This window comes from Electrona antarctica (genome assembly GCF_951216825.1).
Source record: "Electrona antarctica genome assembly, chromosome: 14".
NCBI classification, from domain to species: domain Eukaryota; kingdom Metazoa; phylum Chordata; class Actinopteri; order Myctophiformes; family Myctophidae; genus Electrona; species Electrona antarctica.
In genome coordinates, this window is record NC_136795.1 from 22,611,526 (window position 1) to 22,683,614 (window position 72,089).

The 72,089-nt window shown below is 42.9% G+C and overlaps 2 protein-coding genes across 2 annotated transcripts; one reads left to right on the forward strand and one right to left on the reverse strand.

Annotated features, from left to right (window-relative positions):
* Nucleotides 1-12,803: 12,803 nt before the first annotated feature.
* On the forward strand, nucleotides 12,804-13,508 carry LOC306937083 (cytochrome b-c1 complex subunit Rieske, mitochondrial-like; the record flags this gene model as incomplete). Its single annotated transcript, XM_079520753.1, has 1 exon — nucleotides 12,804-13,508. One exon carries the CDS (start codon nucleotides 12,804-12,806, stop codon nucleotides 13,506-13,508), a length of 705 nt encoding a protein of 234 aa, XP_079376879.1.
* A 3,957-nt stretch (nucleotides 13,509-17,465) lies between these two features.
* Nucleotides 17,466-44,946, reverse strand: LOC306937084 (alpha-2-macroglobulin-like; the record flags this gene model as incomplete). Its single annotated transcript, XM_079520754.1, has 31 exons — nucleotides 17,466-17,738; nucleotides 18,356-18,432; nucleotides 20,099-20,204; nucleotides 20,552-20,617; nucleotides 20,715-20,805; nucleotides 21,804-21,931; nucleotides 22,423-22,635; nucleotides 23,087-23,274; nucleotides 23,596-23,764; nucleotides 24,494-24,568; nucleotides 24,966-25,122; nucleotides 26,194-26,285; nucleotides 27,666-27,856; nucleotides 28,054-28,149; nucleotides 28,446-28,497; nucleotides 28,687-28,811; nucleotides 28,933-29,059; nucleotides 29,265-29,493; nucleotides 30,413-30,542; nucleotides 31,800-31,851; nucleotides 32,997-33,146; nucleotides 33,860-34,005; nucleotides 34,557-34,620; nucleotides 34,885-35,094; nucleotides 35,981-36,157; nucleotides 36,362-36,474; nucleotides 38,446-38,614; nucleotides 41,294-41,346; nucleotides 43,555-43,702; nucleotides 43,993-44,161; nucleotides 44,867-44,946. 30 exons carry the CDS (start codon nucleotides 44,944-44,946, stop codon nucleotides 18,386-18,388), a joined length of 3,813 nt encoding a protein of 1,270 aa, XP_079376880.1. The 3' UTR covers nucleotides 17,466-17,738; nucleotides 18,356-18,385.
* Between the last annotated feature and the right edge of the window lie 27,143 nt (nucleotides 44,947-72,089).

The window sequence follows — 72,089 nt, forward strand, 5'->3', positions numbered from 1 at the left end:
GGTCTGTGTGGAGTACAGCCAGTACGTGCGGTGTGCAGATGGATGCGCATACAACAAAGGGCAGATTTTTGCTCAGTTGCGCACCAGTGTCGCGCACGGCGCACTGAACATAGCAGACCTATCATTCTAAACCTTTAGATGCAGGGCTTTAGATTGAAAAGCCATGCTTTAGAGTGAGCTTTAGAATTACAATTAAATGTGTTTGAGGTTTGATTCATGTGGACTTAAAGGAGTAGTTCACCCAAATAGTGACTTATTTTCTATCAATTACGCACACCATGAAGCCTTGAATTCATGGAGATTGATTTGTTTTTTGTTGCATTCCTGAGCCAATAATTTGATGACTGCTACCGGAGACTCGGCCGGTCATCGGATGGTTGGCTCAGGAATGCATGAATTCAAGGCTTCATGGGGTGTAGTCAGGGCCAAATTAGCCATTGGGCCAATGGGGCCGTGGCCCAGGGGCCCTTGGCTCCCAGGGGCCCTTCAGGGAAAATGTAATGCTCTGTAATGGGTTTGAGGCCCTGAAAAAAGCTCCTGGGGACCTTCATTGGCCATTGATTTTGCTACATTTAGGTCAAAAATTTGATAAAAACACAAAACAACTGGAAAATTCTGCGCGCACGCGCACTAGGGGGCCCCCAAAAAATGTACCGGCCCAGGGGCCCTTGTGGTGGTTAATCCGTCCCTGGGCGTAGTCTTTAAAATCTGGGATGAAGAAGCAGGTTGTACTGCTGAAGCAGGAGGACATGGTTCTACAAATGCCATCTTAATCCAGTTCTCACACTTATAAAATGTTTAAACAAATGTTAAAAAATCACACCCATGTGAAGTGAGTGGTGCAACTCTGTGTGGGGGTCCCCGGGGGGTCTGCGGAAATTCCAGACCCACAGGACCACGGCCAGTGTGCCGGCCCGGTTCCGGCGAGCCGCCCCACGTCCGAAACGGTAGAGAAATGAGAGAGTTACCATTCCGGGGACCCCCCCGGTACCCCCCGGAACATCCAGACCCCCAGGAACGCGGCCAGGGGGCCGTGGCCGATTCCGGCGAGCCGCCCCACGTCCGAAACGGTTAAGAAATGACAGAGTTACCATGTGGGGGTCCTCTGTACTGTACTGTACTGTACTGTACTGTACTGTACTGTACTGTACTGTACTGTACTGTACTGTACTGTACTGTACTGTACTGTACTGTACTGTACTGTACTGGCACACCCGAAATCATCATATATAGTGTTAATATGTGCCTGTGCGTTTGTGTGCGTGTTAGGTTGCGCACAGGTGGTGAAAAACAACCATGCTGTTTTTGTGCTCAGACCCACCCAGCCACACACATAGCTCCGTAAGGGAGTGGTTGCACCACTCAAAAATAGCAGATGTACAAGCTCTTTTTGGCAACCGCTGCTTTAGAGCTTGGCTTCAGGGCCCTGCTCCCTCTTATGCAATCCAATACACATGAGCACAGGCAGCCATCCATTAGAAAGTCTTGGAACCACTGTTGTACTGTATACAATATTTTCAAATCCTGAAAGTATTATGCTCCTTTCCCCCCTTTTATTTGGTTAAAATAAGTCCCTGGTCCAAGCAGATATCCCCCCCCCACGCTCTCATTGAGGAGAAAAAAATAAAAAGATTAATGGATGGATGGAAATCAAACATTATCTTAAACAGCCGCCACCCGATCCAAAACGCATAAATAACTCCCTCAGCATGCAGCCCCCCTCATGCCATCGTGCTGATTTCCAAGTTCCGCGGTCAGAGCCGGAGCGGCACCGCTAAGACAATATTCTGTCTCCCATGTGTTTGTGAAGAGGCCATTCATTACCTCAGGAGCTGCTGCATGGGCCCAAAGCGCTGGAGCTGTGAAATGGACCAGGCTCGCCCCGGCCTCCGCCAAAACGACTTGTCATGCGTGGAGATATTTGCCGTCCGAGACACAGCGTGTTTTGAAAAGTGAAAATGGGCAAAACGTTAACCACTTAGACCCTCGATACCATGTGCTACCCAAACGTTTTAGCTCATGACCCAAAAGAGAAATTAGACATTTGCCCGGGACCCAAGCTAGTGAAAATAGCAGATCTACAAGTTCACAACGCGTCGCTTTGCGTCATGTAAAACAGACCTGAGGTCTGTCTATTTGGTAGGAGCTTTTTTATTCATAATCTCTTCACGATACATAGCCGGTACACAACACGTTGCATTTGTAGATCGGTTATGTTTGCCGAACGTCACATCCATTATATGGGATGCTGGGATTCCAGTACTTAACACATTCACTGCCATTGACAAGATACTGTATCTCATCATTTGAAATCCAATGGTTCACATTGATGAGACATCTTGTCATTTCGTCAAAAAGTGGGTGAAATCTGTTTTTGTGCATTGTTCCCATCGTGTTATTATTCCAAGAAAAAATAAAGGGAAGAAGAGGGAAGGTGGGGGCAGGGAGATCAAGGCAGGAAAGAAAGTTGGAGCAAAGCAGTGTCCTACGCTTTGAGTCTCCTACTGGAGACTCTGCCGGTCATCAAATGATTGGTTTAGGATTAGGAATGCATGAATTCAAGGCCCCATTCCATGGGGTGTGTAATTGATAAGTCAGTAATTTATGTAATTGATGTAGTCAGTAATTGATGTAAGTCAGTAATTGATAAGTCAGTTTTTGTACAAATGTGGGATGAAATGGGATGTACTGATGCTGACTATACAGTAGGAGGAGGACATGGTTGAATGCTATATTGTAATACCACAACTTGGAACAGAAGGTCAGCCTCATTGATGTAAGGCCGTTGTTATTAGCAATATTGATATCCGTCCATATATGCAATATGCCGCACACACACACACACACACACACACACACACACACACACACACACACACACACACACACACACACACACACACACACACACACACACACACACACACACACACACACACACACACACACTAGGTTGGACTGAAATGCTCTCAACCTAAATACAGTGGAACTGAATTATGAAAAACAAAAAATGCATAATTCATAAGATCAAGGAATTCCCTCTGAATATCTATAGGCTAATCGTAATCTATTACAAATCTGTCTCTCTCACACGCACGTGCACACGCACGTGCACACACACACACACACACACACACACACACACACACACACACACACACACACACACACACACACACACACACACACACACACACACACTAGGTTGAAAAATAGGCTACCAAGAGCAGGGCTATTATTTTGTTACCTCTCTGGCAGACATAGAGGCACCTGGGAAATGTGAGCTGACGTTTAGGGGAAAGCAGGAGCCAAGGAGGAAAAAAAATAGATCACTTTCTTTAAGCTAATTAGCCCTGTATATTACCAATCAAACCCCCTCCCCCTTCAAAACACAATGGCCAGCCAAGAAATATATTTGTCTTCCATTTGTGAAAGACTGGCAATGGAAAGACTGAATATAATTCAACCCGAGACATTCCAGGGGGAAAATGCAGCATGAAATGGAATCTAAAAGTCAGATTGTTTTCTCTTTTCTTTTTCTTTTTTAAACTTTGCACACTGCTAGTAGCAAACAGAAGCTCTCTTGGAAGATGTTCGCTTCTCAGATCAAACTATAATACTTCATTACACTTTATTTTTCCTTGTATTTTTTCAGAGTGAGACAAGACAGGGCCCCCCTCCCTCTCTAGGACTGATGGCCAGGGTGTCATCCAAGCATCATAGATTCTTCTCCCATATGGTTCCCAAGTTGTGGAATGCACCCCTTTTACTTCTAGTAGAGTAGAAGTAAAAGTATAGAACACATGGGCAATTTTCCAATAAAGTAAAATTTGCTCAAAGTTTTACTTAACTACAGTAGGCCTACTTGAGTAGATGTACTTTAGTTACTTTCCACAGTGCACGTGCCATGTTTAGACAGATGCCAGGTTGTATGCTTAGATGCAGTGGTGGATAAAGTAGGCTACACGTGCACTGTGGAAAGTAACAAGTTACTGTACATCTACTCAAGTACTGTAGTTAAGTAAAACTTTGAGCTAATTTTACTTCATTGGAATAATTCCCATGTGTTCTATACTTTTACTTCTACATTTGCAAGTAACAAATGTAAAAGTAAATTTTTACTGTAATATCAGTGCTGCAGTGCATTGCTGCATTGAAATTTTACAATCAATGTACAACTTCCACCAGCAGAGGGGGTGAAAGGATCACATTTAAACATAGGACCCTGTGAGGTTGATTCTACAAATGCCTGCTAAATCGTAACAGTTTTAAAAGCAGCATTATAGGCCTATAACTTTTTTTTAAAGGAAGGAAATGTAATTGTGTCCAATCTGTAGAGTAGGCCTATGTTTATATACAATATAACACATACACACGTGTGTGTGCGCGTGCGTGCGTGCGTGCGTGCGCGCGTGCGTGTGTGTGTGCGCGCGTGCGTGTGTGTGCGTGAGTGTGCGCGCATGCGCATATGGGGCGTGTGTGCATGTGGGTTAATAGAGCGTCGCAGTCCCGCCTCCTACCCTGGACCAGGAAATGAAACCCAATGCATTTTTCCCATAGACATTTCTTAAAGTATTTATTTAAAGATGGTTACGCCACGGACAAAGCCAACTCGAGTCGTGACAACTCATGACAACACAAACAATATTTTGGACCAAACAAATAATTACAAAGAAGAAAAACAACAAAAAAAGTGTTGTAACCTGCCGTTTTTTTCTTCTTTCTAATTATTTGTTTGGTCCAAAATATTGTTTGTGTTGTCATGAGTTGTCACGACTCGAGTTGGCTTTGTCCGCGGCGTAACCGTCTTTAAATAAATACTTTAAGAAATGTCTATGAGGAAAATGCATTGGGTTTCATTTCCTGGTCCAGGGTAGGAGGCGGGACTGCAACGCTCTATAGCCTAAGGTTAATATGCAAATATAAGGAGACAGTAGGCTGAGACAGAGGTGTGTCGTATGATCATTCATTATAAATATAGTTTCTCCATGCTGCATAACACAGTCAGATAAGAGTCAAAGAGAGTTGGAAGAGACACAAGAGGTAAAAAAAATCTTAGAATAATGTGCATGCATGCATATATTTATATATATATATATATATATATATATATATATATATACATTTCAGTTTTCACACCATGTTTGTCAGTTTGTTAGATGTTGATAGATCATTGTTTAATATAATACATATTATTATACATATTCTTATTTCACCACTCAGACAGTTTGTTATATCATTATCATTTACATATTCTTATTTCACCAGTCAGATAAACCTAAGGCGGTGGAAGAGACGCACAAGAGGTATAATGATTAATTGATCCTAAAATAACTGTAATAAACCTGAAATAATATTCTAATATGTTAATGTATATGTAGACAATGGGCATAATTGTTCTCATTTTGACATTGTCAGATAAACAGGTGAGACAGACAAGCTCAACAACTCAAAGAGGTAAAATATTAAATATTATTGTTCTTATTAACAGAAAACATGATATTGTTAATTGGTGAAAATTACTCTAATTGAGTTTGATGCAGTTACAGTATTGCTGATTTGCTGGTGGATGTGAGAGTTTTGTTTTGAAACGTACAAATTAGAAATTGTCAAAAATTACATGGACCAAAAGTCAAAATAACATGGATCGTAGCCTATATATTTTATGGGATATATTTATATTATATCACACACACATATGTGTAGGTTTTGATTATTATCACAAAACATGCATTAACAACTTCAGCCCTATACATTTTGGGCATTTGAAAATAGGCAATCTTGAAGCTCACATTGTGAGCTTGTAGATCTGCTGATAACAGGCCGATCGCCGGCCTACTATTGATCGCCGGCCTACTATTGGTTTGATTGATTGATTGAAGAATGTATTAACAGTTTGCAGAATTACAGTACATTTCAAGCACAAACTCAATACAAAGGCTGTTAACTGTGAGTGGACGACCCAATTAAGCATTACACTTGTTTCCAATAGGGTCCACCATGTTCAAATCATCAAAACATTTAGAGACGTACAAATAGACTTCTATAGACAGAACAGGAATTCATCATAAAGGAGGTAAAAAGGGAAAAGAAACATATACAGTGAGGGGAAAAAAAGGGGTGGGCGGTGGGGGGGATTAGTTTTCATTCAGGATGGACAATAGACGCTTTAACACAGTGGTTCCCAAAGTGGGGTCCGGGGACCCCCAGGGGTAGCCTACTTGAGGGATTTCCAGGGGGGACCCAGCTAAATGATAATTTGGAACCAAATGGACCCTTATGGGGCTGTAACTCAGAGAGTGTACATACAAATGTACAAATGTACACTCTCCATCTCAGAGTTAAATTAACATTGATTTTTACAATATAAATTGGGGGTCCCAGAGATAGAAATGCTATTAAATGGGGGTTCCGTAGCCTAAAAGCATGTAAAACTGGGGGTCCTTGAAATTAAACTGGATGAGAATCACAGATAGAGCTGTAAAAATCTTCTCTTCTGGGGGTCCATGGCATATCTTATAAAATGTGGGTCCGCGGGCTGATTAGTGTCAATTTGGGGGTCCTTGACATGAAAAAGTTTGGGAACCACTGCTTTAACAGACGACGTCACACTGATAAGAAACAGCATGCGCGCATAACGGCAGCAGAAGAACACCACCTCTCATAGATGCAATGGAAAAGTTCTAACTGCACTCACGTGTAAAACATGCCCCATCAAACTTTCAGATGCTGTTTCTATCCCAGTGTGGAGGAAGAATGATTAGGATTTGTATTGTATTCTCTCACTCTTGAAATATATAATCCATTGGTTTCTGTTGTGTGTGAACAATAATAGTAATTCAAAGCAGTTGTCCTCAAAACCACAGGAGGTGCGGTGCGTGAGGTGCGCTCACGATAACGGCAGCAGAGCCTGTTTGTCCATGGCTGCACGCGCACCTGCAGCCCATCAAGTATAATTTATGCTTCGACCCAGCGGCGTCAACTTTGGGAGTGCCTGAGGGCTTGGTCACCCACTGAAAAAATAATAAGCCAAATAGCACCCACTGAGATTAAGGCTGAAGATCCCCTCCCCCTGGTCATTTTGTCACGTAGGCACACACCTTTATGGTGTTCACAGAACAGGTATTCAAATGCTAATACGGTGGCTTTGTTCCAGTGACCGCACGGTTCATTCACACTCCGTCTCCTGCAGCAACACAACACTAACACAGTCAGCGGAGAGGCTGCTGTCTGTGTACCGTCGGCCCGTCTGTAAAGAGCCATGACTTGAGACTTGACAAACAGAGCCATCTCAGCCAAAAAATCCCAAAACAATGTCCGGGGAACAGAACTGACTACTTTTACTTTAATTAAAAGGTAAGATGCAGTGGCTGTAATTGGGTCAAGGATCTTGCTTTCGTGAGCAATGGTGTACGAGATTGGTATAAATTGGTCAAATCATGACATTGTTAGACCATCTGGGGGAAATAAATAAGTAAATCTGCGTCGTCGTCGTCCCACCTAGCTAAAGGTAAAATCCACCCGCCGCTTATGGCTGAAACAATTTAATTATTTACTGTTGATCATGCTGAAATGTTGAAACAAGATGCTGATTAATGTGTTCGTTAATTGTTGTGAACTGAAAGCGCGCACCACTGTATTTATTAGCAAACTGTAAATTATATATAAAAAATAAATCCCCCGCTGCGGCCGGGGGGGGGGGGGGGGGGGGGGCAGGGAGGCGGGGCAGGGAGGCGGGGCGGGGGGCACCCACTGCCGTTATAGGAACCTGCCGCCCCTGCTTCGACCTCTACGCTCACAACAGTCGCATCCGCGATGCGATGTGAGATTGCATATCAGCTGTTCTCTGTGCGCAATAATGTTGCGCTTTGAAGTATAAATGTCTCCTAGACCTAGGGTGCATCTCACTAGCCAACACACAAGAGAGATTGAATGGACTGAAACCAGCGCAGCGCTCCCCAAAACAACAGGTTTGGAGATCTGTTGGGAATTGATTACACGAAACAGTCACCCGTGCGCCCAGTCCCAATGTTTGTAAACAAAGAATTGGTCTATACCGGAGTGATCATGTTTATTGTCTCCACCAGGCCGAAGGCATGGGGAGAGAGTATATGTTTTGCACTCCGTCCGTGTGTGTGTCCGTCCTTCCGTCCGTCCGTTACCAGCTAATCTCCGGCACTGTTCACCCGGTTGATGCCAAACTTTGCACACACACTCCCTGGATGCCAACGATGAACCTCTGCCCCACATTTTCCAGAACGGCCTGTTATAGCGCCACCATGAGGCAGCTTTTCACATTTTTTACCTAAAACTGCACCGATCTGCGTGAAACGTTGCATGCACACTCCCTAGAGGCCAAGGACAAACCTTTGACCTGCATTTTCCGCATCTGCCTTTTATAGCGCCACCAGGAGGCCGACTTTTGTAAAACACATTTTTGGATATTACTCCTCCAGATTCGGTCCAAAAATCTCACAAATCGTTACACAGTATCTCTATGGTCATGTGCTCAAGTCGGATCTGTCCGATATTTCATATTCCATCCTAATTGGCTATAATTGGCTTTCACAGTTTGCAAGATTGCCCCGTTTTGAACAAAAGCCTCAAATCATGAACGCAGCATGCAATTTACGTGAAATCTTTCACACATTTTCTTACTAGGCTGAGGAATATATCCCACCCTTTTCACATTGGCCTATTATAGCGCCACCAACAGGTTGATTTTTGCAAAACACATTTTTGGAACAAAATGCCTCAAATCATCCAATTGCCATCAAAGGCGTATGAAGAAATGGCACCCTTTTCACATTGGCCTATTATAGCGCCACCAGGAGGCCACAACCTGACCTGCCCTGGTGGAGACCTGTGCCCCGAGGGGCACTTTTTCTAGTTAGTTTTCATTCAGGACAGACAATGCCGAGGTGATCATCATGTTTATTAGATTTCATTGAGGATGGGCAACGCTGTAGCGATCATCATGTTTGTTTTGCTTTTGTTCAGAATGGGTAACACTGTAGCGATCACCATGTTTGTTTTGCTTTCGTTTAGAATGGGCAACGCTGTAGTGATCATCAACCACCCCACCAGCCTGGACCACGGATTACCCGTGCTGAACGGCGGTAAAGTGATAGCGGAGGACCCCGGTATGATCCGCATGGAGAGGGTGATGGGCACGGACACGGTCTGCGGTGGAATCATCACCTTCAAGAGGATCGTGAAGGAGTGCGGCAGCACCAAGACCATCGCCACGGAGAGCGGTACCAAAGTGACAGCGGGGGTCACAGCATCTGCAGGCGTTAAAGAGGCGCTTGTAAGCACCGCTAGTGTTGGTATTGAGCTCACAGACACAGAGAATAGACAGGACACGACACACATCGAGCACATTGTAACTGATAAGAATGAGATGTCAGAGCTGGAGTGTAACGTGAACTATGTAGGGAAGAACAAGGGGCAGTACAGGTGGCTCAGCAATGATCTCAATCTGAAGGCCAAGCACAGGTGGAGTAAGAACTCTGAGATGTTCATTAAGATCACCTTCAGAGCGGATTCTGACACTGACACTGATTCTGAGTACGTGGAGGAGTTGGCGGACAAGAAGAAAATCAAGAAATGATCCGTTTTCTCTTCTCCATCTGTTTTACTCCCTCTTATTAATATCAGTGCTGTAAAGTAACTGTACATTTACTCAAATTCTGTACAATTAAGTACAATTGTTGCATATTTACGTATACGTATATTTTGATTATTATCACAACACATGAATTAAAGATGGAGTGCCACAATTGTTGTATTTTTCCAGTTTGTCATGTGTCTATGAGGTGACAGTACTTCATTAGACACCATGGAGTAGTTTTTATGTGCAATCACTATTTAAAAAAAATAGTTCAACTAGCCAATCTACATTGACACGTTGTGAGCTTGTAGACTGGCCATTTTAATTAAAAAATGTTTTGCAAAATAGTAAAAAAAGGCAAAGAAGTTTAGGGATAAGGGGTTTAGCGGTGACGGAAATGGAGCCCTAGCTCTAGATTACTGTCAGAATATAGAGCTATTTAACACAGTTACTGAACTAACAGTGTATAGCAATGATTACTATCACAATAGAGCTATTTAACACTGTTACTGAACAGAACCAACCGCTTCGAGAACACACAAAACAGCATAGACAGATAAATACATCCTTCAAAATGCTTGCTGTCCTCTGTTCCTCCATTCAAATAGGGGAATTAAAATCTAAACACAACATATAAAAGCATGACATTTGATCCAGATATCCCTTGGGTCACCCTAGACATCCTAGAAATCTTACAAGAAGTGAATTATTGACAAAATTGAAAGTTGCTACCTACAGTGTTGGGCGATTGACTCAAAAAGCCTATAGAATATTTTAGATGCATACCATTTGTCACAAATGTTAGGTCATCCTAAGACATCCTAGAAGGGGTGCCCAAAAATCTGAAACAGGAAGTAATAGTTATTGACAAAATAGAAAATGGCCGCCTACAATGTTGACATGAGATGATGCAAGACAAGACACTTAAAGAATCTCATAAAAACATGAAATGTGGTACAAATGTTAATGTTTTAAACAGGAAGTGAGTTTTGGCTACGTTGTTAAATAACACCAATTAGATCTTCATGATTGGAATAAGTTTGGGATTGAATTTAACCGCATAAAGCAGAGCACACTGAGATGTGCACAGCCCAGGCACAGCCGCACATGCACACTGCTGTTTACACAGCCGCACATGCACACTGCTGTTTACACAGCCGTTTACACAGCTGTTTACACAGCCGCACATGCACACTGCTGTTTTGTAAAATAAAGGAGTCTGTGTCTCAAGTCTTGTGTTACATCCGTGACACGATATAGATAGATAACCTGACTGGGGCTATATGAACGTTTATGGAGTGACTGATTTGATGCGTAAGCATTAATGGTGGCCGGTTGGCTTACCCGATACGGTACCCACTTGCGCTTCTCTCCAATCTCAGAGCCAGTAAAGCATTGTTTAAATGGCTGAATGATTAAACATCTATAACTTGTAACTAAGTAACGCAAACAATTAAATAAGGTGCTCACACACACATGTGGGTGTGTTTCCACACTAATGCCGATTGCCTGACTTGCTTGTCTCACGTATTTATGGACCTGTGTTTGTGTGCCTGCATACTTGCCCAGTGAAGACTTGTTTGAGTCGAAACATGTTGGCGTTTTAAACTTTAATAAAGTACCCTGATCTTGATCTAACTTGTAACATTGTAAACATATATTGTTATTAATTGCACAACTTTAATAGCTTGTATGCTTGGAAATATCCTAGCAATTTAATTTGAGACATCATTGATGTATAACATTACAAAATGTCATTTTTCTTCAAATGTATTTATTTATTATTGTCATAGCTATACATTTTTGGAATGAATACATAATGTTTAGATGCCTGTTAGATGGTCAGACAATGCTGCTCCGCTTGTCTACGATGGATAAAAAAGCCTACACGAGCTGCCAACCAGACGTGAGCTTTGTCAAAAGTCAAAGTTTCCCGTTTTTTCCCCCTTTATATCCAATTATCCATATATGGAGTTCCGTGCCCAAATGTGGAATATAGGCCAGTCTAACGTCATGTTGATGGCATCAGGGTACTTCATACTGTCAGGCAGGAGACAAAACTGAAGGTCTACCAGGCTGTCGTACTACCAACTCTTTTGCATGGGTGTGAAACCTGAACAGTTTACCAACGTCATTCCAGAAAATTGAACCATCTCCATCTGAGCTGTCTAAGAAAACTGCTGAGGATCAAATGGCAGAACAGAGTTTCTGACACTGAAGTCCTCAGCAAGGCCAATTTGCCCAGCATCCCCACCTTGCTTGCAACAGCCCAGCTGAGATGGACTGGCCATGTGACGAGAATGCCCTGTACAAGATTGCCAAAACAAGTCTTCTTTGGTGAACTGGAAAGTGGCAAACGAGCACAAGGTGGCCCCAAAAAGCGCTACAAGGACACTCTAAAATCCTCCTTGAAGAGCTTTAAGATCAACCTGAACCACTGGGAACACTTAGCCAAGGATCGGCCGGCCTGGAGAAGAAACGTCCAGGAGGGTGCCGTTCTCTGTGAGAACAGCAGAATATCTTATGCCATGTTGAAGAGACAACAGCGCAAAGCCAAGAAAGAAACTGTGCCTGCCCCTCAGGGCTCTGCATCCTCTCTGACCTGTCCTGTGTGCCACAGAGGATTCCATGCTCAAAGTGGTCTTTCCAGTCATCTGCGCACTCACCAAAAGTCAACAAATTGAGACGTGCCATGGTCATCATCAACTCTGATGGACGAACAAGGAAAGTATATGGGGATTCACAGATTTATCAATATCCGTTGACGTCCCACTCACAGAATCACATCACAGATCGTCGCTGCGTTTGAAGTCAGAAATTCGGTCATGAATAGCTTCAAAACATTATTCACTAAATGCAAATATAATACTAGTGTATGTATGATGATGATGTATTGACCCGCATGACATCACAGGGACAGAAAGAAAGAAAGAAAGAAAGAAAGAAAGAAAGAAAGAAAGGGCAATTACTAGTCTGGTTGTCTCTGGAAACCACACCAATGAATTATATTTGATCTTTGCATTAATTTGGGCCCCGGACAAGACATCGCATGAGAACCAGTAGCCTACACCAACAATATGCATGGATATGGAGATGGCTGACATACCGATGACGTCATCGATCGCTGTACTAATATAAATGGTAGGCCGCTCGATGTTCCTTGTTTGTGTGAGACACATTGCACTGGAGCATGAGGTTCCTCGGGGGCCCACAGAAGCTCTTCCTGTGCCGCACAATTCTGAGCACTCACCCACCAAAGATGCGGCATGCTGCCATCGCGGGAATCCGCTTGGCCCACACGGACATCAAGGTGCCAGACTTCTCGGACTACAGGCGGCCCGAGGTGCAGGACCCGCGCAGGTCCTCCCAGGACAGCAGCGAGTACAGGCGGACATTCTCCTACCTGCTCACCGGGGCTACGAGCGTGGTAGGCGTGTACGCCGCCAAGACGGTCGTCACACAGTTCATCTCGTCCATGAGCGCCTCAGCCGACGTCTTGGCCATGTCCAAGATAGAGGTCAAGCTGAGCAACATCCCCGAGGGCAAGAACGTCACGTTGAAGTGGAGGAACAAGCCGCTGTTCGTCCGCCACCGCACTGCGAGGGAGATCGCCACCGAGGAGGCCGTCGACATCTCCTCGCTGCGGGACGCCGAGCACGACCGGGACCGCGTGCAGAAGCCCAGCTGGCTCATTGTGGTGGGTGTCTGCACACATCTGGGCTGCATACCCATCGCCGACCAGGGTGACTACGGGAAGGACGGGGGCTACTACTGCCCCTGCCACGGCTCCCACTACGACGCCTCAGGCAGGATCAGGAAAGGCCCCGCCCCCCTCAACATGGAGGTCCCCCACTACGAATTCCTAGACGACGACACAGTGGTTGTGGGAAATTGACCAAGCGACGCAATCTGAGCTCACATTTCATCGCACATACATTTTATGTGTACTATGCAGTTTTACAACAGTTTCTCTCTGGGCAGAGATTTCTAGAACTAGATCATTTTAGACCATTCTGATGAAGCATATCAATGATATGTTGCTTTCTGGTTTTGCAGAAGACACTCAAGGCTGTATACACTGCAAAAGGTGTCTCATGATCTTTTGAATGTCGGTGAGTTTGAGCACCCTCCACTTGGCAAAGCAGTTATACTAGCTGTGTCAGATTTGGATGCCCCATGATCCAGTTATGTGACTTAATGTCTGAACCATGCTCTATCATGCAAAGAACCACAGTGTCACCTGCCATAAATGACTCAAATGTTGACTTATGTTGCAACATCTCATGTTTTAGCATTGAAGCAGCCTGATTCAAATGAATAGCATCATCATACTTGCTTGTCTCTGCCAAGATTGTGCCTACATCTTTCTCGAATGCCATCAGTATGTCTCGCTCTTGTGTATGTGGTTCCAGAAGTGGAATGTGTGATATTGTTATTTCAATCTTGTAGCATTCATATCTATTGCTTCAGAACCACGCTGTTTTAACCGATCCTTAAACAAGGTCTGCAAGCCTAAGCAGACAGATTACCGGACTCTTGACTGGCAGTTTTTGTCTAAATATGTGGCTGACTAACTCAGAGAAAGCAATTGGATGTGCTTCCTTCTTGTGTTGCACCTCTGTTTGATAAGACAGGGAGCCAGGGGAGTGGTGTTGAGCGAATAGTCCCAGTTATGGTTCTCAAGGTAGCAGGCATGGATTGGACGGTCTGGCAATTCTGGCATTTGCCAGAAGGGCCGGGCAGGGTGGGCCGACTGAGCGCCCAAAAAAATATATATATATCCCCCACAAAAAAACAAAAACAAAAAACACACAGGCTGCACCCAGCCTGGCCGAGCATTGGGCCGGCCCGGTCTATAGGGGGTTAAAGTGATTGTGACATTGGTGGAGGGGAGGCAGAGATCGGGGTTTTGAATGACGCTTCAGACCACGACGGGGTTGTGGCCGTTGCTCGCTGCCTGCTTTCTAGTAACACATGGAGTGACACACAGCCAGGCTGACGGGCAGCCCATGCAGAGGCATGCAGGCAGTGTGCGCCACGGGATGGTTATATATTTTATAATACATTAGGCTACATAAACGCTGCTGCCGCCTATCACAAGGCATTGTATTTACATCATGGTTTTACATTCACCATCGCTTTGTAGGGAGGCTTGTTCATTGTAGCCAATTCCATTATATCATATATGGCTCTGCATCAATGTAATAAACATATGCGTTGTGAGCCAACGTGAGCCATGATGTCATACGTTTTGCGGATTCGCCGTTTTGCCTGTTTACATGGAGATGGGAGGAAACGGCGTTCTCAAAGATTTCCACTCTGGGAGGTGGTTTCACTTTGTTGCGTTTTCACCTCCTGAAAATGCCGTTCTCGTCTAAAGGGACACTAGCAAACGATACTTTATTTTGCCGTTTCCTATGAACACCGTTCTCGTGTAAAGACCACCTCAGTTTCACCCAGCGGAGGAGAGTCAGGAGCAGGAGTCATCACCATGTAAGCTTGTGATGGACATTTTCATCAATATTTCATTTTTGCCACATACATACAAAATTAGTGATCAATTATTTGACCATAAATACATAATAAACTAATGTGCTGCACATTTTTTTAATTATACTAGAATAAGTTATTAACGAGAAAAGAGAAAAGTCAATTTACAGGTCATTAATGACATGCCCAAACAAAATGGGGATGCCAGGGTTAAAGATCCCATATTTCTGGTTTCAATAATTCAATAAGTTAGTGCTTCCATTGCACGTTACATAACATGAGAAAAGGGACATTTAGGTGCAGAAGTGAGTGGGTGCGTGTCATATGGTTATTATAGAGGTTGCTTGCTTTTCAGAGGACAGTGTTATTTGAGGTCAGGAGGAGATCAAGTTCTACCAGTTCTACCTTATCAAACCGAAACTATTTGGTTTGTTACGGTAGCTTGGATAGTTGGTGACATCTTGATGAGACATCCTCAATGAAACAATGGAAACAGAAAGATAAGAGTCAAAACCACGTACGTACATGATGAGTGATTAGACAACGATAACAAGAGCATGCCAGGATTTAAAGGAATGCACTGTCACAACTTGTTCCATGCAAGGGCTACAAACTTTGATCAGAGGTGAACAAGCTTCTAAGTGGAGATTGTGGACGCCCAGGATGTGGATCAAGGGTCTCCACGGATTAGGATTGTGGAGAGTTATTATAGTTATATATTGTTACACCACCAAGATCAAGCACAGTGAGCAGATGGAGGTTCTGGGTCTTTGTTGTGTTTCTCAAAGCCTGTATCTGCCTAAGCTTAAAGAAAAACAAAAGAAAGACTTTCTCTCAATGGTGAGATCGTTTTTTAGCAAGTTTATTTGCTCAGTACTGCCCTCCTTTGCTTTTGTAGCAAATAGATCCTTCTAAACAGAACTGTTTAGAAGGATCTAGATCTATGTACTGTAAATAATACTGTACATATAATAGGCCACAGACATAAACAAGTCTTGCCAAAGACACATGTGGCTGTGTACGGTACGGACATGTTGATGACCCCTGTTCAGGAGACTGATTGTAATAATAATGTTGCGGCTGAGGTTGTGATTGCATGGTGGAGCTAGAACGGCCCAATAAGAAGCAGGTAGGCCTAATGAAGTTGTTGTAATAGTTATTTCGAAAGGAAAATGCATGTGGTCTCCGAGGTCTAACTAATCATGATGCAGAAGCAGCAACCATGCAGAGCCATTTACCAATCAGATTAAGGCTAGTTAAAAGGCTAGTTAAAAGGTTTGACAAGCAATAATCAAAATACAACTAACACAATGATATGTTTCATTTGATATGTATTTAGAATTAGAACACACTATTTGCTTTGCACTGTTATTTAAACTACAAACCTATACATTATGTCCAAAAGTAATGGGAAATGTCTACAGATTGTTTCTGGACTTCACCTTAGCTGCTGTCCCTTTTAGGTGTTCCAAGGACAGGGTTTCTGACATGGGTCACACCAAGGTAGGTTGGATTAGAGGTGTGCTTTAGCTTGAGTCCGCTCAGATGGATGTTTAGTTCTCTGGCAGCTTTTGCATTGTGGAGATGCTATGCTGGATTTTTTTTTGCTGGGCTTTGTTTTAGGCGGCAGGTTTATTGTAGGCCTACTTCCATACAGTTATTTGAAAACCTTAGTTTTTAGTTCACAATCTCACAGGCTCACAATGCATCGTAATGCCACACATTGTGAGCAGATATAACCTCACAGTGCACCACTTTGTGCCACACAATTAGCTTGTAGATCTGCTATGTGCTATTTTTGAAATATCTTGAAAATGTGTGCAAATCTTTGAATATACATTTTCAAAGCAAGCATTTAGTAAGTAAAATAGGTAAAATGTGGGGCATCCTTTACATGAAAAAAGTTTGAGCACTATGGACAAAACATAGAACATAGGTTCTTCAGAAAACTTCAGAAGACATTTGTAGGATCAGCCTCATTTGTTTGACCTAAAACGTTTACATAGTGGGTTATGGCAGCGTGCAAGGTGGGCACAAAATGTTGGCAATTTTTGTACTTAATCTGTAGAAAATGAGATTATGTGTGTTATCTATTACATGGGACTGAGCTGTCACTGTACCAGTTTTGTTTTGGATACCGGGTGGCCAATATTTAAGCACGGTACAGCACGGTACAGTGCACGGTACAGTGCACGCGCATGCGTGCTAGAACGCCTCACCTTGGTGAGCATACCGACTCCCACAATATGTAACTGTTTTTAGATCGTTTTGAAATTTGTCTTAGCTTTTTATTTGTAAACCTATGTAATTCACATGTATATCTTTTGTTTTTCTGTCCTCATGCTTCCTTTTTTTTTTTTTTTGTCATGTTTCTCACAAAGAAAGCATTCTATTGCCTTTTGATTGTTACTCTTTCTGGGAAAATGGCGTTGCGACATGCTGTGAGCTTGTAGATTAGCGTTTGTTTTACGTTTGTGCGACACGTTGTATGACAAAGTAGGGCATTAATTTACGGGAAAAAATATATAAAAAAGTTGAAATAATGGAGATTTCTGAGCAACGGCGACGCTATAAGCAGGTTTATTGCCAATGTTACTGGATTATAGGCGGAAGAATGAGTTGTCTCTTCAAACATCTGTGGATAGAAAAAAAAAATGTATATATCAGGAAAAAAACTGTTCTTATAATTTAATGTGTTATTTGTTCATTCAACATTACTGTCAGAACTTGAACCTGAGTTTCTAGCTATATACTTTATACTCAGCAATAGCCAAAACACTCCCTCATGGCTTGTCATTGTAATAATCCAGTAAACATCTCTACAGTGATGTACACGTTTCTTGTACTATGTTGCATTTTATGAGGTCTTTATGATGTTATTTTGAATGGAAGCACATTGGGTCAACTTCTGTTGTTTTTAAATGTGCTATACAAATAAAGGTGGCTCTTGACATTAGTACATCATTTTAGATCCTAAATTACATGCTATATATGAGGGGAGTACAAAGTTGATCGTGGAGATTGATCAGTATTTACAAGTACAGATAGCTTTCCACATGTATATGGGACTTAAAGTGATTAATTTGGATACACTAGTCTACATCTAATCTGGTAAAGGTAAATAGTCAAGTCAACTCAAATCTTCACCTTGCCGCCATAACAAACAGACACAACACAATGAGCAATCATTATGTAAATATACATATTTTCCACATTATATGATATGGTGATGATGAAATAATGGAACCGTACCTGCAGTACTGTGGCAGACATGCATGGTCATTACTGTGAACCACAAGGATAGCTGTATTCTGTCTGCCAATGTTCACCTGAGTGAAACAAAGTCCTGTTAGCATGTTTGGAGCAACAAGGAATAGCCTACAAGAAAACAAGACTCAAGTAGCCTAACTGCATGAACTTAAGTACAATTTAGATTTTTGAGTGGTGTAAACCACTCCTACAACTGGCTTTTTTGTGCAGAAAAAATGAGCATGGTTGCTATGTTCACCCTGTTGTAATGACGTAATGAAATCACACCCGGGTGAACAGGGTGAACATAGCAACCATGCTCATTTTTTCTGCACAAACAAAGCCAGGTAATGAAATCACACCCGGGTGTGATTTCATTTTTGGTACGAACAGACACGGGTACATTTTTGAGTGGTGTAAACCACTCCTACAACTGGCTTTGTTTTGAGTGGTGTAAACCACTCCTACAACTGGCTTTGTTAGTGCAGAAAAAATGAGCATGGTTGCTATGTTCACCCTGTTCACCCGGGTGTAAACCACTCCTACAACTGGCTTTGTTAGTGCAGAAAAAATGAGCATGGTTGCTATGTTCACCCTGTTCACCCGGGTGTGATTTCATTACGTCAGACATGATTTCATTACGTCAGACAGGCTATACCTTACACCACTCAGTTCACACGGGTGTGATTTTTTTTATATATATTTATTTTACTTTACTTTACTGGAGTATTTCTAATGTTCAGTACTTTTACTTCTACTCCACTACATCAGAGACAAATATTGTAGGCCTACTTCCATACAGTTATTTGAAAACCTTAGTTTTTAGTTCACAATCTCACAGGCTCACAATGCATCGTAATGCCACACATTGTGAGCAGATATAACCTCACAGTGCACCACTTTGTGCCACACAATTAGCTTGTAGATCTGCTATGTGCTATTTTTGAAATATCTTGAAAATGTGTGCAAATCTTTGAATATACATTTTCAAAGCAAGCATTTAGTAAGTAAAATAGGTAAAATGTGGGGCATCCTTTACATGAAAAAAGTTTGAGCACTATGGACAAAACATAGAACATAGGTTCTTCAGAAAACTTCAGAAGACATTTGTAGGATCAGCCTCATTTGTTTGACCTAAAACGTTTACATAGTGGGTTATGGCAGCGTGCAAGGTGGGCACAAAATGTTGGCAATTTTTGTACTTAATCTGTAGAAAATGAGATTATGTGTGTTATCTATTACATGGGACTGAGCTGTCACTGTACCAGTTTTGTTTTGGATACCGGGTGGCCAATATTTAAGCACGGTACAGCACGGTACAGTGCACGGTACAGTGCACGCGCATGCGTGCTAGAACGCCTCACCTTGGTGAGCATACCGACACCCACAATATGTAACTGTTTTTAGATCGTTTTGAAATTTGTCTTAGCTTTTTATTTGTAAACCTATGTAATTCACATGTATATCTTTTGTTTTTCTTTTCCTGATCTGATGTATTGTGATGTTTTTTTTTCTATATGATATTGTATTGTTGTATTGTATTGTATTATTCGACGACACTGAAAATGAGTTTGATTACTCAGTGTAATTTCGAGAATAAACAAAACTTGAATGAATTATTATTATTATTATTAGATTTACACAATGTTTCCTACTACACTATTAATCACACATTACGTTTGTTAAGAAGATATTTTCTAATGCTGGTCTAATGCTGGTCTTCACAAGTAGACTCTCATAACTCACTTGGATGGTAGTAATCGTAGATCTTGACCAGGGCTGGCTGCAGGTTCTGAACAGCGACCTCCTGTATGACCTGTAACTCGTGGTTGATGGGTATGTCTTTGTGTAACTGTCAGAGAAGAAGATTATATCAAGATTTTGTTTCTATATCTCTACTAACGGCCTGATCGGCCTGACCCCATTCCCCACTAAATGGGGGACCCATGCCCATGTCCTAAATACACAGGGAAGACATGATATAAGCATATTATAACCACCATAACCTCCATACAAAGTACAAAAACTATGGCACCCCATCTTTAATAAAAGAGGAGTGCATGGCTTCTCTACATTATGTTAATTCAAATTTCTGAGTGTGAATGGGTCGATTCTTATACCCCCCGAGCTAAAGATTTTTGCTGCAATGATGAGGTTAGATTTGTATATTGAACATCAAGTGTCATTCACCAGTCTCACCTCTTCTAAATAAATGTGGACATAATTGTCCTTTAGTGTCAAACGATCTCCCAGCAGAATCTTCAGCTGTGAAGAAGAAACCATAACATTCAACTGGTTATTATGTGGACTCTAACTAACGTCTACACTAGTACAGTTGAAAGGTTTCTTTTTACAACCTCACCTTGCTCCAAGACTCTGGTTCAGGGACAAATCCAGACAACATTGCTACTTCAATTAACACCATGTTTGTAGGTGCTTTATCTCCAGTGTATCTGTAGAAGGGGCAAAAAACAAACAAACATTTGTGTTTTATATGAAAGTATATAGAATTTCATACACCAAAAAAATAATATTATATATATATATACACACACACACCGGTATATATTTGTCCTTTGTTGTATGCCTTTTTACTATGGTTTTTGTTTATCTGTGCGGCACATTCAGTTTATGTGTGTACACAGTGTATAATTGACATGGCTGTACTGTAGCTCATGGCACCCCAGGGTATCCTGATGCCATTCCAGGGGTGCCACAGAATGATTCGATAATATTTGCAATTGACCAATATTAATTACAGTATAAAATCATCATCATCATCATCATCATCTTTATTATAATACAAATGGGTACAGTACAGCCTATCATACAGTTGTCCTAAATGACAAAATAGAAAAAGATGCCATGAATATAAGATGGTAAAGGGAATGTAATCTAGAGGTGCATGGGGTGCCCTGAGAGTCAACCGAACACCAGTGGTGGTAAAAGTACTCTTTGTAAAAGTATCAATACTGCAATATAGAAATACTCAGTTACAAGTAAAAGTCCGGAATTCAACATGTACGAGTAAAAGCACAAAAGTATTGGTATCAAAATGTACTTTTCAAATGTATAAAACTCTTTTGAAAATAATGTGTCTCATTGTGACGCATTGTGAGCTTATAGATCGGCTATTTTCAAATGGCCGATATGTAGGCTATATAGGGCTGAAGTGGTTATTGTATTGGTTAATGTATGTTTTGTAACAATAACCAAAATAATTGTGAAACAAAATGTACAAAGTAACTACAGTAGTAACTAAAGTTTTCAAATGATAGTATAGTGGAGTAAAAGTACAATATTTGCCTCTGAGATATAGTGGAGTAGAAGTAAAACTACTGGAAATTGGAAATACTAATAATAGACTTAAGTAAATGTAGTATACTTTACAACACTGCCAAACACGTTTGCGAACTACTGCAGCAGTTCGTTCTCTGCACGAGGTCCTTACAGGCTCTGTAGTTTCAAGGTCATGTGCGGTCTGTGGGAGGACGGACCGCGGCAGCTGGCCTCGGTCGACACGTTGACGGTCAGATTGCTGTCCTCCGCTGGCGTCGCAATGTTGTATCGAATAGACATCTGAGGAGAGAGCACGACGTGTGAAGCGAGGGGCGCTCTTGTCATCATACATCATCATCACGCCGGCCAATCACAATTTGCGTCCTCACTTTTCCGCCTTCACTTTTCTGCCCTCACTTTTAGCTTCAATATGTACTTGGTCAGGCAATGGGGTGATCAGCCAATCACGAGCCAATGTTTGTGTTCTGTTCACACAACCCCCCCCCCCCCCCCCCCCCCCAACTAAAAGACAGGTCATTTTATGCGTGGTTGTTAGCCCATCTACAAGCTCACAATGTGGAGAACAGAATAGGGCATTTTTTACATTACATGTACAGTTTGAAATAAGTTAAGTCTGTCTGTATGTGGGCTTTGTGAATATTTAACCAATGAAACGTATTCAAAAGAGCTAAATAATAACAACATATTTCCTGAAAAGTAACCGTTTTGAACAGTGAAAATACTGTGCGTAGAATACGTTGTATAGTAATAAGACACAGATAGAAGCTAACCTGCACTGAGACACATGCGTCGCCTTTGACCTCCAGGATGTACTTTCCACACAGATCTCGGAGCGCCCTCTCCTGGTACAACAGCCTGTTGCTCTGATCCACGTGAAAGGTCTCAAAGCCGCTGTAGGACTTGATGGTCACAATGCTGGAGCCCTCTTTGCTGGAGACCAGAGTGGAGTAGCGGGACAGCGCCTGGATAGCAACCACCGTGTCCTACAAAGCATGTATTAGTACTTTGCTAAACAGGCTAAAACAGCTACTTCCCAGGGACAATCTCTGGTTTATAAATGAACAAGCCAGGGGGAAAAAGGGAAATACCGTGGGAAACACTTATTATGAATATTGAATCCACGTTAGTGCTAGATACTGTAACTACTGAGCTGGAAGCCATACACTTACAGTAAATATAAATTTCACCTCTTTTTACAAACACAGACCATCATGCAGCGGACAGACAGACAGACAGACAGACAGACAGACAGACAGACAGACAGACAGACAGACAGACAGACAGACAGACAGACAGACAGACAGACAGACAGACAGACAGACAGACAGACAGACATGTAATATCTACGATGAGAATAAACAGAATGACCCATTATTCCTTTTGTGTGAATGTGTGAAGTTCTCATGACCGTCGGTAGTATAGGCTATACTGTACCTGTGTGGATTTGAAGCCTCCATAGGAGTTCTGCTGGCGGGCCAACCACCGGACGATGCGTGCGGCATCACTCAGCTCCTCGGTGGTGGGAGAGCCGGTCAGCAGGGCCAGCAGCACGTAGGAGCTCATCTCTACTGACAGGGAGGCTGAGGTGTCGTTGGAGGTCTGAGACCAGTAGAGGAAACCACCTGGGGAACCAGCCAGATGCAGACAGCCACTATGATTCACACAGCCATTAATAATGAATCAACTGCATTATACTGTACATCAACTAATATACACCACTTCTTCCCAAGCAGTAGGCCCGGGACACATGTGTGGGTCGCGGACCCATTTTTAAGGGGTGCAGGTAGTCTCGCGTAGAACAGACAACTATTCCACAATCTCCGAATGCTATATAGTCTGGAACTACACCTATACCTCCTGTGGTTCTCTTCAGGAGGTTATTTGTACACTTTGTACACTTGAAATGAAGACGTTTGAGATCCACAGACTGTGAATTATCTCACCATCTTGTAATGAATTGTTGCGCAGGTGTTGAAGCAGAAGTGTGCGTGTCTCCGTCTCTCCGGCCAGTGAGAAGGTGTAGGCCATCAGAGCTGTGGTGTAGGTGTTGGTCTTCTTGGCCTCATCGATGGCTTCCCTCAGACAAGACAGACTCTGCTCCACCACAGGGTCCTACAACAGAGACACACACAATCCATATGAGACCAGTGCTTCCCAAATTCAGCTCAAGACCAAAAATGTGGTGTCTCCCCGCACCCAAACTTACCAAAATACATTATGAATCGCCATTCAAATAACTGTGAACATAGGCCATCTACAAGTTCACAATGTGTTGTGAAGCTTAGACAGACTCCATTTCTTCTTCTTTTTTCTCTGCATAAATTTGGTTATTTAACTTAGAACTGTGGGTTGTACAAAATGTGCAATCAAAATTGCTTGGATCATGACTTTCAATGTTACTCTCAAAGTCACAGACCATTGTGTACACTCTCCAGAGTTACAGACACATAAGAGTGCATTTTCGAGTACCTAATTATCACTGCTTCTTTTTCCTTTTCTCCACAATTTAGTCGTTATGTCATTTTTATCCTCATAACAGACATTTCTAATTTGTCACTGCTGTTGTATCCTACTGGCTCACGTGTCAGTGAGGAGCCCCCACCAGGAGGACATACTGTAGCATCTCAGTCCTGCTCCTCCCGCCCAACACTCCCTGAGTTCGTGCATGCAGTGTCAAATACAGTATCACTCTCCCCGCTCCGGCTACCCTCCCCCGAACATGGCCGACCAAGCCGGACGCACCCCGGTGGTTTCAAAACCCCCAGACTCTGCGGTGGTGGGCAGGGACCTTAACCACCACGAACCACCTTATCAATGATCTTCAACACAAAGATGACTCACTGAAGGCAACACATTGATCTCCAGGAAGGCAGCAGTGATGTAAGCAGTGAGAGTCACTTCATCTGACACTCCGCCCTGTAGAGAGGAAACGCATGGAAATCACACATATACACTAACAATGTATTGTATTGCATGTCTTCTTCTATATGTTTCAGATGAATGAACAATGAAAATGTAATTGAATATACATCAGACTACAATGGAAACAGGCCATCAATGCTTTTTTTTGTTATCCCTTTAGCATTAACAACGCGTGATTGTACTTGCTGTACTGTTTGCAACTTCAATCATTTCAGCAATTTGAAAGTAGCAAATAACATAGCAGAACTACGTAGAACCTCAAAATGTGGCACCTTGTAGATCTTCTACTTTTGTGTGACATTGTAGTATGACAAAATATGCCATGTATTTACAGGAAAAAAAGCATAAGTATGGACCCAACAGCAATGGTATATGGACAGGTCTCCCATACCCTCTGTCTGTTGTTCAAGAGTTTCCCAGATTGTTTAAAACAGCCGTTGCTCTTCTGCTTGCGCTCCAGCCATTTACTCGCTTGGTTTATGTTCGAACGGTCGATGAAGACGAAATCCTTTGCTTTGACAAGGGATTTGAGGACAAATGCAGTCAACCTAAAGATGGACAAAAACATTCACTGACTCCTTTTTCAAGTTTGCAATTGTTTGAGACACTGTTTGCATGGATATCCCATCATTCAATCATTCAGTCCCAGTCCAAATCATTCAGTGAATAATACTGCATATATACACCTTATTTCACGGGCCACATTTTTGTGCTAAGGGCTGGCTACTGCTGCACAGTCTGGTGGCCAGAGAAGGTTATTGAGGGGTGCTAGCCCCTCCTATATGGTTTAAGGTTTAAAAACGCCATTGACAATGAACAGAGTTTATTGTTTGTTTTGTCTGTTTTGTCCTCAATGTTGTAAGATAATAAGAGCGCCCGGGTGTGATTTTTGTCATGGTATGTTTCCATAGATTTTATATAAATGGGGTGGGACATAACATTTCTATAAACTTATTTAATTGGATACACAATCAATTAGTATATCTCTGCTGTCTGGAAGAAACGACCAATTCCAAAATGTAATTTTTCCTGGATCATGTGAAAACATCTATTTTTTGTCCAAGCACTTTTTAATACTTTTCATTGGGGTTAAATATTGTTTAATCAACACACAGATGTAAAGGGTGTTGAATAGCACTGATTCATGAAAAAACTACCAAAACCTATAAAGTAGAGTTAGGTGGTTTCTTCCGGACAGCAAGTATATATGCCCCTGAGTGCGTCAACTTTATTTCTAGTTATGTAAGGAGTCGGACGCCTACTCTTGGCTTTGGGGTCATATCTTATCACCCTGTCAGGGTACAATGACCTGCTCGCTATTAATTTATGTATAGGCCTACTGTGCATACGTTTGTATGTTATTTGTGACCACAATCCCCAGGGCTCTATACTAGATCTGCTCTACACAAAATATCTTTGTCAAAATAGCTCCCATGTATTGCACATGGGCTATTTGTTCATCCACGCGCACACACGCACACGCACACGCACACACACACACACACACACACACACACACACACACACACACACACACACACACACACACACACACACACACACACACACACACACACATGAGGAGGGCTTTAGAAAGTTCTTATATAACATATCCTCACCATGTGTTCCCTTGTCCAATTCCAAACGTTGTGTAGGAACCATCTCTGTACCTGAAGTATTGTAGCCTCTGGAAGCCTGTGTTTGCATTCACCTCATGGTTAGTACAAAGTCATGACAAATACACAGTGGTGGAAAAGGTACTACATTACTGTAATACTGCAATGTAGAAACACTGTTACAAGCAAAAGTTCAGGAATCAAAATATACTTGAGTAAAAGTACAAACGTATTACAATGTCTGTTGGCACCAAAAAAAGGGGAAACTAGAAAAAGTGCCCTTCTGGGCACAGGTCTCCACCGGGAGGATAGGAGTGTGAGTGTGATGTTTGGCAAAATGTTTAGGAGCAATATAAACGTGTGTGTGCGCGTGTGCGCGTGCGTACATGCGTACGTGTGTGTGTGACGTGGCTTGGCCTGTTGTAGCACCACTATGAGGCTGATTTGAAAACTGTCAAGTGGCATTTCTTCCAAAGCCTAGTGGGAATATGCATGCACAGTTTCACCACAATCGGACGCTGTGTTGAGTAGTTGTGGCGATTTGTACAAAACGGCTACTCCTGAAAAGTTTAGAAACCAATCGTAGCCAATGAGGGTGGATTATGAGAAATCAAACAAACCCGTCTTGATCACATGACTATGGAGAGCATGTCTACCTATTTGCGTGAAGTTTGGATAAAATCTGAAGGAGTAATATTAGAAAATGTGTTTTACATATGTCGGCCTCCTGGTGGCGCTATAAAGAGCAGATGTGAACAATTCCAGGCAAAGGTTTTTCCTTGGCCTCTAGGGAGTTGGCATACAAAGTTATCCACAGATCCGTGCAGTTAGAGGTAAAAACACTTTTCTGCCAGTTATAGCGCCACCATGAGGCTGAGTTCACACGATGTGTTCATGATTTGCAGCATTTTGTTTGAAACTGAGCACTCCTGCTTGCTTTGGAAGCCAATCTTAGCCAATCAGGATGGAGTCTGAGAAATCTGAAAGACCTGTTTCGTTGAATGGCTCTAGAGAGACTGTGTACCAATTTGCGTGATGTTTGGACAAAATCTGTAGGTGTACTGTCCAAAAACTTGTTTTGCACAAAGCGGCCTCCTGGTGGCGCTATAACAGGCCGTTCTGGACATTTTGGGGCAGAGGTTCATCGTTGGCATCCAGGGAGTGTGTGTGCAAAATTTGGCATGGACCGGGTTAACGGTGCCAGAGATTAGCTGATCACAGACGGACGGACGGACGGACGGACACACGGACGGACGGACGGACGGACGGAGTGCAAAACATACTCTCTCCCCATGCCTTCGGCCTGGTGGAGACAAAAAAGAACGCAGTGAGGACAAGGTGCAGGTGTGTTGGAGGGTGATAACAGGAGTACAGTCTCCATAATGTTAAAGGTGGATTGGACATGTGGACATGTTTATCCATGGAAGCAAGTTGAAGAGAACTCTAAATAGATTAAAACAATCCGGAGGCAGGGCGTTTTTTGACTCGCCTCTCTTCAGGAACTGAGTGACCTTGTAGTCGACGGCGGCTGTCAGCTGCTCTGTGTTCTTCAGGTACTCCAGGATGTAGATGTTGGGAGCCAAGCGTGCCATGCTCTGTTCCCCACAGCCGTACGGCATCCGGAGCAGTCCACTCAGGTTCAGCATGACACGACCCAGGATGTCTCCTGTTGTTAGGGGGAGAGAGAGAGAGAGAGAGAGAGAGAGAGAGAGAATTGAATAGGTCTGTGTAGGTGAGAAACAGGCATTAGCAAAGCATAGAAGAGACAGCTATAGGATGCTGAGAAGAGGACATTGTGGGAGATAGAAAGAAAGTTGTCAAGTACTCAACCCAAAAGATCTAAAGGCTAAATTGTGTCTTTACCCAGGACGGATACAGATGAATGGACAGATCCCCAAATCACAAAATCCTGGACACAATCATGGAGTTGTAGCTTGATTTCCTTCGTCAAGGTCTCTCCTAGACAGAGAGAGAGAGACAGAGAGAGAGAGAGAGAGATACTGGTCATTGCATGTTCTCCTATACTGGGCACCTGTCTGTGGGCAATGTTGAGCGGGAGAGTAGTAGGACGAAGGCTCCATGTCCTCCTGGTGGGGACTCCTCACTGGCAGGTGAGCCAGTAGGATACAACAGCACTTCTTTCTGGAAATAAAAACGTCTAGGTTTCCTAGGCTACAACAGCACTGACAACACAGAAATGTATGTGGGGAGGAATCAATTGGCATAACGAAAATAAAAATAAAATCCACAGTTACCTTCTGGGCACAGCAGCCAGCTGTCAGTCTTAACCTTCTCTATTCCCTCTGCCTGAAAAGGCAGAACATTCATTCAATTCACGCATTGGCCCAACGTAATTACTCTGTTTACACACGCACATGATGTGGCTGCATGAATAATTGTTCTCTAGTTTCTAATTGTAACGTCCTGTCTAAATGCCCGGCTGCAGGATCGTGACAGAATATGTCGCGGTACGTGCACTGAATACCAAATGCCTACCTTGACTATCAGAGAGCGTGTGATGCCATCGACGTGACCTCTCTCAGGAAAGCTGACCACCTGGCCGCCACACGATGCGTCGGACGACGTCACCGCCTCGGCACTCACAGACACATTGACAACACCTATACACACGTCAACAGTGGAAGAAGGAACACCCAGCAACCCGTTAATTGTATGTATATTAACCCATTAAACCTCCCGGCCACACTTTGAGAACCCCTTGAGGCAGACTACACGTCTCACCTAGGACAGAAACATCCAGAGTCCAGTGGAAGGTCTTGCGTCCGTCGGCACAGAGGCAGGCGGAGTACTTCTCGCCGGGGACGGCTGAGAGTGTGTAATCTCTCGAGGGCCTCGGAGTCACACTCACCTGCATGGGGAAGAGACAATATGCCACCACTAAGGGGATTACAGACAGACAGACAGACAGACAGACAGACAGACAGACAGACAGACAGACAGACAGACAGACAGACAGACAGACAGACAGACAGACAGACAGACAGACAGACAGACAGACAGACAGACAGACAGACTGACTGACTGACTGACTGACTGACTGACTGATGGAGTACCATGATGCAGCTAGACTGGTAGTTGAAGACGGTAGCCTTCAGGACAAAGCTCTCCCCTCTGATGACGGAGTACGGCAGACTGAGATCCAGGAAGAATGGTTTGAACACTCGGAGCTCCTTGGGAGGAGCCAGACCGAAGCCACGTGTCGGAGACAAACAGAAAGCCACCGTCTCCCATGTGGTGATGGTGTCTGGCACGGTGAGGGGCATGTCCTCCACCCCTGAGTCCCTGGGTGGAACAATGATGAACATAAGACACATGGCTCTATGCAGTATGCACATAGGCCATTTTAGAAATAACTCGGCCTACTTCCGGGCCTCTTCCAAAGTATCTGATCGGCCCTTATTTGGTCATATCGGGTCATATCGGTATCTGCAAATATGCCAGTCTAACCACCGATCCGACACAGGGGTGAGGGGTTCACACTATGGCAGGTAAATAAAATGTTGGGACATGTGGAGTTTGCTTTGGAGTTGCCCAAACTGCAAGTGCACATTTGAGTGAGAAGTCTGCTATAAACACAACACAAGATATATAGCGAGATAGCTATAAACACTATTCCCATCTGTGGACTTCAAAATAAGATATATATTTCTTTTTTATTATTACATTTATTATTCTCTGGTATCGGTATTTGGTATCGGTATCGGGTAACACAGAAATTGTGGTATCGGGATCGGATCGGAAATGAAAAAAGGGTATCGGGACATCCCTTGTATCGTTTTGCAATGCAAATAATCAGTATTGAATCGTTTTGCAATGCAATCAATCAAATCAATTGTATTAATACTAAGTACTTACATCGATAAATGTGTGTATTCTCTGTGTTCATGTCAAGGCGTGAGTTTGTCCATGTGTTCAAATACAATGTCCATCTATTTGCCAGATAATCACTGTTTACTTATTAAATCCATAATAATAAATGTTTCCCGTAAAAAACCTGCAATATTTTTTTCACACACATTTAATCTATTTGCTAAATAGCTACTGTATCAATTTCAAATCATTGAATCATATCGTATCGTATCGTCATAAATAATGAACCAATATCGCCCATGTGACTTGTATCGTATCGTCAACCATGTATCGTGTTACGTATATCGTATCGCTTTTAAAACGTATCGTTACATTTTGATGTCACACTCACCCCATCTGCACCAGCTCCCATATCCATGTCTCTGGGAAGAAGGTGCGTATTGTTTGTATGGGTGGTGGAAGTGGAGAACTCCAGATATACCCATAATCAGGAACCTCCAGCCGCATATCTGAATCCATATCTGAAAAACATATTTTCCTCAGAATTCAAACTACGATAGCACACTGCGATGAGCTGACTTCATGCTTGGTGGCTGGGTCTTACTTTAAATAGTGTCTACTGACAAGAAGAGTCAGTCATCCAAACAATGTCTAAAATAAGCATAAGGAAGTAGTGAAAAGACTACTCAAGTTGTGTCAAGCTATTTGAGTTAATTCAATGACCTCATACATGTTCAATATAATGTGACAGAGCAAAGAAAAGAAAAAAGAAAAGAAAAGAAAAGAAAAGAAAAGAAAAGAAAAGAAAAGAAAAGAAAAGAAAAGAAAGACTGTAGTTCATTACATGTGACCCTAATGCAATGGAGTGAAAGTTAAAAAGTAAAAGAATCACAATAGGCCTATACAATATTGATTTAAAGTGTAAAGCATGTTTCATTATAACTATATACTCTCAAAAACTGACTAAAGCAAATGTAACTGAGTAAGTGTAATTCACTGCTATATAGGCTACCAAGCCCCCAGAAAGGCTGGCCAACGTTGAAGCCGCGAGACCTAGTGGTCAGAGCTGGAACTGCAGACGGGCCCCTGCATTTAGCGCGAGGAAACCCTGAGCAGCTGCGGGGGTTTAACATAGAGCACTTCCGGGTGCTTCAAAACGCCACTGAGCAACTTCCATTTAAATGAATTACAGGGGGCGGGGCAGTCCGCCCTCTATACTTTATAACTCTATATGCTATATGCTATATAGTATAGAGGGCGGACTGAATATATAGTATATATATGAGACGTAGCTTGCGGAGTTAGTTCATGCAGACATGCTGGAGGGGGTTCATGCCATGCTCAAAGGTGCACACTCAAGGGGTTAACATGCTGCATTACAATGTGGGTGTATAAGTGTGTGCAAGTCCCACACGTCATTCACCGATGCGGCAGTCAGCTGACCAATTGGGCGGGCTACTTAAGCTCACTAGACTGCATGCTCTTCCTGCCTTCCTCTGCACATGGTTCCTGGTTGTATGTGATGTTTTCTCCACCACCCCAGCACCACCGGTGGGCTCTGCTATGTATGCTCCCAATGGGGGGTTTTATTGTATATCTATCTTCCTGCTCTTAATGTTTTATGTTGGTGCTTAATCGTGCCGAGCAGGGAGAAAATCCAGCAGAGCCGAACACCAAGTCAAATATCATATGCACACTCATTACTCATTCTGTAATAAATATTGGTAAATCTATTCGTGAGTTGTCTGACTGAAATATAGTAGTATAGTATAGTATACTCACAGCCTTGTCCTTGTCCTGTCTCTGATTCTCCTTTAACTCCTGGATGTCCTGCACGTGGGGTGCATAACGTGATCAAATTTGTTACCATCTTCAGTCCCAGATCCTAGAATATATGTCATATAGTAAAGAAGTATCCTAAAGTAGCAATTCAAACAATAATACAATGAAAAGCAAATATGTATCCGCTTGACAATAATTTATTATAAATGACAATTGTGGCACAGCTACCTTGAAACCCACACACACACACACACACACACACACACACACACACACACACACACACACACACACACACACACACACACACACACACACACACACACACACACACACACACACACACACACACACACACACACACAGGCTTCCAAACTGTATGGCCCAAATTCCCCAGGAGGTCTTCATTGTCAATAAAAGATTGCATAAAGGGTTGCTGCTTTCTATAAAGAAGAAAAATATCATTGTAATGTTTTTTGAAGAGATACCTTAAACACTTCGTAATCATGCTCAATTTCATCACATCGCTCTCCATCGTCAAGTGCAAATGGTATATTTCCTCTCATCACTGGCAACAGGTTAAATATCTAATTAAAGAAAAGAGCATAGCAAAAATAATCAATTCAATTCAACCCTAGGTTAGCTGAGCCTGAGTCCAATGTAACGAAAAAAGGACCTAGTTATTAGACTGTCAACCTACAGGCTGTTCAAAGACCTTCCATCAGGGGACATTTTACATCATGACTACCTTTACTTTTGATACTTTACATATATTTTAATGCCAAATCTGTTTGTGCTTTTATTCAACTAAATTCTTTAGGCCTATCAGACTTTTACTTGTACATCGTGGTCTTGAAACTGTTACTTAACCACTTAAACCCTGCAGCATCCGTATTGTGAGGAAGGCGTATAGCTTTCACCAGATCGACAAGCTGACAACGTGACACGTTGTCGATCGGCAATTTTCAACGAAAGCTTTCCCCACAATAACACAAAACATAAAATACACTAGTATTGGGACTCCGGTTATATGGGGTTTAAATGGTTGAGTGGAAAAACAAATGCGAGCACTTTCTTCCATCGCCGCTTTAACATTGAGGTCCTTCAAAACGCCACTGAACAACTTCCATTTAAATGAATAGCAGGTGACGGTCCGCTCTCTATCCTTTATACTGGAAACTCTATGGTCGCACCTTGTCTGCATCCAGCTGTTTGCCTGGCTCCTTGACGAGCACACTCTGGTCGACGGCGCTGACCCCACACAGCGAGCCTGCCGCGGCCGACACCTGCAGCGTGCTCTGTTCTCCCGGGGTGGCCGTGGACGGAGAGAACGCCAGAAACACCTGACATCACGCCAACAAAAAAAAAAACATCACCTTTGACTTTGTGATGAGTAACGCTGTTAGCCCCCACTCACATCCAAGCTATTCGCTTGGGTCAACCTGACAAGATCTAATATCTATATATTCTAAATTGGCTATCTCTTCTTGATATTTTCATTAAAAAAATATGTATAAAACTTACATTCAGATTTAACTGATTTCATGTTCAGAATGTATCAAATATAGCAAAAATGTGGCGATACAGCTCACGGTGAGACTGTTTTATCAGCTATTTTTAGGGTTGTCCCGAAAAATCGGTATCGGCAGATGCTCAAACTCTAATGATCGGAATCGGACCGGGAGCAAAAAAACGTGATTGGGACATCCCTATAGCTATTTTGGATACTTTTGTGCATACTCTGTACTAAGAAGTAGGGCATTACTGTCAAATGAAACATTTATCGGGCAGCACTAGTATGTCATTTTTCCTTGTACCTTTAGTATTGGTATTGGTCTTGCTTATCAGTTTTTAATTTGCACTATCCATGTAGCCTTGGGTAGGAGCTGGCCTATAGGTCCGTAGCATATCCTTTCCTTCACTATCCATATAGTTGACCAATGTACATTTCACAGTCCACAGGCCTACCGGTAATTTAATTTTACTTTATTCTGGCCCCTCGTCCTCCAGAGTTACCAGATGATAGAAAACTGCCAGAGGCGGGACTTGAACTGACCTCATTAGAGAAGCATTTCTCTGTGGTGAATTCTGCACGGTGAGCGATGATCTTCTCACTGGGGAGGACAGCGTAGGCCAGCACCTCCAACAATGGAGCCATCTCTGGGCTGACGTCCAACTTCAAGGAGATCTCACCCTCGGTGACTGGAACCAGAGCAATGTGGAGGGAGAGGAGAGGAGAGGAGAGGAGAGGAGAGGAGAGGAGAGGAGAGGAGAGGACATAACACTTGAGTGATATACAGCTGAGTCTCTAAGACATGAGGCAGATTCTACAACTGCCTTCTAAATCAGTAGTTCTCCCACTTTCAAGATGTTTCAAAATGTTCAAACAGCGCTGTTTTTGAACAGCCAACACAAAAATCAGAAATGACATAATTTGCCTGTAGCAGATTAAATGGTTGAACCACCACTTACTGTACATGGTGGTTGTCACATTCCTGTAAGGCTTTGTGGGGTGGGTGTCTTTCTTTCTTTCTTTCTTTCTTTCTTTCTTTCTTAAATTACGGGCATGCTCAATAAACCATCATTATCAGATCACAAATGTTGACATGATTACACCTGACACTATACTTACACTATAGTATAATGTAGCCTACTGTTGGTCCATGTATCCAAAGCTATAATATAATAATTTGTAAACTACTGTACAAGCACAGGAAGCTCCACACATGATCAATGCTGTTATGTTGACTTACCTGAAGAATGGAGCACTTGGACCGTTACAAGTCCTTGCTTGATAATGGTTGCTTTGGACAAAATCTGGAAACAAAAGAGGTGAAAATATGGAGAAGCATTCATGCTGACATCAACACATACTGTGTGGTGGTGCCAATACAATATCAATTGCATTTTTACAGATATACATGGCTCAGAAGTCATATGCAAAGGAATATTAATATACAAGATTGTGCGTGCGTGCGTGCGTGCATGCGTGCGTGCGTGCGTGTGTGTGCGTGTGTGTGTGTGTGCGTGCACGTGTGTGCGCGCGAGTGTGCAGTGTGTGCGTGCGAGCGAGCCACTCACCAGGTACATGAGGTCCACAGGGCCTGCCGTCTCTCCAGCTACAGTGTAGTGGACGGTGATGGGGTTTTCTCCACCGCAGAGCAGTGGCCTCTCTACCTTCTTCACCTCCAGTGAGCTCCCTGGCCTCCTGACCGACAGGCGATGTTGCCGTTCCACATAGTATGGCGTTCTGGCGCTGGGGTGTCTATTTAGCTCTGGTTTAGCACTAGCCTTCATCATAGCAAAAAGAGACAGAACATGTTTTCTTTTCATTCATTCATTCATTCATTCATTCATTCATTCATTCATTCATTCATTCATGGAAACATGCCTCTTCAATATTTGATCTGACCATTAGTCCGCCTCATAAAACTACAGGTTGATTTCCATGAAATTGCCTGTGCCTGCATGAACCACAGAGGATGAGATTGTTGTTTAATTGTTTGGATGTGCGATTGTGCGTGCTCTTCTACTTGTGTTGCTTCTACAATTGTTGTTCTCCGGAGGATGCCCCCAACAGATTTTGGCGACCCAAATCCTTTTCACCTAGAGCTAGCTGTGGGCTAAATTACCACTTGCACAGTTGCACACATAGGCTATCTCAAAATAGTATGTCCATTATCATTCCCTGTTGTTGGTACCGTGTACTGCATTCACCTGTGCGGCATTATTTATTCCAGTCAGTTCACCTTTTACGGCAGCCATTTGGGACAATACTCTATTGGGTCTATTCTGACATTATGAAAATAAAATAAAAAATGCAACAAATTGCGGCTGGTCTAACCCTCCAGCCGCATTGGTCGATGTCCTGCTGCATGTGACTTATGATCTCCCTGGTCTCTCCTGTCTCTATCAATGTGGTGGACCACTGTCTGTTGACTTATGATCTCCCTGGTCCCCCTATCCCTATCAATGTGGTGGACCACTGTCTGTGACTTACTGTGATCTCCCTGGTCCCCCTATCCCTATCAATGTGGTGGACCACTGTCTGTGACTTACTGTGATCTCCCTGGTCCCCCTATCCCTATCATTGTGGTGGACCACTGTCTGTGACTTACTGTGATCTACGTGGTCCCCCTATCCCTATCATTGTGGTGGACCACTGTCTGTGACTTACTGTGAGCGTGATCTCCCTGTCTGACGTGTTGAATGAGAATGCGGCCATGCCATCGCCATCCGTTTTGAGCGTCAGTATGTTACGTGCCGAGTGCACTTCACCTTGTACATGTTGGTGTACAAACATGTACACCAACATGCCGGGGATGGGCATGCTGTTCAAGTAGCGTGCTTTGACCTGTCGGAAAATATGTAAAATAGAAGTAATAGAAGAAGAATAGAAGTAAGTATTGAAAATATACTCCAGTAAAGTATATATATACATATATACATATATATATATATATATATATATATATATATATATATATATATATATATATATATATGTGGAAATATAGGTGGAAAGATATAGGTGGAAATTATTAATATTTTGACTTACTTTTCCTTCAATCACTGATTGGCCCTCATACACCTTGGATGTCACATAAATAAAGGAAAGTTCTCCAATAGCATATGAGATATCGATCACTTTCCCTTGTGGCCGTATCACTCCTGGGGAGAGAAAAAGACTGTCCATGTCACTTCAGTGTTAGAGACATCTCTTCATTCTGATGAGCTGCAGGTGAGGCTGAAGCTCATCTTCTTCATCGTTAGCCCCCGTTTGGAACCTCACCCTCCACTGTTAGCTCCGAGAAGACGTTGTGTGACAGGATATCCCTGCATAAGTCGAAATGAGTCGAGCCCTCCAAAAACAGTGGCAAAAACCCTTTTCGCAGTATCGTATCCAAAAAGTAAAGGTATTTCTACAGAGCTACAGATGATAAAATTAGTGGAAAGTAAACATTTTAGAGCGGGGTGAAACAACCACTTAAATCAGGCTTAAATTGATAATTTAGTGAGCCTGTGGTCAGTCAACCCCCGTCCACATGCGCAGTACTGCTTTCGTAAAATCACATTGGGAAAACATGGTAGCCTACTGGCTGACTTCATAAGCTTTGTAAGCGGTTGTTTCATCCCACTCTAAAACATGTATTTTCCACAGAACCTGTTCTCGGAGCGTAGGGTGAGGTTCCAAATGGGGCTACTTCATCGTTTGCTTGTAACTATTCCATCAGGTGTTAAGACTTGCCTGTTCCATCTTCCTCTACTTTAGAATTGAGGTGCAGACGATCCTGGAGAACTTTTGGATCAAGTCCGGTGAAGGCAGACATTTTAAAAGTAAAGCTGGCGCAGCCGCTCTTGTCCGTCTGTACAATATACGAAGAAAAGAAAGAACAAAGAAAACACTCAAGAAGTGAGTAAGTGAATAATTAGTCGATATACGAATGGCTTGGAGTTGATTAGAAAGAGGAGGGGGGTGGTATTGATTGAAGGACAGACCGACAGACAGACAGACAGACAGACAGACAGACAGACAGACAGACAGACAGACAGACAGACAGACAGACAGACAGACAGACAGACAGACAGACAGACAGACAGACAGACAGACAGACAGAACGATCAACCACTACTACGCAGGCAGGAATCATTGATACCTGTTTTCTCTCTTTATGACAGGGTGCAGTAATAATAGGCATGCCCTCTGGGTGTTCCGGAGTGAACTTAAGGGGGATAAGAATGCCTCCTTTAAATGATCGACACAGCTCCACTTCTGCCTTACCAGGCACAGGATGCCCATAGGTATACCTGATGAAGTAATGAGTAAAAAATACCTGTATGAAAAGGGCTTTTAGGGTTAGTTATACTCTGTGCCGCCATGCATGCTGGGTTAGGATTCGTTGGTAAAAATGGTGCTGTTTAACTAATGAGTAGTAATGACATATCACCTTATATGCAAAAGAGGACATGTCCTGAATGTATTTAATCCTTCCACCCATGCTAGAAAATGTTTATTTCAACAGCATATTTCAAAATCTACAGTAATATCTTCTAAAATAAATGTTGTCATTTCCATGCATTTCGTTGCTGTCGGAAGGAAAGCACCTAACTCCACCTCTCCCCCTCTCATCAAGTAATTGACAATACAGGTCTATAAAGTCACAATACCAACTTTGATGAGGCAGTATTTCTTGTTTTTTGGAGTTAGGTGGTTTCTTCCGGACAGCCTCAAGAGAAAATAGGAGGGAAATTATAGGGCCTCAATGGAAATTATTGTGTTTTTTATCCTCTGTGATGCTATGACAGTATTATGTCAGGAAAGTGCAGCTGTGTTATTTGTTGTCAACCAGTACTACAGAAAGCATCTTACTGTACTTACGTTGCACAGACTTCAGCTGTGAATTCATCTTCTTCAAAGCTTATCTCCTCACGTGCTTTTACGTTTACATCAAATTTTGGCAAAACTGGGAGCAAAATAGCACATGCTTTGTTATCATGATACAACGCAATACATAGCATATACACATATTTCTATTTATAGTTTATATATTCGTTCCAGCCTGGTGGAGATAACAATTGCAGTTGTAGGCTTATAATTTAGTTTGGCTATTCTCCCTCCCACATGAAAATGAAACCAGTTACCGTATTTCTCGACCTTGAAGGAATGATCGAATCTCCAGATTGTTCCAATCTGAACAATAACTCTGTACGTTCCTTCGTGGGCCTCAGGGTTCAATGAGTAGGAATTCTGCAGAATTGTCCCATTAGATCTGTGTTTCAGCCACTGTCCTATCCGGTTCCCATAAGCATCCTGTTCAAACAGAAGAGAGGTGAGTCAGATCGCCACAATTAAAATGATTTTTGAAGGCCCTCCAATACATTACATCATGTGGCACCCAAGTCTATGGGATTTTTTGTCACAAACTGTCTGTCAATCTGTCATGAACTATAATCTGTGTACTGTGTACTTTTATTATGTAGTGATGCCCTAGTGTTTCCTGTTCTGCCTAGTTGTGTTTGCCTGTCTTGTCTCACCTCCCTGTGATTACTAGTTTTCTCCACCTGTGTCCTGTTATTCTCCCAGCCAATCCCAGAGTTGATTGTTTGTTCTGTTCACCTGTGTATTGTGGCCCTGTGTGTACTTAAACCCTCAGTTCCTTATGTTCCCTGAATCCCTGCTTGAGTATAGATGTTAAGGTGTTCTGTAAGCAGTGTTTCCAGTCCTGTGTGTAGCCTTAGTTTTGGGTGAATAAATCCTTCTGCATTTGATTGACCTCCTGCCTAATTTGACCAGTTTGTTCTGCTGCATTTTGGGTCCTACTTCTGAGTCGCACCGTGACATTTTTAATGTTTGTTTAGAGCACTTAAGATTTTTTTGCCAGCCAAGTCTGTGGACTTTCATGTTTGTTTAGGGCACTACATGACAACGTAATTTTGTCTTGTGGCCGATATAACGACCGACCGACCGACCGATGGATGGATGGATCGATAAAGCATTCATTACTTGCGCAAGCAGAGCGCGCAAGTACTAGTTTCGCAGGACGATGCGTATGCACCGTCCCAGCAAATGACGTAATGACTACTCGTGCCTGATACGGCAGTGGTGCCAGATTACATACATGTATACATAGGAGCATTACCTCTAATCCTCCCAACACTAAAACATAGTGTCGTCTTTATTACGTCATCATTGAGAGCTAGTCATCATTGAGAGCTAGCATATGACGCCAGTTATACCCTGACGTCATATGCTGGGACGGTGCATACGGTGCATATGCATCAAATGTAACTACAGTATACCGTATATATATATATATACCGTATACTAATCAACATACAAATTACATATACATGTAGAGCCATTTCCTGTAATCCACCCCGACATTGATCGAGATATACGTCACCATCGAAGGCATTGGGTCCTTTAATCCACATCTTTATTACGTCATCATTGAGAGCTAGTCATCATTGAGAGCTAGCTATACCCGTTATACCCTGACGTCATATGCTGGGACGATGCATACGCATCAAAAGTAACCACAGTATACCGCTAATCAATTTACAAATTACATATACATATACACGAGATATACGTCACCATCGAAGGCATTGGGTCCTTTAATCCACATCTTTATTACGATATACTTCATAATACTACTTTTTTACGTGCAAAAAGTAGGTACGTAGCAAATAGCTAAACCTAATAATTCAATATTTCAATCGTTCTTTCAAAGAGAAGCTGAGATTTGACAGTTTGTAGCGGTCGACAGTACTTGCGCTCTCCGCTTGCGCACTAGTAGGCCATTTATGGCCTACTTGTGTGCAACAGGCAAGTAGGCACTCGACAGAGTGCAGTTCTAGTTCAATCTGTGATGCTTGTTTTTATGCAAACACACACAAGGAGTGTGTATGTTAAACCTTTTTTACCCATAATTAAAGTTATTGGTCTGCTTTGATGCTTGTAAAAAATACATAGGAATGAAAAGAAAATAAATAAAAAAGAACAATGCATAATATGTTAATGTAATGAAGTAAGGAAACAGTCAATCTTTGTAGACTGAACAATTATATTCCCAGGTGGATTTAACAGTAACATGCACCATTCATTCATCACTGTGTGAATATGAACAACAAATTAGATGTCATTCTGCGTTGTGGGAATTGATGCTGTATGCTTACTGCAAAGGGTCTTACCTCGATCACTACAGTGTTGTACTACAAGGACAGAAAACAAAATGGATATTATGTTAAACAGGCAATGCTTCTCTTACTAGTGTATACACACTCAATGGACACATATTCAGTGTTCACAGTGAGACTGGGTGATATGATCAATAGACTATAATAAAAACATAATGTCATCGGTAGAAAAACAAATGTATGAAACTTCATAATATAGATACAATATAGTGTTATTTTTGCTTAATGTTAGGGTAAGTGTATTTTTTTTGTTAAAACTAAAGTTTTTTGTTAAAAAGTTAAAGCTTTTGATCATTGCTAGGGTGTTTATTCAATAACTGGGCTCTCTCTATGCTTGTCTCTCCAGCTTTTAATAAACTGAAAATATATGTTCAGATGGGTTGCCAATTTCAGCCAATCAGGAAAAAGTAGCCATGTATCAGCAAGTTTCAAATTTGTTGCTGATTTCTTTGTGTCATCACTCCTGTATCCTGTATGAGTTATCTCGCCTGATTGGATAAAACCGGTGATGAGTTCTCTCTCCTGATTGGATAAAACCGGTATCCTGACATTTTACTATAAAGATCTGGAGAGACGAGGATACCCCTGTCACTGAACACAAATTCTATTGTAGTGAGTATAAAGCTATTTAATAGGCCTACTTATTTTAACAAATGGAAAAAACACTTACTGTACCGTTAATGTGTAATTTGTCTTGTTGCTTTTGCACAGTGTGACAGCAACGTTAACCTATCATTGCAGCTCAACAACACTTCAATGAAGAATGCTTCTTTGTTTATACGTAACTCACCAGCTGATTCACAGGTCTGAACTTGGTATCCATGGTAACCACTCTGAAATTCACTATGACACATGAAAGAAGATGAATAAACAGTGGGGATCACTGGAACTGTAGTCTTGCGTAGCCAGACAACTATCCACAATCTCCAAAGCTATACTGTAGAGTCTGAAAGTGAACTACACCTTCTGAAATCCGAAACAGGAAGCTGTCACCTGTGCCTCATTTCTGTTCATCGAAATATATCTTAAAATGTATTTGTAATTTTTGTATTTATTTATTTATTATGTATTATGTATTTTTATTTTCAATTCTGCTAAACTACAAAATTAGCAGAATGCTTCGATTATTTTGATTAATATCAGGATCAATTTGTGCGACTGTAAAGACAAATCGGATGCGTGGAGGAGGTGTCACATCCGCTTTATGGCTTGATCATTTTCAGAGATTCCGTTGCTCCAGACTGTATGACGGAAGCATTTGAAAAGTGTGTGAGGCAACAATCTGGCTCGCAAGACTACTGGAACTGCATGGGCTCTCCGGGTAGTCCCGAAAGTCTTGCCTGTATGGCTTTTGCAGGCACACATGCAGGCTCTGGAATGCCCTGCCTGTGGATCTCGCCAAATCAGTGTCTTCTTTAAATCACTTCTGATCCTCGGTTAAATGAATGTTATCTTATTCTTACCCATTGGTGCTGTTTTTTTTTAATGTTTTTTTATCCCACGATTTTGTAACCCATTATTCACCCCTGTGTCAATTATCTAATGTGATCCTGGGCTCTACACAAGGAAGTTAAGGAACACATTATTCCAACCAGTTCCTCTCCCCTCCATCAGGCGCCCCAGCTGGCCAGGGGGAGGCAGTTTAGAGACCAGGATTACTGGATTATTCCTATACGGGGGAGAACATGCAAACTCCACACAGAAAGGCCCTTTCGCCAACCCCGCCTCGGGTATGGGCACTGATGACGTGGAGGAGGAAACACGCCGCCAGCACCCACAGCGTCCAGAGCGGGAATTGAACCCAGGACCTTCAAGCTGTGAGGCGACAGCACTACCAACTGTGCCACCGTGCCCCTATATTGCTGTTTTATTTCTTATGGTTATCATGCCGCGCTTTACCTTAATTGTTCTATAAAGTATGGAAACCATTAGAAAATCCATGGAGATTTCTTTGACTGAAGTTAATAGGAGAGCAATCTTAACAAGAGCGAAACGTATACATTAAAACATTATCTTTGAACCTGGATCATCATCAGCATAGGCTCATCAGTGATTACACTGTCAGTTGTTTTGGATTTCATATTATTCTTTTAGTTTTGAGTTATTGGCTCAGGAATGCAGGAAAAAAAACATGAATTAAATGATTCATTGTAGGAAAAAAAACACACCCGTGTGAACTGAGTGGTGTAAGGTCTTATATAGACTGATCAGCTGTGGTCTGACGTAATGTCTGACGTAATTAAATCACACCCGGGTGAACTGAGTGGTGTAAGGTCTTATATAGACTGATCAGCTGTGGTCTGACGTAATGTCTGACGTAATTAAATCATTAAATCACACCCGGGTGAACTGGGTGACCGTAGCAACCGTGCTCATTTTTTGAGCACAGACAGACAGACAGACAGACAGACACGTAAACTAACAAAGCCAGTCGTAGGAGTGGTTTACACCACTCAAAAAACATTTCTTGGGGGTGACGGGGTGAAACTGACTGATGACACTCCTTTCAAACTTTCAAGATAATTTAGTAGCATTTCCAAATTCTTGAATCTCTTTCAAATTCATCTAAACCATACATACATACATACATACATACATACATACATACATACATACATACATACATACATACATACATACATACATACATAAATTTGTATCAGTGGTTGTTGAATAAAAGCTATAAAGCAACATTTCATTAATGTTATATAGTACAGACCACTAGAGGTGTCAAAAATAATCGATTCAGCAATGCAACGTGATTCGGCCGTGCAGCAATGCAATGCAGCAATGAGACATCGATAATATAAGTACTGTAGGCCTATAACATATCATTATAATATAGTAATGTGTTGTTCAGTATACTGTATCTGACTGCTTGTATTGACAGATGGAAATAATTGCCATGTTGTGCAGTAATACAGAAAAGTGTGATGCATTGCAATGCATTGTAGAATCGAATTGTTACCTGGTGAATGGTAATCAAATTGAATTGTGAGGGCAGGGCCAATGCACACCTACATACCACACCATCAAACACAGCCGGGTTACCTGTTTGTCCTGGGAGGTAGAATGGTTTATCTGTTTGGATGAATGTCATGGGTTTGTAAGCTTTGAACATGATTTTCCTTTTTTCCATGGATTGGAATGTTTGACCTTGGACCACCACCTGCACTTCAGTCGTCTGCACGGCTGGTGCCTACGATGAATATACGGTGTGTCAAGTTAAGAATAATTCATATAGATATCATTGTTGTCCAAAACTAAAATGAATGATGGCACAAAACACATGCATATTGATATCCATTTGGTTTTCTCCAGCATCAGATTTCACGCACGCACGCACGCACGCACGCACGCACGCACGCACGCACGCACGCACGCACGCACGCACGCACACACACACACACACACACACACACACACACACACACACACAATTTATTTATGTTAAACATGAACAAGACAAAGCAAAATGAAGAAGTGCACCTGGAATAATCTGCAGAGGTGGAATGGCTTGTCAGACGTCTCCTGGAAGATAATCATTCCAGAGAGAGAGATGGTCATGGTCACAGTCTCCTTGAGCTGCAGAAAATCCACACAGAACTTGGCCTCAGAGCCTGCCTCGAGAACTGCAGGAATGGCAACCATGTATTGCCTATAATCACAATCAAATGTAATGTTTGGTAAATGGTAAGGTAAGGTAAGGTACATTTTTGTTATATTCAAAACAAATGTTACAAGGTGCTGTACAATAAATAATAAAACAAATAAAAAACAAAGCAGTTTAATAACACCAAAATATCACCAATACAATATCATCAACACGATGTATTATGTACTAAAATACCCATTTGGTATCCTGACAGATGGATTTTCAGGCCTGTTTTGAAGGAGCGTCACACGTTGGGAGCTACAATATACAACGCCAGAGTGCAGTACTACATTTTTGGTCGAAATTGAGTTATAACTAAAAATGAACCCATTGGTGTCTCTTTTATCTTGTGACAAAGTTTCAGAGTTTAATTCTTGTTTGTTTTAGAGAAAAAGCGTAACTCAAAACCAAGGCAGAGTGCATGTTGGGGTCAAGGTTCAAATCAGTCATTCAGATTTTATGGGCATGAGAATGATGTCATGAATACACACACTTAAAGTAATATCACTAAGTACATCTACTCCACTTATGTACCATTTTGATTATTATTTAGAAAACATACATAGACCATAGCAATTTTCAAACGATTATCAAAAAGGAACATCCTAATGAGTACCTTTACTTTTGATTACCGGACATTTACTTGTAAGTGCTTCTACATTGCAGTATTGATACTTTTATTTAGGTAAGAAATGCGAGTACGTTTACCACCACTTAGGACTTACGGCCTTGCTGCTGCTTGACTGATACACATCCAGCTGAAACAGGCAGATAGAATCCATCTCCATGTCTTTACCCTACAGAGATCCTCCATGACTGGGGGTGGACTGACGACTGTCTCTGTTAAATACAAACTGTTCAGCTGAGCCCCCTCCTACACACACGCACACAGCACGAAACAGCCGTGTTCCATAAAGACTGATTTCCAATAAGGGAATATGAGGGCGGTATTATGCAGGAACGCTGTGTTTGTTTTTGGGAGACTTTGTATCATAGCCTACGCTTTACGAGAAGCCATATACTGTACGTGTTTGCACAAATATTTGCAAAAACCAAGTTTGCACAAGCGAGTTCCCATGCCCTATTCCAACACTGTGCGTGTGCGTGCGTGTGTGTGTGCGTAATCAGATCCTGCAAATCATTACACAGTATCTCTATAGTCATGTGCTCAACACAGAGCACATGACTATTCCATCCTGATTGGCTAACATTTCAAAGTTTACAGGATTGGCCCGTTTTGAACAAAATGCCTCAAATCATGAACCCAGCGTGCAATTTACGTGAAATCTTTCACAGACGTTCCTACTAGGCTGAGGTATATATCCCACCCTTTTCACATTGGCCTGTTATAGCGCCACCAACAGGTGGTTTTTGCAAAACATATTTTTGGACAAAATGCCTCAAATCATCCAAATGCCATCAAAGGCGTAAGAAGAAATGGCACCCTTTTCACATTAGCTTATTATAGCACCACCAGGAGGCCACAACCTGACCTGTGCCCCGAGGGGCACTTTTTCTAGTTCCAGCTGGAAACGTGCAGCACACGAGGGCGTGCAGTATTTGAATGCCTTCAAGCCTGCTCAGTATCTTCAGTGTAGCAGATGGTTTGGCTGGTTTGGTGCTCACAATGCATTTGTTTTCTGCAAACCCTGAGTTTGAATAACATTGATATAATTGTATGAGAAGATTTTCTGTTGGCTTTGTACATTGGCGAGATAAGCTGACCTGTCTTCTGCTGGCCGGTGTGCTTACATTGGTTGTGTTTTTTATTAATGCCAGCAATGCTACTTGTGATAGAAATATTTACATGCAAATTCCTACACAGCATTAGAATGCTGGATTTAGTTTTAGTTTCTGCTTTGTGCTATGCTGCTTCAATATATGACATGATAGTACTTCATTATGTAATGAACACTACTATTTCCGAATACCATTAATACAAATAGCTCCCCATCACTATATGAATAAAGAATGCCAACACTGTCAGCCTTCAATATTAAACACTTATTCTGGGATACTATAACTAAACTATAACTATTCTGGGATATACAACTAACAACGCAACACATGTACACTTGTAGATTTTTTTAGAATGTTTTTGAGCGTGTGTATGAGTGTCTATTCCTGTTTATTCCGCCCCCTGTGATGTCATATGGGTCAATACATAATCGTTGGACATCATCACCATATGTCATCATCAAGGCACCACTCACTTCACATTGGGTGAGAATTTTTGTTAAGAGTTTTGGTCACCAACTCAGCTCAAATGTATTAGGTATAATAGGCTGTGATCTTTCCCAATTATTATGCTAGTAATTATAGGTAGGTGATGAGCAGGCTTCCTTCTACTTTCTGACAAACTGGAATAGTGCCGGGGAAAGTTAGCAAGTTTAGGCATGCTTGGCAACAGTTTTTGTTTTGTGTGATGTCAGAACAGAGCTATGGTGAGCCTATATAACATGTGAAGATTAAAGTACCTTAAATGTCCCTTTTGTCTCTGTAAAACCTGGATATAGCCAGAGGAAGTGTTACACATCGAGAGACAGTGTAGTACAGTGCAGAGACATGAGATAGGAAGAAAACCTGAACAAGAGAAAGAAAGACGGTGGTAGTGGTAGCTAGAGATTGAGAGAGATAGGCCAGATCGATCCATAACAAGATAGAGAAGCACATATCCATCCCCTGCAGACGTACACAGCCCATCATCAGAGTTTATGCATACAAGTAGCTTTGATGATGAACTGGCAATCCTGGAAGGAGTGATGTCCCAATCTCCCGAGATTCAGGTTTTCTCCTGTTCTGAGTGTCAATATGCCTTCACAGCCCGGGACTTCCTCCAAAAGCACATGAAGAGGATACACAATGACATCTACTGCCAAGTACTGAAGAATGGACAGATACCCTCAGTGGCCTGTCAGCAAATGACTAGCTCTGCAACCAAACAGAAACAAGGGGAATCAGAAGAACCCAGATCTTATATTCATCAACGGTTGACGAAGAAGACTGCATCTCAACAAGAAGTAGTAAAGACACATCAGCTGACTTACACGGGAAAAAAGACGCACGTCTGTATACTGTGCGATAAGAGTTTCTGTCGTTTAGGTACTCAGAGCTACAAGCAACTGAATATCCTGAACAGGCACCAGCATCTCTATGCTGGAGAAAGACCTTTTCATTTTAAACACTGTGACAAGAGTCTCAGTCAGTCGAGCAACCTGAAGAAACTCCAGAAAATCCACAACGGAGGAAAACCTTCCCGTTCTAAACGCTGCAACAAGACGTTCAGTCAAATAGGTGACCTGATGACGCATCGGCGTGTCCACACTGGGGAAAGACCTTTCCTCTGTAAACATTGTGACAAGAATTTCAGTCAGCTAGGCAACCTGAAGACACACCAGCGCATCCACACTGGAGAGAAACCTTACCACTGCAAACTGTGCGACAAGACTTTCAGTCAGCTAGGTAACCTTAATGCGCACCAGCGTCTCCACAACAGAGAAAAACCTTTTTCCTGTAAACAGTGTGACAGGACTTTCAGTCAGTTAGGTAACCTGCAGACGCATCAGCGTCTCCACACTGGCGAAAAACCCTTCGCCTGTAAACATTGTGCCAAGATTTTCAATCAGTTAGGTCAGCTGAACGCACATCGGCGCATCCACTCTGCAACCGTGTCAACCGAAGGGTGTTGAAGGTACCAACACATTCAGAAAAACATATAACTCACATCCTCCGTTATTTGGTGCTGAGCCAAACTGTAAAAACTGACTATCTAGAACAAAGCATGGAGCTCGCAATTCACTTGTGCTCCAAAAAAGATTCAGGGACGATTAGCAAAACAATAATACAATGTTTCAACCGTGTGGTATTTGTCAGTATACTTTCCGTACTGTGTGGTCTTACTTGACATAGACCACAGGGTCGAAACGTATTATTTCTTTGCAGATGTGTCTCTGAATAAATATATTTTTGGAGCAGTCCAATGTGAGTTCTAGTCTACCTTCTAGTCTAGAAGGTACCAAACAAATATGGCCACACAGCCCACACTACAGGAAAATCCAAATGAAAGAAGATTGACTATACACAGTCTCTAGGTTGCCTTGTGTGTTACAGCTTCATCATATCATTCTGATCACTTGCTCAGTGTACTAGCAGTATCCACTGCCGTTCAAGTTTGAAATAATCAGACAAAACAAATTACTTTAAAACAATCAGAATAAAGGTATGCAAAACAACAGGGGTATAAAGTGTTATGAAGATCAGCATAACTGAGCAAGTATCTATACTTGGGAAATCACACTCGTTTGAAGTGAGGGACCCCACTGTGGCTGCCACATAACATCACAAGTGGGGTCCTGTTTAAAGACAAACATTAAAGTCCATAGACTTGGCTGCCACATGCTGTCACAAGTGGGGTCCTGTTTTTTTTCCTCAAACATTAAAAGTCCATAAACTTGGCTGCCACATGAATAATTTCTGAAAGCCAGATGTTGGAGTGCCCCTCAAATAAGGAATGTGTTTTTATTGTGCGTGCATGCCAAGCGCTGCTCTTTACAGACAGAATCAGGTCTGAGAAAATAATGGATCATGATGTTGCGGAACTCGCAAAATAATTTTGGTAGCTGTCAATAACTGAAGATGGCAACAGTATGCATAAGTAAGAATACCCCACTTGGTAGAAGCCCGGAACACTCTCTTGGAGCCAGTCCCAGGTGAAGGGCCTGTCAGCAGCCAGGTACAACTCAGGAGCTGAACTGCTGGGGTTGCTGGCAAATACAACTGGATGTAGTAGAACTATTTTGAGTAGGGTTGGGTGTGCTGCCAGACAGGTGGCAGTGAAGGTAGATCAGGTAGACCATTGATTGATTGATTGAAATATTTATTAACAGTTTGCAGAATTACAGTACAAAGCACAAACTCAATACAAAGACTGTTAACTGTGAGTGGACGACCCAATTAAGCATTACACTTGTTTACAAGAGGGTCCACCTTGTTCAATTCATCAAAGGGCAGCAGAGGCTGACCTTTGGGTTGTAAAATGGCAATTTGTGGGGGGAGGAGTGGAGTACTAACAAGTAGATCCCGCAGACACAGCAGGCACTAAACTCCTGGAGAGGGGTTGGACACTATTCTTTAGAGCTGCCAGTTGCCAGTTGCCAGGTGGGTGTTGGATACTCATGAGTCTCCAGTTGAGTGTGGCTACTTTCAGGTTTACCCTAGTGGACGAGAGGGTCACCTCTCTATGCCTTAGGGTAATGGAGGTAAACTCTGTTGTGTCTGTAACTATGTCCCGAACAGCAGATAAGAGGAATTGGACTTCTTGGGTGGGGAAACATACATAAGTCCTACTGGGAGACTTCAATGCACACATGGGCAATAACAGAGACACTTGGTATCACAATTATGATACCAAAGAACCCAAGGCCTCAAGGTAATTTTGTTGTTCTATCAGCAGACCACATGTCGTGGACACTCGGGTGAAGAGAAGGGCAGAACTTTCAACTGATTATCATCTGGTGGTGAGTTGGGTCAGATGGCAAGGAAAGCCGCTAGACAGACCTGGTAAACGCTTAATGTGTAGTGCAGCTGAGTTGGGAATATCTGACAGAATCTCCTGACAGGAGGACCTTTATAACTCCTCCCTCTTCTTTTCGAAAGGAAAGAAAAGGAACCTAACCCAATCCCGACCCGGACCCAAACCCGACCCTGACCTAAACCCGACCCGAACCATTCATGTTGGGTTGGCCCACCCAAACCCACCATAACTATTGGGGACATAAGTGGTCGGTGTTCAAAGCTCCTATTGCTGAAGCTGTGGCACTCATGGTCAATAGGTGCCACAAGGGGCGATAACCTTCAAACATTGTGGTGGACCACCGTGGTCACGGAACCTGCGCAACTTAAGCCTTTTGGGATGTTAAACCGGGGGACTTCCGGGAGACATTTGGAAGGCAGAAGCCACAGATGTGACAGAGACAAAACAACGTGTGTGGGAGGGATTCAATTTAAAAAATGACGTGTGCCCCTGGGACAAGCCAGGGACTTAGCGAGTGGAGACAATGCGGCGGGCACCAGGCTTTCTGAGCTTTTATGAGCTTTCATTAGATAGTCAGTGGAGATAGACAGGGCAGTAAATGGCCTGGCCAGCCCAGGGTCGCCCCAGAGAAGGACCCTTGATCGGCATTGTTTTGTTTCTGGCGCGTTTCTGGTGCGTTTCTGGAGGAAATGGCAACACATTCCAAGCTGTATACAGCAAGGATGGGACACTGTTGACCTTAAATTATTGTCTGGTGGCGGAAGGAGCACTTTAAGGAACTCCTGAACCCTGATTATACCTGAATATACTGCCGTCTATGATAAAGACAGAGCCGGATAAATGGAGGATCAACATCAATTTCGTCCCTGGAGGAAGTCCCTGAGATAGACTAGACAAACAACTCCACCGTGGCAAAGCGCCGGAGGAGCTGCAGGATAAATGTGTGGAAAGTCTCACTTTTGAAAAGGGTGGACCAGATGGTGTGTGCCAATTATACAGGCATCACATATTACTCAGCCATCACGTGGGCTGCTGTTTTTTTTAAATGTCATAAAAAGTCCATGGACTTGGCTGCTGTATGACGCAATTTCCGAAAGCGATGTTGGAGGTGCTAGTGCTCCTCAAAAACAACAAAACAGGAACAATGTGGATTCCGTCCTGGTTCCGGAACAAGAGACCAAGGGCTCTATTTTCGTCCATGCTAAACTTGGGACTTGTTCTCGACTATACAAAGTGATCCAGTAGGTGAGTCAATATGAAAATATATCACTTAACCCCCAACAAATGGATACAAAAGGTTTTCCGATGGATTCGATTGGGCATGCTAAATAACATACTCTAATCCCCAGAAATCCGTCATTTTCAAAATTGCGTCCCAGGAGTTTAAAATGGCCATATCTCAAATGTGCTAACATTTATTAACAAGTATTTTTCAGCTTATTCTATAGTACCTCTGGACATGCTTAAGAACATACTACAAATTTAGGAAAATATATGTTCGGGAAGGCGTAATTTCCAAGATAGCGTTAAAAATGGCAGCTGGACAATTCAAGCGTAGCGTTAGTTCATTGCGGCACGGAAGGCAGATGGTTTATATATGTTGTTCACGGTTCCCCCCCCATTCATTCTCCCTAGTGATCTATCAGATGGAAGCTAGAGCCAGATGACAGCGAGTGCCGTGATGAGGCGGAGGTAGATAACACCCAGAGTGTCCGACGTCGCAGCGTTCGCTTGGCAAAAAGGGTGATTCCATCCATTAAGAATTGGCCAGTGCCCAGGATTCTAGAGCTGTTTAAATTCGGCGTTTATCCCACAGAGCGCTGTTCCAGTTCTTCTGCCAGCAGCAAGAGGGCGGCACCAGTTCGGCCGCTCCCGACGACCTCCCCGCTTCAGCAGCTGTGCTACTTGACCCTTCCAAGAAAGCCAAAGCTAAGTCTAAAATTCTAAATATATTGATCCCAGCACTCAATCTGCGGCAAAAAAGCCCAGAATTCAGCCTCCGGTGGTTTCAAATCCTCCTCCTGATGCTGTTCTCAATGCCCTAAATAACATCCAGGTTTCGTTGGGTCGAATGGATTCCCGAATCCAAAAGCTGGAGGACGCCGTGCGTGCAGCTCTCCATGGCAGGCGCGGTCCAATGACGTCATCGATCCAGGCCTTGGGACCCCGGCACCAATACCCCTGAGGACTCTGGGATCTGCAGTTCTAGCGCCTGCCCCCGGGGTTCCCGGGTAGATAACAAGATTGCTGACGCCTTGTCTCGGTTTAAATTTCAGGAGTTCAGGGACCTGTGCCCCGAGGCTGCCCCATCCAGCTTGGTTTGCTCACCTTTCATCAACTCACGCTAGACTAGACGGCCGCTTGCAGTCTTATTTGAATTCGGCTTCTCACTATATGAGGATGGGACTTTCTAAAAACACATTAAAAGCATATGATGCTGCCTGGTCTTTCTCTTCTTTTTGTGCAGCTTTTTCAGTGTCTATGCTGCCTGCCAATATCCCCACCTCCCGGCCTCCTCCCTGTAGTTCTTAGTCCAGGGGTTATGGGTTATCATTGTATTGTTGTGATTGTGTAGTTTCATTATGTTGATCATGTGTTGGTGCGTCATTACTGTGTATTGTTGTTCATGCATTATTGTATCTTTGGCTCTGCTCATTGATATCAGAGCTGTGTCTAGGTGCACCGTGCACAGATAATGTGATATCAGACCTGCGTCTCGGTACGCAGATCATCTGATATCACATGAGCAGAGCCACACCGCCATACTAACATGCAATAGCTTTGCAATAAATGGTCTATGGTCAATCTGGGAGCGTACCTATGTTCCCCAGGTTCTATGTTCCCCACTTACCCCCGCAAAAAAAGGATCTATGTTCCCCGCTTACCCAAAAAAGGTTCTATGTTCCCAGGGTTCTACGTTCCCCACTCAACTAAAAAAGGTTCCATGTTCCCCATTTTCCTCTAAAAAAGATTCTATGTTCCCCGCTCACTAAAAAATGCAGGAAATATTAATTTTGAATTTCAAATTATTAATATCATCTCTACACAGATAACGGAACATAATGGAGATAAATTACTATCAGAAACCTGCCCTTTGGGCACCCTGGTGGCCATCTTGGTGGTATAGACTAGACTAGAGCAGTGGTTTTCAATACGGAGTCCATTATTGTCTCCACCAGGGCGAAGACATATGGATAGTGTATGTTTTGCGGATAGTGTTTGCCATTAACTCCATTTACATGGACGATATTTCTATAAATAAATGTCACCCTCTTTTACATGCCCCAAAGTATTTAATCAGAATACAACTTTTGAAATGCAAAACGTTGGTTTTGCCTGTTTTCTTTCAATTTTCAAAATAGACTCACATTGTGTTCTCGGCTATATTCATTCATATATGGGGTAGAGTTCTCAATCTCTGCCCGAACCCGACCAGGCCCGACCCGACATTTTAGGCCCGGCCCGGGCCTAAAATGTTTGCTAATCAGTAGGGCCGGGCCGGGCCTCGGGCTCCATGAAAAAAAAAAATATTTAATTTGTTTATAATAATAAAAATAATAGTTCTGTTCTGTCTGTTTGTGTATGTATCTATTATGAAGATGGTGCTGGCGTTTCACTTTTACTCTCTGTAGAGTTCTCAAATTCTGCACAAACCCGAGCAGGCCCGACCCGACGTTTTAGGGCCGGGTAGTCGGGCCGGGCTGGGCCTCTGGCCTGATCAGTTAGGGCCGGGCCCGATGAGAACTCTTATGTATGTGGATTAAGCTACTAATTTAGACGGACGTTAATTAAAGTGGGTCATGTTTGCATGTTTGGAATTGTAACAGCTGAAATCAATAAAAGGAGACTTTTACAGGAAAAATAAACGTTTCTGCTTACCTAATCATTAAGGGAACACTCCTGCCTACCAGTGACATCACATTATCAGGCTCCCCCCTTTTCGCTTTTTTGAGTGGTGTAAACCACTCCTACAACTGGCTTTGTTAGTCTGTGCAGAAAAAATTAGCATGGTTGCTATGTTCACCCTGTTCACCCGGGTGTGATTTCATTACGTCAGACATGATTTCATTACGTCAGACAGGCTATATAAGACCTTACACCACTCAGTTCACACGGGTGTGATTTTTTCATTAATAACATGTTAACTTCTGAACTGTACACAGCCTCCATGGTTGAGTGGGGAACATAGAACCTTTTATAGAACCTTTTCTTAGTTATGTGGGGGACATAGAACCTTTTTTGTGTGGGGTACATAGAACCACTTTTTGGTTGAGCGGGGAACATAGAACCTTTTTTGGGGGGCCGGGTGAGTGGGGAACATAGAACCTGGGGAACATAGGGATGACCCCGGTCAATCTGAGCTGAAGTGTCTCAATTAAGTGATGAAACGGTTACATTATATATATTATACTGTATCTCAATTGAAATTGAAATAATGAAGCCTTTCCGGCAGGTGTATTTTCCTAAATCGTTTGTATGTTCATAAGCATGTCTGGTACAAGAATCAAGTGAAAAATATTTTCTATATATTTTTTTCAATTGAGATATAGTATAGCCGTTTATAAGCTTTATACGCCTGCCATTTTTAACGCCATCTTGGAAATTACGCCTTTCCCGAACATATATTTTCCTAAATTTGTAGTATGTCCTTAAGCATGTCCAGAGGTACTAGAATAAGTTGAAAAATACTTTGCAAATGTTTTCCCATTTGAGATATGGTCATTTTAAACTCTGTCTGGGACGCAATCTTGAAAATGACGGCTTTCTGGGGAGTAGATTTTGGTAGACTTTTAGTATGTTTTTTTAGGATGCCCAATATACCAGAATACATTGAAAAACCTTTTGTATACGTTTTTTGGGGGTTAAACCATATATTGATTCACCTACAGTAAGAGCTGGAGGTCACAGACCATCAGGACATGTAGACCGGATGGGCATAATTTCAGGCCCTCTGCAGGATCACAGCAAGACTAAAGAGTTGGGGCTCTATTTTCGTCCATGCTAAACCCCTTATCCCAAAACTTTTTTGAATAGTTAAAATAGCCAATCTACAGTAAAAAAAAAAAAAAAAAAAAAGGCAAAGTAGTTTATGGATAAGGGGTTTAACATGGACAAAAATAGAGCCCCAACTCTTGTGCAACAGAACATATCACACCGCTGGGACGAACGCTATACCGTCTCGTCCCGTCTCAACCATTTGGTGCGCCTTGTGCTTTAGTGTACCATGTGCTGTTTATGATTCTGACTACTAAAGCATTCCATCAAATAAATATCAAAGAACAATTATATCGGTACTGGGGACAAAGTGGTTGTGATGAAAAGAGAGCTGGGCCAGAAGGCAAAGCTGAGGGCAGACCAAAGGACCGGATGGGGGATGATATATTCAGGCTGGCCTGGGAACCCGTCATAACCCCTGAACCCCATAGCTAGAAGAAGTGGATGGAGTTTTTTATATTGCAACAACTATAGTTCTAAGTGTATACTGAACGTTCAACATAAGATTGTCCTAGTTGGGGCGGGGCATTGTGCGTATAGCTAGCTCTAGGCAACAACTTGTCAACCCTCAAACCCAACTCCATGGGTCTACATTTGTCAATGGAGGAATAGAAAGGAAGACCACCTCCAACCCCCTGTGGATACTATTATCCTCTCCAGTGGTTCCCAAACTGTGGTGCGTGCACCCCTTTTGGTGCGCGAGTGCCTTCTAGGGGGTGCGCGACATGAAAAGGCTAATGGTGGTGCTATGTTATTTTATGCCAATATATGGCAAGTATATGCAGAATATAGCCTATGCTGCATATGCCATATTCATATAGAGTCTATACCATACAGATAGGTAGAAAAGTGTTTCATTGATTCAGATCAGATTCAGTTTTGTATCACCCCATCTGTATTCTTTTCATCTTCACCTTTGCAGCGTCTAAAGAACAATTATTGTATATTGAACATGAACTGTATATCTTATTGAACAATACAACTGAATCATTCATGTGAGCATGGCCCTGGCTGCTGTTGTGATAAGAGATAAGACTGCCCCCTGGGGGGAGGCACTAGGCAGGTAGTTCTAAAATAAAGATGGCTGACTGATAACACCAGGACCGGTCTCTCTGAATATTATCATAGAATTGCATGGTGTCAGAGTAAAACTACGATTTTTATACAAAGATATGGAGTCATTCAAACCACCACAGACACTGTGTCTTGACGGGAACACAGCAGAAAACTGGAGAAGATGGATTCAACGCTTCAAGTTGTTCATGTGCGCCAGTGAAAAAAGACAAGAGAGCAGAGAAACTACAATGTCCATGCTTCTTCACTGTGCCGGGGAGCAAGCGCAGGAGCTGTATAACACGTATAACACACCTCTCATTTAAAAGTTTGAGTAAGGTGTGCCTTTTTCTCCCAAAGTTAATGACTTTGTTGTTACACTTGAGTTTTTGTTTTTTTGAGAGGGGAGATGTTGTGATAAGAGATAAAACTGCCCCCTGGGGGGAGGCGGGTAGTTCTAAAATAAAGATGGCTGACTGATAGCAACCACCAGGACCGGTCTCTCTGAATATTATCATAATATTGCAGCTGCTTCCCAGATAGGCAATGCCTGCACATACCCATATTTGTAGATCCAGAGCCCAATGTCATTGTCATCAAAGTCATTGATGAGGTTTGCACTGGGACCTAGCTACCACCAATAATTATATTGTGAGCAACTGATCAGTGTACTGGTCTTTAGGGTGTCATCTGTCTTCCACATGCAGCTTCAGAGGTGGAACTGGCTCTGGTTTCACCTCCCTGCAGTTGGAGCACCCGACTGTTGATTGAAGCAAGTCATCCCAGCTGGCATATACTGTACACTGTAGGCCAGTCCAGAGCTAATCTTGCACACCACTGGACCAATCAACGCCACATGTAAATTAATTAGAGGTCCACTTCGGGGGCCAATACGTGGCCCTCACACCTCGCACTACTAGCTATCTGACTGATATGCCCATATATGGAGATGTCTATATCTGTCAGTCTGTGTCCCTTTTATGCCAATATGGATAACCCTGATGTCATATGCCCATATGGGCAGGCATGCCCTCTTTTATGCCCATATATGGAGAACCCTGATGTCATCACTATGATAGTACTGGGAATGCCTGACATGGAACTCCATATATGGGCATAAAAGTCACACACAGACATAATACAGAGATCTCCATATATGGGCATATACAATTGAAACAGACATACAGACCTCCATATGGACATAAAAGTGGCACAGACTGTCTGTCTGTCCGTCTGTCCGTCCGTCCAGCTATTTTCCCCTGCATATCCTGAGAACTGATCAACTTCAAACTCTGCTTGTGTATTGCTGATGACTGAGTGAGTGATGCGGCGAGAATGCACTAGGCGGGGGCACGGTGGCACAGTCGGTAGTGCTGTCGCCTCACAGCTAGAAGGTCCTGGGTTCGGACGCTGTGGGCGCTGGTGGCGTGTCCTCTCCTCCACGTCATCAGTACCCATACCCGAGGCGGGGTTGGCGAAAGGGCCTTTTTTAACCCCGTGTCCCCTATAGTGCAGGAACAAAAGCCCCAAAAGTTGACTATACCCCTCCCCGAGGTATAACAAAACGGGACATAGTTTTTTCATATCTTTAGGATGTCCCGTTCATGAAATGGATTGTCCCGAGATTTACTTTTACTGCAAAAGTCTTAAAATTGATCCATGAAGTGACTCACCACAAACGCCTATCTGAAAGAGAGAGTTCCAAGTAAATCCTCATTTTTTACCTGCTGTTTGTTTTTACATCATACTTGCACAAATTGTCTACAGGTAGTGTGCCTACATCCCAGAAGAATCAGAATGCCAATATTTGGTTCTAATGTGAATCAGCAGCCTTTTTTATAAGGCCTTAAATAGGCGAAAATAGCAAAAAGTTTTTTTTCTGACATTCACTTGTAATTTTGGTCCTACTATTTATCAACAAAATGTGACATTGTTTTTTCATATCTTTAAGATGTCCTCTTCATGAAATGGATGGTCAGAAGTTTTACTTTTACTGCAAAAGTCATTAAATCCATCCATGAAGTGATCCCCACTGAAAGAAACGCCTACCCCCCACCACACACACACACACACACACACACACACACACACACACACACACACACACACACACACACACACACACACACACACACACACACACACACACACACACACACACACACATTATATATTTTTATGTTTACATGGAAATTAGAATGTATTCTTTTACTGTCCAATGACACAGGCCAAGTTATTGTGGAACATCCTAGTTGGATATTTCTGATGTGAAATGGCACAAGGGACCCCCACAAAAAGTCCACCCCAAAATGGTGCCCTTTTCTGGGGGTTGGGCACCTTCCCCCTCAGTGCTCTCTGCCCCCAGGATGCCAATATTTGGTTCTATTGTGAATAAGCAACCGTTTATATAAGGCCTTATTGTGACCGCAGGTCGCGTTTACTATGAAATCGTACATTTTTGTCCGTCAGTCAGTGTAACACTCTAAAGCCCCAATATATGGTGCCCAGGTCTCATAACATCACGTGGCATCGGAGATCCCTGATGTCATAGTAAATACAACCTGATGTCGCAATTAAGCCCATACAGTATATGGAGATCCCTGATGTATCAATATTGGCCAGCAACTCTACATCTGACCTCAAACCGCGCCCGGCAGTCGGCGAAAACTAGAGTTCTCAACAGGCCTGAAAATGAAGGCCCAGCTCATGGGCCCTCATCAAACCCTTTACACTCAAGACACTGCCCCCGCTGCCACCCTTAGATCTATATGGAGCTGACCTGTTCTGACATTCCATATGTTGATCTGACCTCATCAAACCCTGTACACTCAAGACATGCTCCATATATGGCCAGTACAGAATTCATTCCATATGTTGATCTTACCCCCCATGCCAAAGCGCCAGCGCTCGCCCAGCAGTCACCCAGGTGGATGCGTGCACGTCACCTCGCCCTTTATGACGCGGTCGCTTCTCACCCTCAGGCGTCTTACTGGTTATAAGTGGATCGATCGATCTATCTATCTATCTATCTATCTATCTATCTATCTATCTATCTATCTATCTATCTATCTATCTATCTATCTATCTATCTATCTATCTATCTAACAGTTTTCTTTTCAAGAGTTACTTCTAAATGTTCTAATCCTGATCTAATACTGTAAAAGGCCTATACAAACTTAATAACAGGAAATATATTTTGATGCCATGTTTTTAGTTTACTCACATTCATGTGGAATCTAAGGATGTTTCTGTCTTGAGCCTATGCCTCAAAACAGCTGGAATGACAAAATATTGTTATATAAGGCAACATTGTTGTATGCTAGATGTATAGGTGTGAGTGAGGCCTAACGTCTTCTATGGTACTACTTATCAATCAGCAGCTTATTCTCAATGTCATCTTGAGCATTGTGGGGGGAACTGACTGACTGGGGCCAAATTGGTTTCCATAAGCTGCTGATTGTTGATTATTCATTAATAATGGCACACACGGGGGCACGGTGGCACAGTTGGTAGTGCTGTCGCCTCACAGCTAGAAGGTCCTGGGTTCGATTCCCGCTCGGGGCGCTGTGGGTGCTGGCGGCGTGTTTCCTCCTCCGCATCATCAGTGCCCATACCCAAGGCGGGGTTGGCGAAAGGGGCTTTCTGTGTGGAGTTTGCATGTTCTCCCCGTGTCCCCTAGGGTAGGTACCCTCACAAAAAACATGCAGTAATCCTGGTCTCTAAACTGCCTCCCCCTGGCCAGCCGGGGCGCCTGATGGAGGGGAAAGGAACTGGTTGGAATAACGTGTTCCTTCCACGCGTATACGTCCGGCCGGGGAAACTACCCCCTGTAAGTGAAAAGGAGCAACTTGGACACTCATGCATGAATGAAGCATGAGTTCAAGTCCGTTGCTCTCCCCAGGTTGGCGGAGGGTGTGTAGAGCCCAGGATCACATTAGATAATTGACACAGAGGTGAAAAATGGGTTACAAAATTGTGGGATAAAAATTATATAAAAAAAAAAGAAAAAAGAATGAATGAATGAATGAATGAATGTACTAGGCTGAAAGGTGCAATTCTGGGAAATTGCAAGTGTTGTTGCACCGACAATTTCAAGCTTTGAGTCTTGCATGAGTAGGCTACAGTAGGATGATGATGTATTGAACCACATGACACAGGGACCCTGAAGAGTTTATACTGAATAAATACATACATTTAAATAAATACACAATAACAAAGTTGGGCAATTACTATAGCTGGTTGAAAATGCATGAAATGTCTGTGAACTGAATCAGGGACAGGGGTTTCCATAATATGGGCATAACGAACACAGACAGACAGACAGACAGACAGACAGACCCAGCCAAAACCCAAACATCTAGATTATTAAAAGAACAGTGTTTTTGTCTCCACCAGGCCGAAGGCATGGGGAGAGAGTATGTTTTGCACTCCGTCCGTCCGTGTGTCCGTCCGTCCGTCCGTCCGTCCGTGTGTCCGTCCGTCCGTCCGTCTGTGAACAGCTAATCTCCGGCACCGTTAACCCGGTCGATGCCAAATTTTGCACACACACTCCCTGGATGCCAACAATGAACCTCTGCCTCAAAATTTCCAGAACGGCCTGTTATAGTGCCACCAGGAGGCCGCTTTGTGCAAAACACGTTTTTGGACAGTACACCTACAGATTTTGTCCAAACATCACGCAAATAGGTACACAGTCTCTCTAGAGTCATTCAACAAAACAGGTCTTTCAGATTTCTCAGACTCCATCCTGATTGGCTAACATTGGCTTCCAAAGTTCGCAGGAGTGCTCAGTTTCAAACAAAATGCTGCAAATCATGAACACATCGTGTGATTTCCGTGAAATTGCGCACACACATTCCCACTAGGCAGAGGAATAAATGCCACGTGAACATTTTCAACTCAGCCTCATGGTGGCGCTATAACTGGCCGAAAAGTGTTTTTACCTCCAACTGCACGGATTTGTGGATAACTTTGTATGCCAACTCCCTAGAGGCCAAGGAAAAACCTTTGCCTGGAATTTTTCACATCTGCTCTTTTTAGCGCCACCAGGAGGCCGACATATGTAAAACACATTTTCTAATATTACTCCTTCAGATGTTATCCAAATTTCACGGAAATCGGTACACATGCTCTCCATAGTCATGTGATCAAGACGGGTTTGTTTGATTTCTCATAATCCACCTTCATTGCCTACGATTGGCTTCTAAACTTTTCAGGAGTAGCCCGCTTTGTACCCGTTTTGTACAAATCGCTACAACTACTCAACGCAGCGTCCGATTGCGGTGAAACTGTGCATGCATATTCCCACTAGGCTGAGGAAGAAATGCCACTTGACAGTTTTCAAATCAGCCTCATGGTGGCGCTACAACAGGCCAAGCCGTGTCTCACACACACACACACACACACACACACACACACACACACACACACACACACACACACACACACACACACACACACACACACACACACACACACACACACACACAAAACATGATTATATTACTCCTAAACATTTTGCCAAACAGCACACACTCCTATCCTCCTGGTGGAGACCTGTGCCCAGAAGGGCATTTTTTCTAGTTTTTTCTTTTTTCCTACCCTTTTTTATGATGGTTAATAGTTGTTGGGCAGGCATGCTCTACCTCCTGACAAACAAAGGCAAAGGAAGCTGCACAAATTGGCGTTGTTAGGTATAATCAAGACTTACAATGAGTCTGATTATTAGAGAGACTCTGCCTATGGTATCTTGAGGGTAGAAGTAGTTTGTGGTGTCATTTGATATTATTTGCTATGAATCACTATGTCTATCTGCCCTTAAACTTCTACCTACAGGCTCTATTATAGTCATGGCGATGTCACTGCCATGACATCATGCTGTTACCTGTTGTCGTGGCAACATTAGGTATGTATGACATCAGAACAGAGCTATGGCCAGAGTATATAAGGTGAGTCCCAAGAGATGAGTGGGATAGAGGAAGATCGAGCGAAGCCAAGCAAACGTACATCATTAAATATAGAGATAGCGGGTGGCGAGAGAGCGCGAGAGATATCACATATCAAGATTGTGGGAATTTTCAGGTAGACCAATCAATCTTTCAGCACCTTTAGACATCTACACAGCCGCTCACAGGTCATGTGGAACAAAAGCTTTGACCCGTCGCTCCTGGAAGGAGTTGGATTCCAATCTTCCAAACCTCAGTTCTTCACATCTCCTGGGCGACCATATGACTCCAAGTCTCAGGAACACAATCACATGAAGAGGAGCCACGATGACCTCTACCGTGGAGTGCCGAAAAAAAGTTCAGCACGTCTGCAAATAACCAGCTCTGCATCCATCCAGGCAAACCCAGCAAAAAGCTGTGGCGATAAACAGCCGCCCCTCCAAGCAGCGCAGGTCTTTGATTGTACTGAGTGTGACTATGCCTTCACATCTCAGGCCTTCCTTGATAAACACATAAAGAGGAGCCACAATGCCCTCTACACGCAAAGGCTAAGGAATTGTGATGCCAGTCGGAAACAACAAGAAGGAAACTTTGACAATAAACTGCCGCTCCTGCAAGGAGCAAAGTCCCAATCCTCCCAGTCTCAGATCTTCTCTTGTTCTGAGTGTGACATGTGCTTCACATCTCGAGATTATCTCCTTACCCATTTGAAAAGGAACCACAATGACCTCTACTTTAAGATGTTGAGGAATAGAGATATCCCAGCAGCCAGCCAGCAAATCAAGAGCCCTGTAACCTGCAGCCAGAAACAGGGAGAACCAGACAAATCAAGATCTCGCAACCATCAACTGTTGACCAATAAGGCTTTGACTCAACCAGAAGTAAATATCTCAGCAGCCAGCCAGCCAGAAATCAATAGCCCTGTAACCAGACAGAAACATGGAGAACCAGATGAATCATCTCACATTCATCAACCATTGACCACTAAGGCTTTGATTCAACCAGAAGTAAAGACACATCAGCTGATTTCCATTAAAGGAAAGAAAGCCCACATCTGTAAACTGTGTAACAAGAGTTTCTATCGGTCAGGTAACCACAGTTTCAAGCTGTTACATAACGTGAGCAGAAACCAGCGTCTCAACGTCGGAGGCGAATCTTTCCACTGCACAGGTAATGAGAGTTTCAATCATTCAGCTGATCTGAAGCCTTGCGAGCGTGTTTCCACTGGGAAAGAGACATTCCAGAGTAAACAGGGCAACGCCAGTTTCGGTCAGTTAGGTAACCTGAAGACACAGGAGCATGTGCGCGGCGGAGAAAAACGCTTTCCTTGCCAACAGTGTAACAAGACTTTCAACCACTCGGGTAACCTGAAGACACACCAGCGTATCCACACTGGGGAAAAACCCTACCAATGTACGCAGTGTGACAGGCATTTCAATCAGTCATGCCACCTTAAGTCACACAAGTGTGTCGGTGGTGGGCATGGAACTGTTCGAACTGTTCCCCCTGTACATGCCTTGACCCCCGATGACAAGCCCCGCCTCATTGATAGTTCTAGACCTTATTTGGATGCGTGCTCTAAACCTGGGGGGAAAAGAAAACGGCAGGATGAGGAGGAGAAGGAGAGCAAACCCTTGGGGGCCTCTGGCTCTGAACGAGAGCCATGTGCCAGTACGGGGAAGGTGGTACGTAGTAAAATTCGAAAAATGGAAAACGACAAGGCTGAGGGAAAGCGTGACAAGGCGCATGTGACAAAGAGGATGGCTCCAGTGATTGAGCAGGACGGCCATAAGCTACAGCCAGAGGCCAACATTAGCAGATGTCAGTGGCCTCTGACCCAGGCGGGAATAGACATTGAACAGCCTGATAAAGCAAAGGTCAAATTGAGTGAGGAAGAAGAGGCATTTCTGACCCAGCCGGGAATAGAACATGAACAGCTTGAAGAAGAAATGAAAGGGAATGAGGACGAAGAGGCATTTCTGACCCAGCCGGGAATAGAAAATGAACAGCTTGAAGAAGAAATGAAAGGGAATGAGGAAGAAGAGGCATTTGTGACCCAGCCGGAAACAGAAAATGAACAGCTTGAAGACAAGATCAAAGGGAATGAGGAGGAAGAGGCATTTGTGACCCAGCCGGAAACAGAAAATGAACAGCTTGAAGACAAGATCAAAGGGAATGAGGAGGAAGAGGCATTTGTGACCCAGTCAGGAATAGAAATTGAACCGCCCGCTGATACAGCTATCGAATTGGATGATGATGATGATGATGATGATGATGATGAAGAAGAATTTGTGTTGGTTATTAGAGTAGGGAGTGTGACGTATCAGCCCCCGTCGCCATCCCCTCACTGTGCACCAATAGAATATTCTCCCCCTCCCTCCCCTATGGCCGAGCTGTCCTTTCTGCACAATCTGCAGATCCATGAATGTTGCACCCCACTGGACCCCACTAACTGATTGTTGAAGTTGACAATAGTGTACAAGCTAGTTGCATTAACAACATTGAAGAGATGATTTGTTTTGCAATATGCGTCTCATTCTGCAATCTGTTATTTCAGTCAGTAGAGAACCAAAAGTCTGACATCACTGCTGCTAGATGCCGCAATATCCCCCTGGGTCATTATGTATAAAGCATCAACTGACAGTGAAGAAGTACACATTTATCTAAAGTATATGTTTTTTACAGACGTTGTCTTAACAATAAATGCACCGACTCTGTATGAGTGTGTACATCTGCAATCCATGTAATAACTCGAGAACAGTTGGTCCTACCGACTTCAAATTCGACAACGTGTTCCACACCACCACAGGGAGTGCAGTGCCCACCCTTGTGTCGGTTGGATACACGGTTGTCCAGAACCACCAGAAGAGGTTCTGGTCAGGTTATGCCAGTGCACCTAACCAGTAAGACGCACTGAGGGCGAGAAGCAACCTCACCCTTTAAACAACAGAGCTTCTTAATATGGCACAGTTGAGAATCAGGAGTTAAACGATTAATCTGGTGTCAGTGAGGTCAGATGTAGAGTTGCTGGCAGGCTCCATATACTGTACGCAGATCTAGTATGTCAAACCATGTATGGTTTGATGAGGTCAGTGTTGTGATCTTCATATATGGAGATCCAGGTGTAGGTGATGATCCAGTCTTCTCCATGTATGGCTATCCAGGGTTTGATGAGGTCAGTGTCGTGATCTTCATATATGGAGATCCAGGTGATAGTCAGCTCCACACTTCCAAATGAACTTGGTTAATTTGCAAGTGTGACTTGCGTTGCGGCAACCACACTGGTTATCATGAGACTTTCACAATATGGCCATTGACATTCCCATAATGGCCTGAATATTGATGACATCAGGGATCTCCATATATGGGCATTATAAGGATTGTATAAGTTCACAGAGAAGATTGTGTGCACATCTCAATGCCTATATTCAGGCCAGGTGCTGGATGTCAGGCAAAGAAGAGGAAGAACATCAGCACACCAGTACGTAGAGCTTCGAGACTTACTTCATTTTAAGATGTTCTTCCTCTTCTTTAAGGATTGTATAAGGGCATTGTCTGGGAATGCCCATATATGGACTTTTTTTTCATGAAACAACATAGCTTAACACAGAGTCCGCCAGAAACGGAGAAACCGTAGGGTTAAATTAGTACCCTACCGCGCCAAACCTGTAATTCTCGTTTTTAAGCGCTTGTATTATTTAATCCATGTTTTAATCCGATCGCATCGTTAGCTACTATTGCTAACCCAACAACATCAAGTGGGACAGTGGCCGACAGTGTACCTGTCAAATTCCCAGGCTCTGCCTGAGCCAATTCCCCACACTTGCCATTTTATTAGTTTGTCGTCCACTTTTCACAGGTGTGCATGTGTTTAGTCCTACAGTCATGCGTCCGACACCCTTCCTAAAACCTAAACCTAACCTCACAGAAAGCCACAGGTCAGTTTTAACCTGCCACAAGTTAGTTGTAACCTGCTACGCATGTCAGGGGCCATGGGTTAGTTTTAACCTGCCACAGGTTAGTTTTAACCCGCCACATGTCAGGAGCCACGGGTGAATTTCAACCCGGCCACGGGTTAGTTGTAACCAGCCGGGCATGTCGGGAGCAACGGTGGACTAATTAGCACCCTTTTTCACCGTCAATTTGCACTCTTCAGACATTCTCCACAGACGTTTATCACTGCCTTCACAGGACTTTCCACAACTGCCAATTCCACCCCGTATGCCCATATATGGCCAGATATGCCCATACTGATAACATCAGGTATCTCCATGAACATATATGGGCATACAAGGGACAAGGACAGACAGATATAGATATCACCATGTATGGGCATACAAGGCATACAGACAGACCCAGGGCATGCACAATTTTGATGGCAGTCATAGCCTGTTTTGAGCAGTAAAGGTATTTGCACACAGCCTGCACTTTTTCGCTGTGTTTTGCAGATCCGAAATCCACAAAAAAGAACGTCACACAAAACATCCTTGCACACTGAGTGCGATGCGTAATATTTATATTGGTAGCAATATTTTCGCAGAACAAAATGGAGTGATTCACTAAATAAGAGTGATTAACTAGAAGTTGATTTGATGTGTGTAATGTCTCTCTCTCTCTCTCTCCCTCTTATAGGCATTATAGGTTAGATATTTTCAAATGGTGAAAATACAGTAGGGCTGAAGTGCTTATAATGTATGTTTCATAATAATAATATACAATTGAAACAGACATACTGCAGACCTCCATATAGAGTCTGGACATAAAAGTGGCACAGACTGTCCGTCCGTCCGTCCGTCCGCGTCCGTCCGTCCGTCTGTCCGTCTAGCTATTTGCCCCTGCATATTCTGAGGCTTAGTATTTGCCTGTGTTTCATGGCCGCCCCAATGCTTTTCCGATGGAAGTCACGTGGTTTGACCAAACACTTGTGTTTGATTGCCCCCCCTCCCCCCATCACACACAACTGTTTGGTCAAACCATGTGACTTCCATTGGAAAAGCATTGAGGCGGCCATGAAACACGGACAGCACAGAGCATGTTCGTCTGATGTGTGTACGAAGCCTCAGAACTGATCAACTTCAAACTCCGCTTGTGTATTGCTGATGACTGAGTGAGTGATGTGGCAAGAATGAACTAGGCTATAGAAAGGTGCAATTCTGGGAAATTGCAAGTGTTCTTGCACCGACATTTTCAAGCTTTGAGTCTTGCATGATTAGGCTACAGTAGGATGATGATGTATTGAACCACATGACACAGGGACCCTAAAGAGTTTATACGGAATAAATACATACATTTAAATAAATACACAATAACAAAGTTGGGCAATTCACTGAAAATGCACAAAATGTCTGTGAACTGTCCCTGATGTCATCAAATTGATGACATCAGGGACAGGGGTCTCCATATATGGGCATAAGGAACACAGACAGACAGACAGAAACATCTGTACAAACCCAGCCAAAACCCAAACATCTATTATTAAAAGAAGTGTTTTTTTTTCTCTTTTTCCCCCCACCCTTTTTTATGATGGTTAATAGTTGCTGGGCAGGCATGCTCTACTTCCTGACAAACAAAGGCAAAGGAAGCTGCACAAATTGGCGTTGTTAGGTATAATCAAGAATTACAATGAGAGACACTCGGCCTATGGTGTCTTAAGGGTAGAAATAGTTTGTGGTGTTATTTGATATTATTTGCTATCAATCACTATTTCTATATGACCTTAACCTAGGCTCTATTATAGTCATGGCGATGTCACTGCCATGACATCATGCTGTTACCCGTTGTCGTGGCAATATTAGGTATGTATGACATCAGAACAGAGCTATGGCCAGAGTATATAAGGTGAGTCCCATGACATGAGTGAGATAGTAGTGCAGCATAACCATAACAATCGTTCAGTTTGTGATAAAAGCATGACATTTGGTACACATATACTGTAGCCAAAGGCATCCCAAACATAATTGGATGTGGAGGCATCCTGAATTTTCAACATGGCACCCATGGCAGCCATTTTTCAAAATGCCACCATTGACATCCTATTATAAGGCAATATTTTCTAAATTTCCTTATGCTTTAAGTAGCATGTGACATATCAAACTAGGGGGTTTTCATGATGCTGAATCCATTCCAAGCATTAGTTTGGGCTAATTGGCCAAATTGTTTTTATGCAAAACTAACGCTTGGAATGGATTCAGCATCATGAAAACCCCCTAGTTTGATATGTCACATGCTACTTAATTAAAGCACAAGGAAATTTAGAAAATATTGCCTTATAATAGGATGTCAATGGTGGCATGTTGAAAATTCAGGATGCCTCCACATCCAATTATGTTTGGGATGCCTTTGGCTATATGTGTACCAAATGTCATGCTTTTATCACAAACTGAACGATTCCTTTATATATTGGAGCTAAGCAGCTGGACTATAGAGGAAGATCGAGCGAAGGGAGAGAAGCAAACGTACATCATTAAATATAGAGATAGCGGGTGGCGAGAGAGCGTGAGAGATATCACATATATCAAAACCGGATAGAGCCCTGCCAGGTCTGGTTGCCTACCATGGCTATGCACAATTGCAAAGGCAGTCATAGCCTAAAGGTATGCATAAAAGAACGTCACGCAAAACATCCTTGCACACTGAGTGTGATGTTTATTATTTCTATAGCAATGTTTTCACAGAACGAAAATGGAGTGGAGCAGCAGCAGTGAGGATGATTCCCTGATCTGATCATTATTTTGAAAAAGTCGAATGTACACAGTGGGTACTAAGTACATTTACTCAAGTACTGTAATTAACTACAATTTTGAGGTATTTTTACTTTACCTGGGTATTTCCAAATTTTAATACTTTTTACTACATCTCAGAGGCGAATATTGTACTTTTACTCCACTGCAATTATTTGCAAACTATAAATGATACGTAGCTTGCGGAGTTAGTTCAGTCAGATATACTCGAGGGGGTTCATGCCGTGCTCAAAGGCGCATTCATATACTCAAGGGCCCTTTCTGAAACCAGTCCCTTGACTTGAAGTGCTCTCGGGAGGTTCCCTCGTCAGGAAGTGCCCCTCCAGCTGAATCAAGTTCCCTTGATTAGGGTGCTGGGTATAAAAAACAGTTTGGAAATACACTCGCCCTCCTTGTGTAGAAACAGGAAACAGACACCATTCGTTGCCATTACCATGCAATTGTGTTACCTGTTATTTTGTCAAAAATGACATGTCATATACATCCATGGTGTTTATAAATCATTGTGTTAAAAGTTGTTTTGTTTGTGTGGTTTCATTTATAGTTTTTTCACGGTGGGGTAAATAAAGAGCCCTTGTGAACATCAGTTGGAACTTGGAGCGTTGTCTATTCTGCATCAGATGAAGATTGTTTAGGAGCAGTTTATTTATCATTTATTTGTAGGTCGCGGTTTCCATGCGGACAGAGAGCAGGGCTGCACAAGGCAATCGAGTCTAGATCGGCACAGACTCGCTCTTGAGGGCTTTATAACTCACTTCCACTCAAGGCTGCTTGGTTTCGGACGACACTTAATATAGCGCAGCCTCGCGTGAACACGCATATCGAGGGCAAGTGTGTAGGGCGAGGAGCTGGTTTCAGAAAGGGGGAAGGGGTTAATATGCTGCATTACTATGTGGGTGTATTCAGTGTTTGCAAGGCCCACATGTCATTCGCTCATGTGGCGGTCAGCTGACCAATTGGGCGGGCCACTTAAGCTCACTAGACTGCATGCTCTTCCTACCTTCCTTCAAGGACTGTCTAAAGAGGACGAGACGCAAAGACTGTACGGGCGATGCCATGGTGCTCCATGGAAGGAAAGAAACAAGCGCAGTTGAGACCAGGAAGTTGAATACTTGAATACAAAAATAATACTCATCTTTTACCTTCTCTCATAACAAACTAAAACATGAACCTTGGTTGAAAAAAACTAAAGTTATCCTTTAAATAGACACTTGCTTTCTAAGGTGTTTTTGGGGCCATTTTAGTCTAGTTTTTATTTGTTGACAAAATTGAAAATATTTAGTCTTTAGTTTTTATTTAGTTTTCGTCAGTGAAAAAAGCTAGTCGACAAACATTTTTCGGCATAGTTTTAGTCGACAAAATCAACATCTCACATTTCCCTCCATCTATGGGCTGGTTTCACCAGGCTACAAGAAAGAAAGCTCAAAGCTCCATATAAAATGAAATTAAATGAAAAAATATAAAACAATACAATTAACAAGAATGTGATGCATTACGAAATATATGAAAAAAATCACACCCGTGTGAACTGAGTGGTGTAAGGTCTTATATAGACCGATCAGCTCAGCTGTGGTCTGACGTAATGTCTGACGTAATGAAATCACACCCGTGTGAACTGGGTGACCATAGCAACCATGCTCATGTTTTGGTACGAACAGACAGACAGACAGACACGTAAACTAACAAAGCCAGTTGTAGGAGTGGTTTACACCACTCAAAAATGTAAATGTGTAACAAATCTATCCATCAAAGTATGTGTATACTGATAATTTCTATATTTAAAACTGCACTACAGTATGTAACCGATCCTCTTCTACCCCAGATTTGAACCCGGTTTCCTGCTGTGCAGATATTTTTACCATTGAGTTAATAGAGCCTGCCTGCTTGATCAGGGGATCAATTGAATAGTAACCATCAGGTCAATATCTGTGAAATCCATGTCAGATCTTGTGTCTAGGTGAGACCTGATGACCTTTGACACAATCTAAGTGTCTCAATAGAAGAGCTGGAACACAAACTCCCAATTTGATATATTGCATTAACATGCTCTACCAGATTGGACAAAATTACATTTTAATCATAGATACAAGTTATAAATAAATCATAGAACACAGAGTATAATCTTGAGGAAACCTGTCAAAAAATAAAAAATAAAATAAAAAAATGCATGTTTAGGTGTCTTTTTAGAGTCAGATTTGCATTCCAATCAAATACAATAGCATATATATCGGGAAGATTGCGGCAATTCAATCAATCATTGTAGACGACTGACCTAAAGCATCCGTCTACAGTTTCTTCCAGCTGATCCACAATCTCTTGCAGCTCTTTAGCTTTCTGCCTGATCAACAAGACAAATTTCATGGTCTTTGACTTGATGTTCACCGACTCAGGATCAGCATCAATCAACGTCTCCCCTTCAGAATGCGTGCCTTCCCCTGCAGCCACCTGTGCCTGTGCCTGCCGAATGTCGTGGATCTCCTTGGCGTCCTTGGCGATGAAGAAGACATCGACGGCCACGGCCAAACTGGACAGCACCCCCGTCGCCATGTCCACGGCCTGGACGACGTTGACCATCTCCGCAGCGGTGCCGCCCGCTTCGATCAGGTCGACCAGCTGCGGGATCCCGCCCAGGCAGTTGACGGCCTCTGCGCCGATCTTTGCAGCCTTTTTCGCCATTTCCCTCACTCTTTTCCTACCCTCGGAGTTGGGGAAGACTGGGATCTCCGGGAGCTGCCCTGGGCCCTGGCTGATGTGCGCAAGAGATGTCACCACTGAATTCAGCTTCTCTGTAAATTGTTTGATGACGCTTCCGATGGCCTGGTGAACGTTGTTCTTTTTCACCTTGTTGGTGATGTTTGATATGCTGGCGGTGGCACCACCGGCTACAGACACGATTACACCCACGCCAGTGACAATGAGAGAGAGACCAAGGGTAGTGAGAGCTAGAGAGAGACCTAAAATGCACGTGAGGCTCCCCACCGCTCCAGTGATGTTGCCCGTCAGGCTGCCAATCGTGGTGCTTTCATGCACCTTTTCCAGACCATCAGCCAAGGCCGCTAGCAGGCCCAAGTTGGCCTGAAGTTCTTCTATAGTTGCTTTACTCTGAGAGAGGGAGAGAGAAAGGGTTCTGGTGAGAAGAGAGGAATGAGGCAGGAATGAGAGGTATATAGGAATGAAAGGCGGAAACGACCAAACCTTGCTTATAAGGAAATTGGTGATAAAGGGCCTAGTAAGAATGTCTCTGGCTGTAGGTCTTGACCCAGGGTCTCTCTGGAAGATGTCATTCAGTAGTTGTTGTAGGTGTTTTGAGAAATGTCCCGGGAGAGTTGGATACTCATCTCCGGCTCTCTGATTGAATTCTGTCTCTGCGGTAAACTGTTTGGAGATCATTATTATACATTATTACAAGCATAAAGGTTACGAGCAACAATTGTCCATGCCAGTCTCAAATTTGTGGTGGCAGTATGGCGCCCTCTAGTGGAAATATGTTACCCTAGGCCTAGAATGTGACATTGATCCACCTTATTTGATTTGATACAGTGAAAGTTACAGGATTAGTATTTCTTGCATAATCACTAAATAAATCAATCATAATGTAAAGAAAAACACACTTTGTCAAACATTGTACAATAATATTAAAATAAGACTTTCATGGTCTAATTGAC